General features: G+C 36.0%; 3 protein-coding genes, 1 long non-coding RNA gene and 1 pseudogene across 4 annotated transcripts; 3 read left to right on the forward strand and 2 right to left on the reverse strand.

Annotated features, from left to right (window-relative positions):
- Window positions 1–17934: 17934 nt before the first annotated feature.
- On the reverse strand, window positions 17935–24555 carry LOC149157095 (fatty acyl-CoA reductase 2, chloroplastic-like). Its single transcript, XM_089444975.1, has 12 exons — window positions 24426–24555; window positions 24063–24260; window positions 21137–21604; window positions 20932–21038; window positions 20635–20834; window positions 20413–20513; window positions 20102–20330; window positions 19505–19666; window positions 19345–19426; window positions 18989–19258; window positions 18219–18310; window positions 17935–18115 (listed from the first exon to the last, which is right to left on the reverse strand). The coding sequence occupies exons 1-12, from the start codon at window positions 24553–24555 to the stop codon at window positions 17935–17937; spliced, it is 2220 nt and encodes a 739-aa protein (XP_089301101.1).
- Window positions 24556–32165: 7610 nt separating this feature from the next.
- On the forward strand, window positions 32166–41820 carry LOC149157096 (benzyl alcohol O-benzoyltransferase-like). Its single transcript, XM_089444976.1, has 2 exons — window positions 32166–32200; window positions 41322–41820. The coding sequence occupies exons 1-2, from the start codon at window positions 32166–32168 to the stop codon at window positions 41818–41820; spliced, it is 534 nt and encodes a 177-aa protein (XP_089301102.1).
- Window positions 41821–42062: 242 nt separating this feature from the next.
- On the forward strand, window positions 42063–44050 carry LOC149157097 (FRIGIDA-like protein 3 pseudogene; annotated as a pseudogene).
- Window positions 44051–44053: 3 nt separating this feature from the next.
- LOC149157098 (FRIGIDA-like protein 4a) lies at window positions 44054–45617 on the forward strand. The gene is made up of 3 exons (XM_089444977.1): window positions 44054–44060; window positions 44818–44918; window positions 45036–45617. The coding sequence occupies exons 1-3, from the start codon at window positions 44054–44056 to the stop codon at window positions 45615–45617; spliced, it is 690 nt and encodes a 229-aa protein (XP_089301103.1).
- Window positions 45618–53156: 7539 nt separating this feature from the next.
- Window positions 53157–54705, reverse strand: LOC149157099 (uncharacterized). The gene is made up of 4 exons (XR_016263602.1): window positions 54602–54705; window positions 53866–54220; window positions 53467–53566; window positions 53157–53379 (listed from the first exon to the last, which is right to left on the reverse strand). It is a non-coding gene; the product is annotated as an uncharacterized LOC149157099 (long non-coding RNA).
- Window positions 54706–72089: the final 17384 nt, after the last annotated feature.

Genomic DNA, 72089 nt, shown 5'->3' on the forward strand with positions numbered 1-72089 from the left:
CAGAGATTTTCATATTTAAGAATCAAACATAATTTTCTCAACCATTTTTCGCTGAAGAAGTTGATAAGTAACAGAAACCTCATCAAACTAGCTAAAGTATCTATTGAAGCTGAAATTCAAACACTCAATTTTGCAAACATTTCACAACATTTAAATGCATAATATAGAAATAAGTATTAATGTGCACTTTAGCCCAAGGATGACATTGTATCTTGTCTTTGGGTCCTCATTGATCCAAGAGCTCACTATTGTTGCACATAACCATAGCTTCACATCCTAGGGTATTGCATTACCCTTGTCATAGATGTAGTTTCCTCAGATTAAGTTGATTTTTTTCCTTTACATCTTTAATTTAACCTCATTAATAACCTTTGACAAAGTCTAATAGCCATTTTATTGTTACTTTGATCGAAACTGGATCCTCAACAAACTTTCTAATATGATCCTAGTTGTTTTACTTTTGTAAATTTTGTAAACATGTACTCTTTTATTTTACTTTGTCTTGGTTAGCGAATTGGAAGTGGTAATGAACCATTTTGATAGTTGGCCTTAAAAGGGTAGCCCATTAAAAAAATGAATCTTGTAGGGGGATCAGCAACAAGGGGGTTGCAAGGAGAACTTTGGAAGTTTGTAGAGATGAGAGCTCAAAGAGTGGAGTTTGGTTGAAGATTGGTGGACAGAGTAAATGAGCTTATTCATGATGAGATAAGGTGTCTTTGAGCCATGGCAATCTGCTTTTCTTAAGTGAGTAACAATGCATGAAATTTTTAGGCATGAATAACTCACTCTTAGTAATGAATTTCCCGAGCATTATGAATTCCATAAATCTAGATTTCCTGGTTGGTTTCTTGGGTCACTTCTCTATGTCTCCTTGATTCAATTCTATGTGAAAGAGCATCACTATGTTAATGTTTCAGTTTGGGAAGTGTTTATTTTTCCAGATCACAGTCTACAACAATGGCTAGCTCATTGATTAGTGCTAAGCCAAAGTCATTTGTATTGATGAATCATAGGGTTTTTCCTTCTTCTTTTTTAATGCATGTGCAATGTAATATTATCTCAATATGATTTATCATTAGATGGGTTTTTCGTATGAAAAATCTATATGTGTTTGGAACTCCCACTAACTGAAGTAATGGATTTATTCACTGTGCACCCTCTGCTACAGTTCACTTGAACATTATGTTCGACTATGATCTTGGCATTATCACTCATTTGATGGTTTCAATCAATTGTTTCGATGTGTAATGACCAGTGATTCACACAAATACTCTTTACACTAGTTTTCACTTGCTTTATCTTCTCTTTTGGTATCACACCCAATTTCCAAATATGCACTCTTCAACATGTAATATGCTCAGTTGGAAATCTGTGGGAGCATTTTCACCGATACTTTGCTAAATCGACCATCACAACACTAGAACGTGTTGTTGAAATCGTTGGGTTCTAGTTACAGTAGCCATTTGTGTCATATTTTATTTCGAGGGAAAAGGCACTGCCACCTACAACCATCCCTTTTTTCTATTCGAAACACATTTAACCAACCCACACTCGTCCAAGTGAGTTATTAATTACCTACATCTCTCCTTATATGGGTAGAAAATCCTAAATAAATTTCATGTTCATGACGTTAGAAGTGGAGAGAATGAAGTGTTTTCATTTTATGTTGCTACTTGATTATAACATAAAGGGGCATTGGTTGAAAGTTGGGTGAAATCATGTCGAAGATATTTTGGTATTGTCAAAAAACCCTACTAGGTGCTTTTACACTGCAACATCATGATATGGTGCAATGTTCATTGATGGTCAAATCCAAGATGTAAAAATGGTGGTGTACCAATCTATAGTGAAATAAAGCCCCACTGAAAACAATGCTCGTTTAGGCTCTTCCTGTCAATGGCTTTGAATAACAAAGTTCCAACATAGGATGCAAAGTTTAAGTGATCCTTTGAGGGCCCAAGTATATGTCCAATGTGAAGGTGTGCTTCAGAATCCATTTACCATATGCTAGTGGGATGTTGTTCCAAATTATAGGTGTGAGCAACAACTAAAAATTTAACTGGAAGGGTTGGTCAACGGGCTAAAAACTCCCAGGGAGCCCTAAAGACATAGTGTGAAGATAACAATATTTTGAAATCAAGCATTACAATTATTTGTGCATTGGGCATTTGATTGTCCAAAAATGTAATGATATTTGATGATGTGAGCAAAGTTGCCTTGACATATTTTTTCAAAATATAATATGCATATGATGGCCTTAAGAAAGAACATATGATCAAGGCCCCAAGACAACAATGAAAAATGCATATTGACAAAAGGAATCGATGGTGCTTCTTCAATGGTGTAGAATTGAGGTTTGTGTGATGCCAAGGGATTGATAGAAGAAAGGAAATGCCTTCAACATGTGCAAAGATGTTCATATTTAGGAATCAAACATAAATTTCTTAACCATTTTTATTCAAGAAGTTGATAAGTAACAAAAACCTCATCAAACTAGCTAAAGTATCTATTGAACCTGAAATTCAAACACTCAATTCTGAAAACTTTTCACAACATTTAAATGCATAATATAGAAATCAGTACCAATGTGCACTTTAGCCCAAGGATGAAATTGTATCTTGTCTTTGGGTCCTCATTGATCCAAGAGCTCACTGTTGTTGCACACAACCATAGCTTCACATTCCAGGGTCTAGAATTATCCTTGTCAGAGATGTAGTTTCCTCATATTAAGTTGATTTTGTTCCCTTTATGTCTTTAATTTGACCTCATTAATCACCTTTGACAAAGTCTAATATCCATTTTATTGTTACCTTGATCCAAACTGGATCATCACCAAACATTGTAATATGCACCTAGTTGTTTTACTTTTGTAAATTTTGTAAACATGTTCTCTTTTATGTTACTTTGTCTTGGTTAGTGAATTGGAAGTGTGTTGATGGTGCTGGACCCGCCAACATTCAGGGGATCACCCCAGTATGAAGTACCAACTAGACCTCACACTGTTTGGTATGGGAGTCCCATCCGGTACGATGGCCCGGTTGCCATTATCTTAAAGATTTGCATCAACTCTTGCTTATTAACACATGAGAGTGGTCTACTTTGTCTTCTGAGAAGTGAGGTTTGTGTTCTTAGTGATTGTAAGTTTTTATTGTGTCAATGGTTTTTTCACCGTAGAGGGAGAGGGTGGGAGTGAGTCCCAAGTCGGGTGGGAGGAGTCCCAACTCTGCTAGGAACACAAAACACAACAGGATGTGCACAACTTCTAGTGGAATAGTCCACACGGATGTGACAGTCACAACACACAAGGGAAGATAACACATATAACACTCAGCAGATTAGTACGCTGAGTACAACAATTGTTATAGCAATTTTTAAGTGAAAGGTATGTCTAATGTCTGGGAGAGTAGTCTACACGGGCGAGACAGCGTTAACAACATATACAACACATTTTCATTAACAACACATTTTCATTAACATATTGTACTGGGTACCTTGACTCTCATCATCATTATCGGTGAGTAATCTCACGTTTGTTAACGGTATACATCATTACGATAATCAGACGATTTCTCACATGGTCGACTTCAGATCATTTATTCCGATTTTGTAGAAATGTACCACGATGGTCGGTGAAGACCTCGAGTTTGCATCAACATTTCTTGGTTCACTTGTTAGTTGCTCCTGTTTCTGCTAGTTGACGCCATCCACCTTAAATGTTGTAGTTCCTTACAGCGAAATCCTATATGTTGGCACTCGAGTTGCAGTGTAGTACCATTTGTTCCACCATTTGACATGGTACTTTTTTGGATCAACTTTATAACTTCAGTGATCAGCTTCCTACTTCAGCATCATTGATCAATTATTTATTTGTGATATTGAGACATGTACTTATATGGATATGATTAGATGATCCACTATGTATTTTTCAGTTCCTTTATACTTGTATGCATATTGGATCTGCGTTTGTACTTGACATGCAGACATGCTTTATTATCTCTAAGCATGGGTATGCCCACCTCACACAACAATTTCTTTCTGATCTCTTTCACTGGCTTGGTAGGCTAAATTCTGGTGAACTCCTCTTTGGTCTTGGCATGATTACTTCTATACACTTAATAAATCTCGTCCATCATGTACCCCTTCTGACCTCATATATTAGGGGGCATCTGTTATAGCACCATTTACCACCCTTGCTAGATCTGATGCTCTAGTTATGGCCTAGGGAAACCCTTTAGTCATGCGTATGTTTAAGAGTCATGAGGGTAGTTGAAGAGTCACAAACAAGAATGTCAAGGGTCACCCCACACTTTTCTATATATAGAACCTCATAACTCATTGTATAGGCTTTTGGGAGCCAAGCTTATGATAGGTATAACTTAGAGAAAGCTTGGAGTGTATTGTAACGAGCCTTGGATTTTCCACAGTGCACAGAGAGTACATCTCTTTGGAGGAGTAGGTGGTAGTGGCTATAATGTTCCACTATTGGGGCTAGTGGTTGTCATGGTTGCATGTATGATTGGATCTTTCACTCTTTTAATATAACAAAGCCAACACGTTTCATGCATATATTTTTATTGTAGTTCGACTATCCTGGTTAATAATGTATGTAGTTGTAATTTATGGATCTATGTATGGACTATTCCGTATGTGTTTGTATGAATATTATCGAAGCATGTTGTTGGTATAACCCATCACTTTATATTGTCATCTATCCTGCTTTCCATCTCGTGATGTCTCTCAGCTCGTGTGTTCCCTTTCAAGATATGTGTTATTAGAGGCTTCTAAGGGACGCACTCATCTCCCCTTTTGTGTGTTAGAGCCTTTCATGAACCTTCCCTTACTTGCTGCAAGGTCACACCCTTGCTTCCAACAAGGACATCTTACTTACCTCTGCGTGCAACCGTAGTCAAGGCGATACCATACTACTCACTACTGGGACTTCTACTCCAAACAGTCTGAGGTCTAGTTGGGACTTCTTACCGGGGGGATCCCCTGAGATGTTGGTGGATCCAGAACCATCAACATATACCTACTATATCTACAGATCGAGATATCACCTTGATCCCTTCAACCTTTGATTCTTGTGGAGGTCAGTTGTCGCTCTCACTGGCAGAACTAGATGGTCAAGTTATTCAGTCTACATCTAAATCTTCTCTTTCCTTGTTTGGGGTCCATGATACTGTGAACTCTTCCATTGAATATCCCTCTCTTTATCTTCTCACCATTTTCCTCCCCTCTAAAGAGGCTATTAAGTAGATCACATATCTAGCTGAGCGACCTTGGGATGCGTTTCATCCTCACGTCTCGGTCTCTTCTCCATCTGCACTGAACACAAATCATCTAGAAATATTGTCCCTTAATTAATTTGACCTTGTTCCTTCCTCTTTGACACTTTTTCAATAGTTATAATTAGAATAGTCAATCTCTTGGGCACAAGAACCTTTCAACCCATCTACCTTAGTCCTTAAACTGTCACTTGGGTCCTTACTAAAAGGTCCTATGAAATTCTGGACTATGATGGGGACCCACTCAAAAAGGTACTATGTCTAATAGCTATTGAGCTTGTGCTTTGTAACTCGAGTATGCTTCTTCAGGCTTGTTATACTCCCATGAAGAAGATTGAGCCTTATTTTTATGGACCTCTTTCTCGCTTGTAAAATTGAAAAAAACCCCGAGTCACCTATTTCGGGCTCATAAAAATTCTACGAAATAGATTTGAGCAATTATTGATCTATCTTTTTCTCAATCTTTAAACTAAAAGAGATACTATGCATTTTCTTTGTTTGAATCGATTAAAATTTTTACGAAGAGTATCGAGTTCACTTCATCTCCTCGTACTCATCACAAATGGAGGAAGACATCTATTGAGCATGGGTTTTTCACTTTAACTGGATTCAATGGATTACTTACGGAAAAGGAACTATGTTGGGTAAACTATTAACCCTTCATTACACCCATTCATCAACCATGACAAAGGTACCCCCTTGGATTCTTCTTTACGATATTTTTATACTCTCTAAATAAGATAATACCACTAAGTTTACCCTTTCTGGAATCGTTAAACATAAATAAATTAGGAAAAATTGGACGGAATAATGGTTACACTATATATTTCTTGAAGGGTTTTTTGACAACAATACATTGTCAATCCCTTGAACATGGCACTTTCTCAGCATAATCCTCTTTTTGTCAGCTTCTTCACTAACCATACCATTTTATGAGTCCCTCCCTAATTCCCATATTTCCCTGCATATTTGCGTCTAGCTCCTCTTGGAGTTCTTGAGTCTAAGTTGCCTAGTCTTTCTGGTGTAGTGCCTTCTATTGTTCAAGGGATAAGCCTACTCTATACTTCCAATATCGACCATATTATCATATGACATATTTTTCCTTGATTCAATTCATCCCATTGTCCTAAACTATATCCAAAGAAATCACCTTGTCCTCTTTTGTGTCAATTGATGTGGGACTCCTATTTCCTACCTTTGACAAGTCTCTTCCTATCGACTTAAACATCTCATATAGGAAGTAGATCAAGAAAAATTTCAGTACCTTGGAGCTTACAGTCCTCAGTGGTAGGTTTACGTGCATTTGACTGGGGGTTTTCATAATTTTCTCCCATTTGAATGATTCTACGAGTGTTCGATGCCAAATCATTTTTATTCACACTCACTAGATTGTATTGTGCATCTTGGAGACCATCACCTCTATCGGTGGCCATCCTCACATCTGGTAACTATTCCCATCATTGGTCGGTAATCAAATGATTTCTCACATGTTCAAATTCAAATCCTTTATTCACGTGTGTAGAAATATGCTATTTTAGATGCGACGATAAAGACCTTGGGTAGAGGCTTACATCACTGAGCCTTGTTTTCTCCCCCAAGCTACAAAAATTGTTTTCAGAGACAAATTATTAGATTGATCACATTATGAAACCTATCCACAATTTTCTTATTGTTGGACCCGACTGCCATACCTTTATTATCTATCACTCAGGTTTTACTAATGAGCATGGAAATTCCCGACTCAAGATATGATTTTATATTCTGACCTATGTTGTTATTCACAGGTCTTATTCAGTTTTGATGCTCTGACACTCTCTCTCTTCAGTCACATTATATAAAGTATTTTTTTCGTCATCTTCTTCTCTAACCTCACACTTTAAGGGGCACATGTTAAATTGGAAAATACCTCCTCATTATCTCAGAGGAGAAGACCAACTTTGACTGAAGAAAAACCATAATTTACAGGCCTATTTTCCATGGTAATGCACCCCATAAACTAGAAGGAATCATGCTAACGCATCCTAGTGGACCAACAAATTGTGTTAACCTAGGAATACATGCTTTGTATCTTTAATAAGGTCGCATTACTTGACTTTCATGAGCTCAAAACGGAAAATCACTAGTTAACTCACAATCACTCTGTAATTTACTCAAGATTGACTCTAAAAAGCTAGATAGGATTACCTCAAACTCGTATTTGGAAGTTTCCTATCCTAAGCAACACTACTATTTTGGGAAAATAAAGGAGAGGAAACTTTTGGGTTTTTTCCAAAGTGAATTGGTGAAGAAAATGGGAAAAGTTGAGCCTCCCATTGCGTATATATTGGAGGCTAGGCCACTTCAATCAGGATCATAATTCGTGCATTGTTATGCTTCCAAGATACTATTGAGAGGGAGAGAGTGAGGGAGAGAGAGGAGCTAGGAGATGAAGGAAGGCTTGTTGCGATGTTATGGTTGCAATATTCCTTCTCTGATTTAGTAGTATAGATCTGTTGTTGTTCCGTCTACATCATGGTTTAATGTTTACATGTTATTCTTCTATGATTTAGACTAATTATTTGATACTGATACATTTGATTTCTATATGATGTTATATGTTAGTACATTCAACTGTTGAAGTTTATATATGTTGTGCAGATCACTTGTTGTCTGCCTTGTGTGTAGGTCTCATTCTTAGGGTTGGTTGAGGGTTCCTTCTTTGCCACATTGACCGCTCTAGTAGAGTTCTGCAAAGGAAAACCTGGTCTCCACTCATCCTTTATTTTTCAATTCTTATCTGACATTATCATGATTGAATTTTTCTAGCTTGAACAACTACAAATCCCTTGATCTGTCTGCCTTAAGTTCTGGGAAACCTGAGAGGTTTTTCTATCCATGCACCCATGCATTAATCCCTACAAGTTGCATTGTTTACAGGAAGCATAATAAGGTAACCATCAAGAATAGGTACCCATTACCAAGGGTTGATGATATATTTGATCAATTGAGAGGAGCCACAATTTTCTTCGAGATTGACGTGAGGTGAGGCTACCATCAAATAAGGATGAAGGAGGAAGACATTCATAAAACTAATTTTAGGACAAGACATGGGCACTATGAGTTCTCAGTGGTACCATTTGGGCTTACCAATGTCCCTTCCACGTTCATAAGCCTGGTGCACAATGTGTTACGTCCTTATTTGGACAAGTTTGTCATTGTATTTTTTGATGGCATATTGGTGTATTCGAAGACAAATAAGAGCATGAAAAACATTTATCTACAATGTTACAATTTTTGAGAGAGAATATGATCTATGGAAAGCTTATCAAGTGTGACTTCTTCCAGTCAAAAATACATTACTTGGGCATATCGTCTCTAAGGAAGGAATCTAAGTGAGAGCCTAAAAAGATCAAAGCCATAATGGAGTGGCCAACTCCAAAGAATATGGATGAAATTAGATCATTCATGGGATTGGTAGGATAATACAGGAGATTTATTCAAAACTTCTCCAAGATATGCCATCCCATTACAACCTTGCAGAAAAAAGGGAAAATATATAAGTGGACTACACAATGTCTAAGAAATATTTGAGAAATTAAAACAATTTCTCACCAACGCACCAATGCAAATAATTACAGATCCCGATAAGGATTTCATGGTGTGTACAGATGTCTGCAAAGAGGGACTCAGTGGAGTCTTGATGCAAGAAGGTCAATTTGTATGCTATGAGTCTAGAAAGTTAAATGAGCATGAGGTAAATTATATAACACATGATTTAGAATTGGCTGCCATCATTCACACCTTAAAAATGTGGAGGCATTACCTCCTTGGCAGGAAATTCATGCTCATGACACACCATAGTGGGCTCAAATATTTGTTTGGAAAATCGAAGTCAAATGCTAGGAAGGCAAGATGGATGGCCACACTCAATGATTTCAGCTTTGAAATCAAGTACAAAATCTAAAGAAAACAAGGTTGTCGATGCTTTGAGAAGAAGGATTCAAGTAAATCACTTGGAAATTGTAAGTTCTTATATGACAGATCTGATAGAAAAAGTCAAAATTGATGGATTGTAAGATGAAAAATATCAAAAAGTGAAACAAAAGTTGCTACAGAGTGGTGAGAATGAAGAGTATCACCTCACTAAAGACGTCCTAATAAATTTCAAAGGAAAAAATTTATGTGCCTAACAATGATGAAAAGAAAAGACTAGTAATGAAAGTGTTCCATGTTAAGCCTTATGTAGGCCATCGAGGGTATCAAAAGACCCTTACAACCATGAAAAAGTATTATTACTAGCTAAATTTGAAGAAGGAGGTGGTTGATTTCGTGGCAAGATGCATGAAATGCTAGAAAGTAAAGGCTGAGTGCAAGCATCAGGTAGGATTTTTTCATCCAAAAGTGGGTGGTAATTTATATGGATTTCATTATAGGATTTCCTAAAACATCCCAGAAACATGATGCAATCAGGGTAGTGGTGGATAAGATGAGTATGGTAACTCACTTTGTGGTAATCAAATCCACTAACTTCGCTAGTGAAATAGCAAAAATCTTCATAAAGGAGATTGTGAGGTTACATGGCATCCCCAAGAAGATTATGCTAGACAAAGATGCTAGGTTCACTTCCAGGTTTTGGAAGGAACTGTTTGCAGGAATGGGAACAAAATTGGCATTTAGTACAACCTATCATCCCCAAACAGATGGGAAAACAGAGAGGATTAACAGAATCCTTGAGGACATGTTAAGGATATATGTGATGCATCAGCCCAAGAAGTGGGAAGAATATCTTCCACTTGTGGAATTTGCATACAACAATGGATACCAAGAATCCCTAAAGATGAGCCCATTTGAGGCATTGTATGGCAGGAGTTGCAACACTCCTATTAGTTGGAGTGATCCAGTGAACATAGTCCATGTAGGACCTGATATGCTTAAGAGTATGGAGTAGCAAGTTTAGATCATAAAGAAGAATTTTAAACTAGCACAAGATAGGCATAAATTCTATGCAGGTCAACATAGAGTGCACAAAGAGTTCCAAGTTGGGGAACATGTTTATCTGAGGATTAAACCCAAGAAGAGTTCCTTGAGGATTGGGACATGTGACAAGTTGGCACCATGATATTGTGGGCCACTTGAAATCCTTGAGAGGATTGGACTAATGGCATATAGACTAAATTTACACCCTTTAGTTAGAGTTCATTATGTTTTCCATGTTTCTTTACTTAAAAGATATGTACATGATTCTAATCATGTGATTGATTGATCTGTGCTACAGGTGGAACCAGAGGGAGAGTTCCAGCCAGAGCCAATGTGCATTCTAGACTGGAGGAGTCTCATGCTCCGGAATCGAGCCATAGAGAAATTCAAGGTGTAGTGGAAGCACTTTGGGCTAGAGGAGGCCATGTGGAAAATGGCTTATGCCATGAAAGTTAATTATCCCTTCTTGTTTTCTCGTTAAAGCATGTGTGTATATGATTGTAAATATTGTATAGAGTTATGTGTATAAAGATCCATGAAACAATATGTGTTGTGTTTTGTTTCTGGAGTTTCATGTGGGTAGATGAACACCAAGGGAAATGTTCCCTCAAGGAGGAGGGGACTGTGATAACCCTACCCATGGTTCTTTCATAAAACACATTGTTAATATTTTGCTATGTGTCAAATTGGAAAAAAAAAGGAATGAGTCAAAGGGACACAGATTCCAGAGCTAGGGAGGAGGATGGCTTGCTTTGGATATTGTGCTTTCTTGTGCAGAGAATTAAGAAACCTTAATTTCAGGACAACCATTAAAAACTGGTTTGTGCAGGCATTTAAGAAACTGGTCCTTGAATTAAATGGGTTGCAAGAGAAAGTATGCAAGCCCATATTTCTTGAGAAACAACAATAAGAAAAGAGGACAAGAAGTCCAGCAGAGGGATTGCGCATTGTAGGTCAGCAAGGACGCAACAAAAAATGAAAAACAAGGAAAAATACATCAGGAGAGAAATTCATTCTGAAGGTAAGGCTAAAAGCATTGGCAGGCATGAAAGAGGAAAACAGAGAGAAGGCAAAGGATTTCAAGCATCCAGTGAGAGAAAATAAGTAGGAAACTATGAAGAGAAGAGAAGAGAAGAGAATGGGATTGGTTCTATGGTTCCATGGAGGCTGTGGGTTGAGATGCCAGAATATGGAGCTCTGTAACAACTTGGGTATCTATAGGCTATGGGTTGATATAGGATCCCTGGAACCCTATAATAGCTTGGGTCCCTAGAGGCTGTGGGTTGAGACAAAATTCTTTGGAACCTTGTAATATCTTGGATCCCTGGAGGTTGTGGGTGGGGATGGAACCTTGAGAGCCCTGTAATAGCTTGGGTTCCTTGGAGTCTGTTGGTTGATATAACAGGCTTGAGAACCATGTAAAAACTTGGGAATAAGCCATCTTGAAGCAACATCAAAGGAAGACCTGATTGAATACTTGTGGTTACTACATTATTGTTACAATGGATTCCTGACTCCCTAGGAGGGGATGAATCACTGTGATTGCACTTGGGGGTGAGGTAGAGTACCTATGGACTCTGTATGTTGACAAAAGAAGTGGCAGTCAGCTGGTAGGATTGAGGAAAGAGGTCCTTTGGAGTCCCTGTTTGAACTAGCAGTTGGTGTTTTAATCCCTTAAGAAAGAATCCCCCTCAGACTTTGGAACTTGCCTTGAGGGTGATAACTACAAGCATCTGTGGTTGCAGTTGTCCATGGTTGGTTGGAGTGTCCTTGTCCTAGAATTAAATGCCTTACAAGTTCAAAGATAAGTATTTGCTTATACTTGTTTATTTATTGATGAATGTATGATGAATTTCTAATTGTAATGGTTCTATATTTTCAAGACTACATTTGTGTTGTTAATGATTGAACATGTGGTTACCCCTCTATGGGGACATGTCACTGATGGGCATGTCTAACATATTTGTGTGTGTCACTTCTTTGAAATGGATGAAACTCATAATGAAATAAGTAAGCATAAGCTTCTAAAGCTGGAAATAAATTGTTGTGTGATTAAGATTAATGATGTTGAACACAGAACATTTGATGTATAAACTATGTACAAAACCACATGAGAATAAGGACTATGTTATATTTCTAAGATGAACCTTATTTTAAATGAAATGCTTAACTGTATTGAAAGAAACACATAAACAAATAGCACAAAATAACAGGCCATGATACAGGTCGTAGAAAAAGCCATAATAGACTGGAAAGAAGCTTTAAAATTGTAATCTCAAACGCCCTTTTTATTAATACGAAAGGGTTACATGCAGACCCTATACTTGGAAGGGTTTGCATTTTCTTATAACATCTTATTACCTAAGTTACAAGTTACTTTTCCACATGGCATATATTGCATTAGCGTTGAGGGTTGTTTCCCTTGGGGACAAATGAGACCTTTCTCTTTACCTAAATGGTATTCAACCTTGCATTCTCAAAATGTTGGATATCTTTCGTTGGCATCTTAATGTCACTGGTCAGGCACCAGAAGGTTCTACATAGCACCATGGAGCTTGTTCAGGCTCAAAATTGATTTTGGTACTTGAAACGGGTGGAAGGTGAGGTGGATACCTCTTAGGAGCTCCAACGAGCCCGTGGTAGGTAAGGGTCACAATAGTACCTATGCCGACATGTGTGTGAATCCATGTCTAAGAACGGGGAATGGAGGTACACCAAGAACTCCTTGGGGTTGGATTTGATGAAGATCAGGAGGGTTTGCACCATGGAATGCCTTAATAAACCATTGGCATCAACATGAAGCCTTGATGTGGATCAGGAGGTCTGCTAGACCTTTGAGACATAGCCATGGTCGAGAACACTAGCTCGAGGAAGTTTGTGTAGAAGCAGAGCTTTTACTTATGGCGGTCGTGGAGATCCCCATCTGATATGTCGCATGAGGTAGGGACGAAGCCCCATATCCAACCCATGGTAGAGAATGAGAAGGAAAATTTGTTGCAGTGTAGACGAAGTTATAAGAAACGATCGAGCAACCTTATCCATTTGTAGATCAATCCCTAGCCGTGGAGACCTTCCATTGGCATAACAAATTTTCCCCTCATGTAATTGGTCACAACAATGTTGACATGGCCCAGAGTTAGAACCAGAAGGTTTCTCCCTGGAACATCTCTAAAGGCGCAAACAAGGGATAATCAAGATTGACGCACAGGGATGATGTGACAAGATGATGTGTGCCCAATGGTGTTGCTATTGGATGGAGGGTTGATCCACAACCCACATAAGCCCATATGCCTAGCCTGGAAGAATGAAGCGAAGGCGCAATAGAAAACGCCACGTGACGATGATGATGATGGTTAAATAAACACTCCTATAAACTTAATGATGACGATGATGATGATGGTGGTTAACGTCCACTGAGACCAAATTAATCTATCGAACCTATAATTTTCTTAGTTTGTAATTGTATGGCTTCTCGTCTTTCTTGGTGAGATTGGTGTTGTAGCTTTCTTTTTTTCTCTACGGTCTTCCAACTTCCTTTATCTTGCATCTCCTTCCTTTATCTTGCATCTCCTTCATCTCTTCTGGTTCTTGGGACATTGGTGTCTTAGCTTTGCGATCTGTTGTGTTCGTCCTTTTGAAGATAATCGGAGAATAAGTTTGGTTTGGGAGATCTACTTTGCTGTTAAATGAAGATTTATTTTGTGCGGTATTCGAATCCTCATAACTGTTGATGCTTGAGGGGTTGTCAAGTTCACTTTTTTGCTATTGGGCGGGGCTTTCCCCTTGCTTGTCTTGAGACTTGTTTCTTTTTTGTCCGATTTCTTGTGATTTAGAGTTTCCTGGAGAGTATTCTTCCTTGATGACAGTGTAATGTTCTTTTTGTGCTCCTTCCCACCATGTAGATCTGTGGTGATTCTTTCTAGTAGAATTTTTCTCGGAGGCTTTTGGACAATTTTTGGCTATGAAATATGATTGTTATGAAGTTAAGAGTAAGCTATATATGTTTGAAGAATTTCTAAATTAACCATATTTATTGTGTACTTAAAAAAGTGTAGTAAATCTTAAAAAGTATAATTTGTTGTGCACTTTAGAAAGTCTAATAAAGGTGTATTAATTCTAAAAATCAAATTTGAATGATATTTTATATGCAAGAAAAATTCATTAAAAAATGTGTACACAAAATACAATCTACTTAATTGACAATTACAGTATTTCAATAACTGATGAGTATTTTTTAACATGTATTCCCATGGGCGAAGAAATTGTTAAAATGTGTACACAAAATACAATTTACTTAATTACAGTGATTGCATATTCATATTTCAATAAATGATGAGTATTTTTTAACATGTATTCAAATGAGCGAAAATATTTGTTAAGAAGTCTCTTGAGTTTGGTAGGAAGCATCTATTATTGTGGAGGAGATGAAATAACCCTTGCATCCACCAGATCTAGGAGACGTGCTTACTATAAAAGATGTTGGAAAATAGAAAGATGTTGTAAAATTAATTGATTAGAAAATGTAATTCAAAATATTTCTAATGTTTTGAGCTTCGCTTTTTGACGGTGAGAGATTGTTTTAAAAGATTATTAAACATGTATCAGAAAATACTGTTGCTTTTGTCATTGTAACAATTAATGTAGATGTTCACAATATTTATTCAATACAACTATGTGTTATAAAACTAATTGATAAGAAAATGTAACTCAAAAAATACCCAAAGCTTTGACGTTGGTTTAGCGATAGTAATATATTGCAGTTATGAATTTGGCGTAGAAAATGTATTTATTAATAAGAAAATATAATCATTGAATTTAGACTTGTGATGTATATTGTTATTGTAATTTTTTTTCGTGGGGCATAAATCACTTTCAATTATGAAATAGGCACTAGATATGTATATTATTATTGTAATTTTTTCCCCGGGGCATAAATCACTTTCCATTATGAAATAGGTATAACCATATTTAATAATTATTTTAAAATCAATGGAAAAATTTAAATCTGTGTCTCACAAAGTAATTTAAAAATTATTATAAGTTATTTCTAATAAAAATAAAAAAAAATTAATATATATTATAAATCAGAAAATACATATGACTTAGCGTAATTTATAGATGAAATAATTTTTTTCACAACATTTTTTCTAGTTAATTTTAATCAAAATTCTAAAGAGTATTTTAAAAACATGGTTTTAAGTTGTTTAATTTGTAGGATTCAAATACCCCAAAACTTTTCAAGTATTGGAATCTATTTATGCATTCAAAAATGCATTTTTTAAAATAAAATATCATATTCTTTCTTAAAGTTACTTTGCTCAATTCAAATGAAAAAATCAACTTCATCTATAAATTAAATGCAGAAGGAAATGCAAAACGTTGGGAGGTCGCAGGATTTGGTAGATCCAGAGGGCAATGCAAAATTCCAAGGGAGCACATGAGGAAAAAGAATCAGAGGTGCCCATCAATCTGGCTATAGACAGAATCTGGCTCGATTTTTTGGCAATTTGAACTATTCTAACCTGCTTCTTTCAACCTTCGTTTTGGAATTTATTTTGTATTTATATGTTGAGTCGATGAGGGAAAGTTTCTGAATATACTATTCGAGAGCCAAGAATTGAATCCGGGATGGAGTTGGTGGTTTCTCAGAGATAATTGAATAGGGCGGTAGCAGGGCGCAGATTCCTCAGTGGTGCGGAGAATATTAGTGTATGATCCCATGATTTCGTTTGGGGAAAGCGAAGTAGATTAAATACATGCGCAGATGAGGATCCGTAATGATGGTTGAGGTGGAAGAGTTGCCATCGCTGCGAGATTTGTTGAACCTCCATTTCTTGCCTCAAGGTGAATGTGTCTTGGAAGTTTGTCATTTGGTATTGTTTTTCTTTTGTATGCATGAAGTTGAATATGTTTGGGAAGTTAGTATACATATTGAGATTAGCGACCTCAATAAGAAGTCATTTTTTTAGAACTCGCAGAGACCAAGACTAATACGCTAAAGTTAAAAATGAAGATGCGAAAGACTAAAAAATACAAAGCCTATGATATTCAAGTTGGAAAGAAGTGGTGTGTTCCAGCATATAAATGGTATGGTGTATCCAAGATGAGTGGCAAAGGATCCAAATGGGTTTGAAAGTTTGTTTGCGTTTGTGGAATAGACTCAACATCATGATGATAGTGTGTCACGCATTTTATGAGTAAGTAAATCTAGGATGTTTTGTAGTGGTTTTTGTAATGTATGTGCTTGGTAACTCCAAAAGTTGGAGTTGTGGTATAAACCTTGTAAGGCATGTGTACGCCCATATGGTTCGTGGTAATCTAAAAACCACTTTGCATTTGCAGTGTTGGTTTGTGGTAAGCCAGAAACCACATGTAAGAGTAGAGTGGGAAAATATTCTTCTTCACATGGTTTAGCTGAGAAAACCCTCGGCCTGGTTGAGTCGGGTCTTTAGTGAGCCTTATTGGTTGGAGTGCCCTAGTGGCAAGTTTGTAGCCTAGAGTGGCTCGAGTTTCTAGTGGCAGGTTTGTGGCCCAGAGTGGCTAGAGTGCCTTAGTGGCAGATTTGTGGCCCAGAGCGACCCGAGAGCCTTCATGGCTGAGTTGAGCCTTTGTGGTTGTTTTGAGCCTTGGTGGTTGAGTTGAGCTGTGGTGGCTGAGAGCCCTTGGTGGCATGGTTGAGGGTGATAAACCTAGAGCATGGTTCCGGGTAATCCGATAAAACCCATGATGATGGAGGGGGCTTTACAGGTACAAGTACATGTATGAAAGTATAATAGTTGACAAAACCATGTATGCGAAGGACATCCTACAAGACTGGCAGTTGCATCGGTTAGCATCCATGCATTTCGGTGGATGGTTGCTGCTTTATATAGACATCAACATATTCTTTTGTTATGTTTGACCACAACTAGAATTTGACAAGTAGTCATTAAAGTGTGTGTTGGAATATGTAATTCCTACTTTAGCTGTGATTATTTCTATGTGGAGGAGTGTGTTTCTAGATTTGTGTGTGGTTGAGATATTCTCTCAACCAGCAAGTTGTGTGTCCAAGATAGTTTTCCTATCTTGAGACAACACTTCGTGTATATATGTAATATCATATTTGATTAATGTGACATAGATTTCTTTATGGAAATTTAACCGGTGCCACCGAACTAATCAAAACCCAATCATAAAGACACTAAAAAGACTTAGTAACAATCTAATAACAAGATACTTTATCAACCGGACCTTCCAATTCACCTAACCCTAAAAACTTCCTCAAATACAATATTGAAAAGATATTCATGTGTATAATTAAATACTCTCATTTTATTTTGAAGACGCTTCTACATGTATTAATTATTTAAAATCTTCATTTACGTGTATTTAAACAATTTTATTTATTTTTATCTGAAGAAACCTTTAAAAAAAATACATAAAAATAAATGAATAATATACCGAGTGAAACAGTTCGATCTCTCAAATCTGAATTCTCGTTCGTAGCATCTTGCGATACAATTAATAAGACTAACATAGGAAGGGATAAAATGACTTAGCTGTCAAAATATTATTTACCATTACTTAGCTGTCGAAATATGGAATAACACAGAATTATTTACCACTGAAGTACACGAAGAACTTAAATGTTTTCGTGAGATCCATGGATATGTATCTTTATTAGATTAATTTTCTATTATTTTCATAGTCGGCACTAGATTTCTACGGGGCGTTCTGCTGCACCGCGTCCTTTCAAGACATAATGACGAAGTCCAGGAATATGAATATTTGCAATGTAATTTTCCCACTGGATATACTTAACATCAAACCTGAAACTCGCTTGTTCCTCTGCAGAGAGCTCTTGGAACAGATTTTCCAAATTCGAGATATCGAATCTACACAAACATATTAAAATATGAATATTTATATATCCGCAGTGAAGGCACTTAAACCAAAATATGAACAGCAAATTTGTCTGCGTTGCAGAGAATTGATCACCTTGCTTTGTAGAATGTATATGGCTCGTAGATCTTGGCCATGTGCTCCAATTGCAGTAAGATAGACTTTGCAGATGATGATAACCCAGGTTTCTGTAGGTATGTAAGATCCCAAACAATCAAATAATTAATAGATCTAGAATATTGGTGTGTTTTAATTGAAAAACTAAGAAGCTAAACATAAAACATATTGGATTTTAAAAGAAAGGTGTATTTCTTATTTATATTATTATTGGAAAGTAATACATGCCAGAATGATCAAATCATGAAATCTCTTTGGTAGATAGGATGTAAGGTTGCTCAACAAAACAAAATTAAACACTGAATCACGATGGTGGACCTTGAATGGATCCATCAGATAATTTCATGAAATCTCTTTGCTAGATAGTATGTAAGGTTGCTCAACAAAACAAAATTAAATACTAAAGCACAATGGTAGACCCTAAATGGATCCATCAGCCACTAAATTTCATTAAAACTGACTTCGTCAAATTCTCAATAAAACACCAATAAATAAATAAATTCAAAATGATTTAAAAGCCTAACTCCTATCCCTTTTAATAAATTTGATGGAATCATATTTTCCTATTTTTCCCTCGTAAACAAGACAATTACCATAGAAATACAACCGTAAATACTCCACTTTGACCATTTGACACTATAAAAAAAATATTACATGGTAGACCTATAAAAGGAATATTACAAGGTAGACCATTGGCTTAGATATGCAATGTAAAGTTTAAATAAATACAAAATGCCGTTACAACTTACATTGTTTGGTGAATGAAAAACCCTTTCCAAACCCTGCCTGTAGTTGTCCATTGTATTAACGCAGGTCACTTGGTTCGGCAATCTTACTGGGTTGCCTTTGTGATCAATGTACGGATTACGTTTAAAATGTTGAAACATTATTTTAGAAATTTCTCCGATTCTTATGGGATTTGCCACCGAAGAAGCAACGTGATAAACCGTCACGCCACTCATTTCCGCGTGTTTTGCCATGGCTGCTAAAATTGCGTTTACAACCATGTCTACGGGTATCTGTAATTTGAATTGAACAAAAAAATTAACACATTTTAAGAGAAAAAGGATTCTCAAATACTTAAGAAACGGATATAGTTACAAACCAGATCGAACACAGTATCTGGATCGGCCAAGAAGCAAGGTAATTGACCTTTGCCATAGCGCGTAATGACTGGATCCATCATTCTGAGATTTAAATATTCGATTTAGCTCTTGTTATGTGTATTAATATTCGGTGAGATTCGTCAAATGATTATAACATACCGGTGGCCTTCGATCCATCCAGGAAAAGGTTGACTGTATGTGCTTTCAATAACAGTCGGACGAACAATAACTACGGGTAAATCTTCCCTGCCATCGCATATTACCATCTCCGCCATTGCCTTGCTGAACACGTAAGTATCCTGCCAGCCGTATGATCTTGCCCTGAAAAACAGCGTTCCAATAGCGAACACCTACTGAGATATGGTGGGATTTGACATTGAAATTGAATATTTTTATCAAAGTTGAATAGGTTTTACTCTATTAATATGAAGGACACGATGATCAATGTTACAGAGATAATAAATAAAAAAAGGAACAAGATTGAAAGGACGAAATTTTTTTGAAGTCAAATTCCAACATTGGGAAGAAACCATATTGATAGCCTTTACAAAAAGATAAATCAATAATTAATTTCTTTTAAAACACTAAGGTTAACCCATGTAAAACACTAATGTCAACTTCTATGGAAATTATATAAAAATTGCTTATAGCTTTCAACTTTCAGGAAAATTATATCCTGTGTTCCAAGAAAAAAGATGTGGCTATGTTTACACCATGAAAGGAAAGGAGAATTCACGGCTATCGTTATAATGTCACCTTTCCATTCCCAAATCTTTCATCCTTTGAGCAACCTTCCCTTTCTTCAACTTGTAGTTTTGGAGATTTGAAAATTCAATCTCAAAATCTTCTAGAGCTTTGCTTGCTAAATGAAATTCAGCTTGGATGTCCAGAGGTGGAACACATATCGATTTCTCGTTAGCTATACTATACCCCATCTGAAATGGCTCCTCCAGTACTCCGCCTTGTCTTAGCCCGTTGACATATGCTGGAAAGAAACAAAGTTAACCAACAATGATGAGATTGTTAAATAATTTAGTCTGAAACGGAGGATGAAATCGATGAGTTACCAGTAGAGATGTGCATCAAAAGTTGGGTTTTCTTGCAGCATTTGCCGAACTCTAGAAGGCGAATAATTGCCTTTGTGTTGGTGTCCAAAGCGACATCGTATCTGTAACAGATGGTGCTCTTAGTTATATCTATGGTTAGCAGATTGCACAGAATCCAAATATTAAAATGCATAAACAAATGAAGTCAAATATTAACACTATTCAAACAAATAATACAACAACCTTTCATCGAATGTTGTGTTGGCTGCCGAGCTGACAATAATGTCCACCTCCCTTGTAAGCACATCGACCATATCTTTTTCAATTCCAAGATTTTGTTTCGTCATATCGCCAGCGACAGGGACCAGTCTTTTCAACATGAATTCATGGAATTCATTACCATGAATTTCACGCAACCCTTTGAATAACTCGCTGTTCATAACCTGACTTTCACAAATTATTAGAAATTGTTATGATCATCGCATAAGTCTATTAATCTCATTTCTAGTACTTAACTCTACAAGAGGATATTCATCATACTTCATTTATCAATCTTTTCGATGCAGAGGTGGACTCATGATCAGCCCTTATTATCAAAAACAGCTTTCCGATATCTGGTTGCATTCTCAATATTTTTTCTATCAACACTGCAGATATAAGAAACAAGCGTTCATTAATAACGAGTGAGCCAGCAGGAGGTGATCAAAATAACTAAATTAGAAATAATTAATGAGTTGTGTTACACCTTTTCCCAGAAAACCCGTGGCACCAGTGATGAGAAAGTTCTTCCTTCTCAGAAAAGCTACAATTCCAAGATCCTTGCATGGGGTTATAGAAGTGTTCTCAGTATTCCCCCCACCGATTGTGGCATCCGGTAATCCGCTTCTTCTGCTCCGTGAGAATAAAGTGCCTTTTGAGGCTTCATGTTTTGTGCTCATCAACACAAACTCGTCTGAATCTGCTCTTGTGCAGCAGAATCGATTAGGTTTTCTTGATTTACTACCTACCCCATGATTTATTAGTACTGAACTGGGAAACGAAAAAGACGACGGGATAGTCCACTTGATGGGGAGGAGCAGTTCTGATTTCTTATTCATATAACGAGCAGGAAAAAAACATGAAGTAAGATTGGGATGTGGAACTGTTTGTGACATAGCCATGACAGCCAAAATAATATTAGACTCCCAGAGTTTTACAGACAAATCGACCAACACTGCAAACAAGGAAATACTGAACATAACCTATATTATCAACGGATAAAATATATCAATATATTGACATTATCAGCGTACGAATATATATCGGCCACACCAGACTTAAATCAATAGCACTAATGACTAGTCACCGGAATTAATGACAAGCCCAAATGATGAAGTCGTTGAACTAACTACACACGCGAGAGTGCATGATATAGCATGTAAGTTTCTAGAGGAATTAGTTGCTGAGAATTTCTGGAATCTTGGGCATTACAATATGATATTAAATGCGACGGTGACAAAAAAAGGAATTATAAGGCAGTGACATAGTTGCTGAGAAGAATCTTGTGTGCACTGTTTGTTTCTGTGCATTGTTTGAAGAGCCTAAGAGCTCACAGTTCAGGACGAATATTTCACCCATTTTATGAAAAAGGTATTTTCAATTTTTTTTTACAATTATGATTTATATTAATATAATTAACATGACTATACATGTATAAAACATTTCAAGAAAATAAAACTTGAATATAATATATTGGGATATATTTTATTAAATTATATTGTTTTTAAATTTTGATTTTAGATTTATAAAATGTTATACACTTCAATATAATATATTTAGATATATTTTATTAAACTATATTGTGTTTTTGCTTTTAGATTTATAAAATGTTATACTATATTTAGATATATTTTATTAAAATATATTGTTTTTTAATCTTGATTTTAAATTTATGGTATGCTAGCGTATAAGTCCCTTTGTGATACACATACACATGCATGTCCATCACATTCACATGCATGTGAATGTGATGGAATCACATACACATGCATGTGAATGTGATGGAATTACATAAGCATAAATAAAAGATAGATTCTTGGGTTCCATTATATTAACTTCATATAAGATTGCAAATATTAAGGCTTTAGATCTGATTGAAAATTCATATTATTTAATTTTACCAATTCATTCATATCTCATGGCCCCTTCCCTTTTATTTATAGCTTCTTAATTTAACGGTATCACAAATATTTAAGATTTATACTCTATTGAAATTTGATACTGTTCAATTGTATGTGTTGATTCATAGCTTATGACCCCCTTTTTTTATCGGTAAGATTCTATTTATTTGTTGGATATTAGAAAATGTCCGACTGTCATTTATAAGAAAGTATTTATTTCTCGGGATAGTGTATTTATGTATTTTATTTAGAAAACAAGTATCCCATTATCAAATGAGTATGAGTGAATAATGATCTTCCTAATGTGTTAATGGTAATGTAAATATAGAAAAAATAACAATATGTTAATTTAGGGGCAGGATTAAAAGTATTTTTACAATAAATTTTGATTTTGTGTAAAAAGATGAAATGTAGGAAACCAAATTAGCATTCGGAATAATAACTTTTTATCCATGGAAGTTTTGTATGATTGTGAAGTTCTAGTTTTTCTAATGGTGCTAACTTAACTTTCGTCTAATATAAAATACACATGTTTGTGTTAGTGCAACAATTGAGTACCTAAAAGATGGATTTCCTTCAAATATTTTGTAGAGTTATAGAGAAGAATTTCTTCTTGTGCACTGCTCACACGAACTTGACGATGGAAAAATGAGCAGTGGGGTGAGAAAAACGTGCATGCATTCTTAGAAATGAACATGTATTCCTAATCCTATAGGATTGCATTATCAAATGAGTTTGATTCATAGCTTATGACCTTTTTTTTTTTTATCGGTAAGATTTTACTTATTTGTTGGATATTAGAAAATGTCAGATTGTTATTTATTAGAAAGTATTTATTTCTTGGGATAGTGTATTTATGCATTTTACTTAGAAAACAAGGATTGCATTATCAAATGAGTGTGAGTGAATAATGATCTTCCTAATGTGTTAATGGTAATGTAAACATAGAAAAATAATAATATGTTAATTTAGGGGTAGGATTAAAAGTACTTTTATAATAGATTTTGATATTGTGTAAAAAGATGAAATGTAGGAAATCAAATTAGCATTTGGAATAATAACATTTTTATTCATGGAAGTTTTGTATGATTGTGAAATTCTAGTTTTTCTAATGGTGCTAAGTTAACTTTCCTCTAATATAAAATACACATGTTTGTGTTAGTACAACAATTGAGTACCTAAAAGATGGATTTCATTTTGATGTAGGAACTGATATAAAATATCTGGCTTTCCCATTCCTTAACCTCACTGAGCCATGAGGTTCTACTGCTACTAAGAAAACATTGCCAAGAATACAGTCAACGGGAATGTGAGCGACTGCAAATTTTAAATTGATACAGTGGTGTTCAAAGCATAAGGATGCTTTGGGTACTTCATAATTAAGCTTTTTATTTCCTAATCCCACCACTTTTCTTTCTGCTGCAATCCAATACTTTGCAGGAATGGTCTTGATATTAAGAATATTAATATCTGCTCCTGAATCAATTAGTGCAATTAATTCAAACATTTCACCTCTAATGCAGATATTTACTTTAACATGGTGTTGCTGATATGAGATGGTCATGAGTCTCATTTCTTTGAAGCCAAAATTTGGATCTTTAAATCCTTCGGCAACTTCAATCTGATTATTACTGTTGTACTGAGCAGTATTCCAACGCTGATCTTCTTCTTCTTTTTCTTTACTAGCCACTTGTTTTCCTTTCTTCAATTCTGCAATTTGAGACTTCATTGCAGAAATTTCTGATTTTAAAATGTGAATCTCTTGACTCACTTCTCCCAAAGTGAGAGATCTCACTCTGCCAGGTTATTGCTGATGCCTTTGATATGACTTAATATTCTTTTCAAAAGAGGCATCAATAAATAAAGATTTCTTACCTAAATCTTTTGTAGTTCTGGACTTGAGCTGTTCCATGAATGCTTCAGTCAAACGGTTCTTCATCTCTCCTTCTTCCATGCTGCGGATTTGAGCTAAAATCTTCAGCTCGTCTTCTTCAGTAGCAGCCATTAGGACTTTTTATTTTTGTGGCTTAGGATTTTCTTCTTCACTGGAGTCACTAAAGAATTCTGAATCAGAATCATAGTGAACTTGGCAGGCACATTCTTCAGAATCAGAGCAAAGGCATTCTGAAGAATCAGACTCTGAGCATTGCTGCATATGGGCATGTATTTCTTCTGCGGAAGAAGAATTGAAAGAATCATAAGATGATTCTTCAATCTGATGCTGCTGAGCTATTTCTCTGATCACAACATTGGGGCAGCGTTCTGTCTGATGAGTATGGGAACCACATTTCATACATTGCATTGGCCCCCTTCTCTCTTGTTTGACTTGCTTTGCTTTTTGAGCAAAGGCTTGTGTTTTCTTGCCTCTGTTTCTTTTTGACTCTTCTCCTACTGGGCATCTAGAGGCAGTATGTCCATTCTGACCACATAGCCAGCAAGTAATGCTATTCCATTTCTCTTTCTTTGTGGTGTGCAGATGAATATCAGAGGGACGATAATAATGTGTTTTAGGAATATATTTGTAATATCCCTTTTTTGCTCTGGAGGTCTGGCCTCAAGCTTGTTTAGAATTTCTTCTTGTATCTTTGGGATACTTTCTGCGGTCCTTGTAGTATCTTTCTTTGAATTCTCTTTTCGTCCTCTTCTTTGCTTTTCTCCTTTTTACTAAAGGATCATCTGCTGTAAGTCCATATTTGCTACAGATGGACTTTTGGTCTGGAAATCTGGAAAGTTTTTCCAGAGATTTGTTCACTTTTGAACTGGTACAAAGACTAACCAGGGTCTTTGTGATATGTGCATATATCTCTCCCCATGTGTAGGACTCAAATGGCAACTGGAAGACTTCTTGTAATCGGATATAATCAATGAACCTGGATGGCAGGGCTGCAAGATAAACTTGTTTCCATAACAAGTTCTTTGAATCTTTGACTTCATAAATTCTCTGCATCCAATCTCTATGGAAATCTTCAAATTGAGACATTTTATAGCATTTGAGGTTCATCAGGATAACCTCATTTTTATTTGCAATCTCTGTCTCACTTCCACACCAGTGTTCAAGGATCATTGATGTCAATGCTCCTATCATGTTACTAGTAGTGGTGCCATCTGAATTGTGTATGACATCTCCATTTTCATCTTTTAATACTTCTGCTTCCATTTTTGATATAAGATCTGGAGATGACTCTGTTTCCCACCACCTGAGAAGTGTGCCTGTAAAGCACTGTATGATGGTCCTGCAAGCATCAATTTCGCTTTTTCCCCTTAAACACATGAGTTTATATTCAGTATACATCATATCTATCAGTTGTCTGATTTGCCCAACACTCATGCTGTCAATATTCCACTCTCTGTGGGAGTCTGGGAAAAAGGTGTGAGCTTCAGGAAGCTTACCTTTACCTTCAATATCAGGTGCTGGATATTTGCTGAACCTATGCTCCAGAGGTTCATAAATAGGAAAGATCTGTGTGTCAGAATCTTTCTCTTCCTTCTTCTCTTCTTCCTCACCCTTAAATAAGGATGCAATTGTTATTTTCTCAGTAGCTTCAGCTTCTGAAGAGCTGGCTACTTCTTTTGGAAAGAGTGCTGGAAACTTGTTGACAGGCTTGACATGATCCTACATCTTTATATTTCTTTTAAATAGAAAGGAGTTAGGAACTGGTTTTTCAACTTTTGACAGATTCGTCTTTTCTACTTTGTTTGTCAAACCAGTTATAAGACTTTTAGTTGAATCCAAGTGACCAACTAATTTTTCTTCTACTCCTTCTGTCTTGGACAAGGATTCTCTTGTATATGTTCTAATAATAGAAGAATCAAACTGTACATTATTCAAACATTTATTTACATCATTAATTGACACTTGAATAGTATCAATCTGGTCTCTGACTTCTGCTGCTTTGGCTATGTTCATTTCTAAGCCTTTGATTGTTGTGTTTGTCCAGTTTATCTACTCACTAGCCTTCTGTATTCTGCCATCAATGCCTAAGGCATTGTCATATTTCTGGACCATAGGAATAGCTTTGGCTGCGTGTTGATTTTCTCCAATAACAATTCCTTTAAATGGAGGAAATGTCGTTGAAGTTTCTAATTTGCTTCCATCCAAAGCAGTCCAAGCATGTTTATTAACTGAAGGGGATGATGATGAACCAGTTAAAACATTTATGGGAGCAATATTATCCTTCCAAGAATAAAAGGATATCCATGTATTATTTACTTCCATATATCTTTTCCAATCTTCAGCTAATTTCTGTTTCTCTTGAGGAGAATAAGTTTGATCAAACTCTTCTGCTTGGGGATTAGTGAATAAATCCCAATTAAGCATTGCTTTCATCCATTTGGCACTAATTTCAGACTTAAAACATCCATCCATCAGAGAAAAGAACTTATGCATTTCCATAACAGCAGGCTTTTTACAATCATCAGGTACTGGACCAAACCTACATGGTGGTATAAGGCCTTTTGCTTGCTCCAGATATCCTAGACCATATCTAGGCTTAGCTGGTCTCATGAGACTCATCATCTCAATGAATCTTGGATCTTCATCTTCCAAAGTAGTGATCTCATGCATCATGAGCACATGGTCAGACTCTTGTTCATGGGGAAACGGGATGTCTGAGCATTTAGGATTTGGGCATGGATTTACAGAGGTTGATGGAGGAGCTATGCCAGATCTGGGGTTATGATTTTCATGGATTACAATTTCAGCAAGCGTCAGCAGATTTACAATACTTTGACATTCTGGACATTTAACTTCCAGAGAGGAAAAATTAACAAGTTGGGCTAACTCAAAAAGGGAAATATGTTTACAAAGAGAATTACTGGAACATGCAGTATCTACAGTAGAAGGATCCCTGTAATATTTAGAGCTTTTACAGGCTTGTTCTATACCTCGGCGGTCTATAGTAGATCTTCTGGGGAAGGATAAGACTGCAGAAGATTGATTTTCTGTAATATTGGCTGAGGTAATTCTTCTGGGAATTAGAGGTTTAGGATTTTGTACAACCCAATGTTCAGCAAAAGTCAAGTCTTCCCATTTGATTATTTGATGCTCAATCTTTTGGCTTTTGGCATCAGCCATAACTACAACACTTGACTTTGAATCACGACTGGGAGTATGGCGGATAGCTGGCCATAAAGTGTTTGTATGGCGAAAACAACCTTTGGTATGAATGGCTATATTATTTCTCTTTTGATGCATTTTGAAACCAGTGGTTTGGATCTGAAGCTGGAGGATCTGGTCAATGGTTTCATCAAAGACATAGATAGAGAAATTTGGAAAACAGTCAAAGTAGACTGGGCCATTTGACAGTGGAGCAACAATCTCGCCAATCAAAGAATCAGCATATATGTTGTGTGTTAGATCACAAACTGCTGCTAACACAAAAGTATTTAGTCCTTGGTGGACTAGGGGACTGATTCCTACTCTTATGCATCCTAGATGCAGATATTTCGTATTCAGTTTCTTTGCCTCTGCTTGCAAAGCTTTGGGGTTTAACAGGGGAATAGTCTGGATTACATCAGAATTTTCTTGGATTTGGCTCACAGACTCTTTGATGCTAATTCTAGTAACAACTTTCAAATGAAATACAGATATATCACTATATACTTCTGAGGGAGCTATAACAGGTAATTCCCATCTGGCAGATGGCTGGGTTTCTTCATATTCAAGCTCGGCTTGGTTTAAGACACGACTTGAACTAGATGCAAACATATCTCTCAAAGGGTTTTCTTCAGCCATAGATTCTCTCTCTTCTAATTCACGGAAAGAAACAGATTTCCGGAATGAATCCATTCTGTATGAGTTAAGGAATAGAATACCGACCTCAAGAACCAGACGTTACTGGCTTTGATACCAAATTTTAAGCAGGGGCTTCTGTCACAAGCTTGCTACTTGCTGCGTCACAAGAAGTGCTGCATGATATGATGGGTGTATTAAGAAGGTTTTTGACTGATTGGTTGGAGCGGAGCGGAACGGAAGATGGTTTTTGGTGTCTGCCATTCACTGAAACCAATAAGACCTTTTTAAAGTAAAATTATTTAGTTTGGGTTTTACTATGATAAAGCTGGTATAAATTTCAATCATTTGCACACCCGATTATGCATTTACTATGATAAAACTTGTATAAATTTCAATCCTTTGCACACCAGATTATGCATTAAGAATTCCTTTTTGTCTTTTATAAATCTGATCGTATATAGATTTGACATCCGTTCAAAATTCCCTTGTCTTTTACGAATCTTATTCTTTTTTTGTCTTTTATAAATCTTATCGTCTATAGATTTGTCTTTTACGAAATTCCATTGTCTTTTACTGGTGAAGGTGTTCCGTTCGTGGAAGCTGACGCAGATATTTCGTTGGAAGACTTTGGAGTTCTCCCCCCGCCTTTTCCTCGTGCTTTGGACTTTATGAGTAGCGTTCCATGGCCCGAAACCGACATAGACTCTGCACTGCTTCGATTTCAGGTTGGTAATTGTGGTTTTTGATGACGTATACGGTATAAAGCTATATATTTAGGATTGATTTTCACTATATTAGCCCTAGAATATTTTTGTTAAAAAATAACTATGTTAAGTTTATTTTATTAAAATGTATGAGTATAGTCGTTAAAAAATAAACATTTTCCACTATTAATAATGTATTTTAAAAGATTTGATTCCATAAACTTGGATTTAATATCAATTTTGAAGAAAAAATAAAGAACTTCAATACCACCTAGGAGGTTTGATAAATAGTGAGGCTCAATACATTTTGAGATAAAATAAATTCCTTACCACCCAGGTTTGATAAATAGTGAATTCAATAAAATAGATGATAATTAAATAAATTTTAATTTTTTGTATAGTTATCGAATAGAGTTTTGTGTATAAATAAATTTTAATTTTAGGTATAGTTATGGAATAAAGTTTTGTGTATAGATAAGAAATAGAGTTTTTATGGTTTTAATTTAAGTATTAATAATTATTAAATTTAGGATAGAGATTTAATGTCTATATAATATTCTAAAATATTTGTAGTGCTATATATAAATCAAAAGTTAAGATTTATTTCCAAAATAATTATGATTTTTTTGTTTTTTAATTAAATTTATTAATTAAAAAAAATCATATGAACTAGTATTATATGAAATGAAATAAATTATAGTTTTTTTGGGCATGTGATATAATAAATCATGGTGTTGACCTATATTAATGTAAGAAAGCATTTTTACATATCAAGAATCTCAAAGGGTAAATGGCCATGGTTAAAAAGTTTGTTTCATGTTTTTTCTTAAATGTATATATGTTTAAGTTATATGTCATCAATCCTCATACTAATAATAATTTAAAATACATTATAAATTAATTGGTAGTTATTACATTTTTCTTAATTTTAGCAATTTGATATGTAGCATAAAATTGGAATACACCTATTTTAACTTAGGATTTACCACGCACTAGAGGGATCAAATCTCTCAAGATGGAAACCTCTTCTTTAGTGAATATTTGTGCCTCCAAAGATTTAATTCTTCTTGAAGCTTTGTAGATCCTGAATTTAAATATAGATCTATATTGATTCTTAATAATATTATTTATATTTATATAAATTTCACATCTAGATAGATAGAAATATTTTAAAATCCCATATCTAATTTCACTCCTAGTAGACTGGCGGTTGCAGCGGTTGGGAACACTGATCAACCTCAATCAACCTTCACAACATTCATAGCACTCAGCCTTCATAATCGACGTCCTCAAGCAGTAAATTAGCCTCAATTGGCCTTCTTGGCCACAAATCAGCCTAGATGCTAGCACCATTGGATTTTGTGTTAATCCCTGAGGCAGATCTGCTTCAACGCTGCCTCTACAGCTAGACACCTCGACCTGCAACCATAAGCTCCAATTCCCTCTGTGTTGTCTTTGCTGCCACAGCCTTATGGATTGAACGAAGAACAGAATTGTTGGATTCGTTCCTCAGCAAAAGATGTCCCTGCCTTTGCATCTCTTTTTTTCACCACCTCGCCCTTAACCTTCACAACTTCTGTTGCAGGAGCTTCGGCGAGCACAGGAACATGAGCTACCTCTTTAGTGACAGCCACCGATCTCTGTCTTACTTCAACATGCTCCACAAACAACGCTAATAAAAAACTGATCTCCGTTAAATAAAACACATAGTGGAAACAGTCCACACTTCGCCAAGCTTGGCTCTGCTCCATTTTACCAAAATTCATACTATAAGTCCGAGATATGCATCTATCGACACACTGCTCACAGCGTAGCTCTTGTGTAAACAGTAATCAACAATGTAATCGAATGATGGACAAACATTCACACCCTTTTAGTCTACTCTCAACAAACACATATTTTTTATTTCCCTAGCACTCCCTCATGGGAGGCTAGGGCCAAGCCCATACGGGCTCTGATACCATGTTAAATTTCCACAAGGAAATCTATGTCATCATTAATCAAATAATATTACAAATAAATATATGAAGTGTTGTCTCAAGATAGGGAAACTATCTTGGACACACAATCACTTGGTTGAGAGAATATCTCAACCACACACTAATCTAGGAAACAACTCCTAACTAATAGGAACAAACTCCTTTAGATAGAAAGAATCACAAGTGAGACAAGTACGAATTACATTTTCCAACACAAATTCCACAAGAGAAACTTCATACAAAAGGAAATGAGCTCAGTGTTAAAAAGAAATTCAACACATTTCCAAAATGGATGTTCGTGAAATTTCCTTTTGATAAAGAAGTTCCGCTTCACTGGTTCTCTCGTTCGTTGGGTCTATTCAACATACATGTTTAATATTCATCATTCAGTGTTTTTTATCTTCATAAATTTTATTAGGGTTTTATTTTATGAAGGTTTAATAGATTTGATTTGATATGCAGGTTTTCCAATTAGATTTGATAGAGAGGTTCACTTCGATGAAGTACACTCGTTGGATTTGAGGTTCAATTTAATTTGAGGAATTTAGCCTAGCCTTTGTTCTGAGATCAATTGCTTTCCTCATAGTTTCTTCTCCAACGTTGGAGTTGGGGTTCGCTTCTATTTAGATATGGGATTTAATTTAATAATTTAATTAAAACATCTCATAGTAATTCTCTATTTCTCTTGTAGATTGGTCGTTTTTATTAATATTAGCTTTCATATTATGCCAACTTTTTTTTCTTCCCTAACTACTTTCAAGTTCATGTTTCTGCCCTCCTAAAAATTATCGTATTAGAACTTAGGCAAATACACTCATGAAAAACATTTCCTTTATAAACCTTTTGTAACTTTTGGAAGTGCTATGATGATTTTTACTATTTTTTTAAAGCCAAAAAAAAGTGAACCATTGCAGTTTGATGATGCAAACATCAAATTCCAACTCAGAATGGACAATAATTCCACTTCAAACATAATAAAAAATAAAAGGAAAAAAGAATCCGAAAATCTCAAAATTCCAACTCGAATAGAGTTTTACAGACAAATCAACGAACACTATCAACGTACGAATATATTTCGGCCACAGCAGACTTAAATGAATAGCACTAATGACTAGTCACCGGAATTAATGACAAGACCAAAGGATGAAGTCGTTGAACCAACTACACACGCGAGAGTCGCATGATATTAAATGCGACGATGACAGAAAAAGGAATTATAAGCTGTTATAGCATGTAAGTTTCCTAGTTGCTGAGGATTTTTGGGCATTACAATATGATATTAAATGCGACGGTGACAAAAAAAGGAAGGAATTATAAGGCAGTGACATAGTTGCTGAGAAGAATCTTGTGTGCACTGTTTGTTTCTGTGCATTGTTTGAAGAGCCTAAGAGCTCAGAGTTTAGGATGAATATTTCACCCATTTTATGAAAAAGGTATTTTCAATTTTTTTTACAATTATGATTTATATTAATATAATTAACATGAATATACATGTATAAAACATTTTAATAGAATAAAACTCGAATATAATATATTTGGATATATTTTATTAAATTATATTGTTTTCAAATTTTGATTTTAGATTTATAAAATGTTATACTCTTGAATATAATATATTTGGATATATTTTATTAAACTATATTGTTTTTAAATTTTGCTTTTAGATTTATAAAATATTATACTCTTGAATATGATATATTTAGATATATTTTATTAAAATATTTCGTTTTTTAATCTTGATTTTAAATTTATAGAATGCTAGAGTATAAGTCCCTTTGTGATACGCATGCATGTGAATGTGACGGAATTACATAAGCATAAATAAAAGATAGATTCTTGGGGTTCCATTATATTAACTTCATATAAGATTGCAAATATTAAAGCTTTAATTCTGATTGAAAATTCGTATTATTTAATTTTACGAATTCATTCATATCTTACGGCCCCCTTCCCTTTTATTTATAGCTTCTTAATTTAACGGTATCACAAATATTTAAGATTTATACTCTATTGAAATTTGATACTATTCAATTGTATGTGTTGATTCATAGCTTATGACCCTTTTTTTTATCGGTAAGATTCTACTTATTTGTTGGATATTTAAGATTTATACTCTATTAAAATTTGATACTATTCAATTGTATGTGTTGATTCATAGCTTATGACCCTTTTTTTAATCTAAGATTCTACTTATTTGTTGGATATTAGAAAATGTCAGATTGTCATTTATTAGAAAGTATTTATTTCTTGGGATAGTGTATTTAAGAATTTTACGTAGAAAACAAGGATTGCATTATCAAATGAGTGTGAGTGAATAATGATCTTCCTAATGTGCTAATGGTAATGTAAACATAGAAAAATAATAATATGTTAATTTAGGGGTAGGATTAAAAGTCTTTTTACAATAGATTTTGATATTGTGTAAAAAGATGAAATGTAGGAAATCAAATTAGCATTTGGAATAATAACATTTTTATCCATGGAAGTTTTGTATGATTGTGAAATTCTAGTTTTTCTAATGGTGCTAAGTTAACTTTCCTCTAATATAAAATACACATGTTTGTGTTAGTACAACAATTGAGTACCTAAAAGATGGATTTCCTTCAAATATTTTGTAGAGTTATAGACAAGAATTTCTTCTTGTGCACTGCTCACAAGAACTTGACGGTGGAAAAATTAGCAGTGGGGTGAGAAAAACGTGCATGCATTCTTAGAAATGGACATGTATGCTTAATCCTATAGCCTTGATGCACCTTGAACCTCCATGCATGTTTTCTGACTAAAATATTTTAGGAACATGCATCGTTTCCTCAGTAGGAGGGTGCATGCACTTTAGAGGCATGCACATTCTTAAGTAGGAGTACACATGCCTTTTAGAACACACATTCATTCTTATGTAAGAGTGAACACGTGTTCTAAAGCATGTGCACATTCTTATTAGGATGTCCAGGGCCTCAAGACCAATATCTGGTGCTCAAAAGTGGTAATGGTACCTATACAACTAGTTAAAGGCAAAGAATCACATTGAAAATTCATTATGGTGGTTCAAGGTGTCATTCACGGTTCAAAACATCTATACTCTTACTTTAGGGCATAACTCTCAAGTTTATTCCCCTAATCATATCCAAGGTTCATATTCTCATACTTATTTAAAATACTCATAATATTAATTATCCCCATCTAGATACCAAGGGTACATTAGAAAGGTACTTTATAGTTGTTCAACATCTTCTTATTGGTCCTAGATGCCTACAATCTTCCTTTAGAACCTTAGGTCTATGTTTGATCTCTTAATCATGTCCAAGGACCCAAAACACATGCCCCATGCTCAAATCTAGTAATCATCCAAATATTCCCACTATAATGCCAAAGTTATCACCAAGAGGTCATTTATGATGGTTTGAGGTGTCATTCATGATGCTTGAGTCGTAGAATATACTTAATACCTTGACAAGTTCGATGTGGTAGTTTGAGACATCTTGTTTGGCCCTATATGTCTAAACATTTTATACATTAAAGCTAAGGTTGGGGTTTCCCCCACTACATCAAGGTCTTGAGACCCATACTTAATGCTCAAAACCTTGTGGGTACACTAATATCTCTTCTTAGAGGCCAAGGATACCATTAATAGGTCATGTGTGGTATTTTGAGGATTTTTTCATGGCCCTAGATGCTTCAAGGCTTCCATTAGGAGCTAAGGCATGGCCTTCTTCCCTAATTTGTTTCCAAGATGTCGGGACATATACCTACTGCTTAAAACCACCTATTGACATCCATGTGGCACCAACATCCCCAACCATAGTCTAAGAAACCCTCAAGAGGCCATGTGTGCTTGTTCAAGGTATACTCATTGGCTGTAGAGGGTGAGAATCTTTCTTTAAGGCATCAACTTCATGTTTCCTCCCATAATCATGGCCAGGGAACCAAGATCTATACCTAGTGTTCAATAATTTTATTGGCATCTATATACCTAGTTATAAGCAAAGGATGCCCTTAAGAAGTCATTTGTGATGGCTTAAGGTGTCATTCATAGCCCTAAATGTGTAGAAGCTTCCTTTAGGGTCAAACTCTTAGGTTTATTCTCTGATCATATGTAGCGCCTAGAGCCATGTTAGGGCTACTTTTGACGTGACTCAAGTAATAGCACAACTTGCGACCAAGAAAACCCCAACAAGTATTGACCCTTTTGGCATCACCTGTGAAAATAGGCAAATTCTCACCTGAAGCACTAATGGGAGCTATGAGAAGTAGGTTTCTACAACAATGAGGGGAAACAAAATTCATAATGGGAAGGAATTTCATGCTACTCAACCATCAATTCAGACACTAACCCTGTTAACATACATGCATAACATTGATGACAACTTTATTACAGGTCTGTCAATTTGACCTTTAGATGGCTCTAATTAATTGATCCTATGGGTTATGGGCCCATGAAAATTTTCTTCTATCACCTTATTGCACAACAATGAACTACAAATTTTTGTGCAACAATGGAGCTCCCAAACCATGCTCCAATTGCACCACAAAATCTCCTAGTGACATTTAACTTCATGCCTATTCCACATTTCTCGCTAATGCGTAATACCTATGAATCGACGCTTACAGTCCCACCATGATGTCACAGGTCAAGGTTTCGAGACTAGGATGAGGTTGGAGGGTCAAATTCTTTTATTTCTCTCTACAAGAACTGACTAATGCTGGACCCAACCACCCAATTGGGCCCCGATCAAGTTGGGGGTCAGGCTTCTATTAGGAAAAATACTAAGAAGGGGCTGAATCAATATTTTTATTTCAATTAGTCTTCAATTTCAAATTCAGAAAAGTGTACACTATTTTTCTTTCAATAACTTGCATGTGTATGTGCTTTTAGTGAGTGAAGGTCGCGTATGTGCAAATTACCAATTTTCAAATTCTTAATAAGTTGTTTAATCTAAGCATTGCATCATTATTTCATTAATCGTGAGAAGTAAATAGTAGATAAACCATAATAGATAGAAACACATCAACATATAAGGGCATCAAGTTTTTAGGTGGAAACCCAATGTGGGAGAAAACCGTCGTTGTTGTGATCTCTGCCTTCAAAAAAATATTCTTACAATTTTGTATTGGCGTAGATTCTTTCCAGCATGTAGGCTCCTACATGTAGGAGGCTACAACCTCCACTCGTTCTCCAACTCCTACCGGAAGGGAGCTACTACCCCTTGATCAAGTTTGTTACCTCCTACCAGAAGGAATCTCTAACTCCCTTACTAAAGGATCCAACACTCAAGACCTCTGTGGACAACATTTCATAATATTTCATACTGAATCCACGTGTCTCTATCAACCATAAAAAACATGCAAACTGCCTGATTACTGAATACCAATAACTAAATTATTGAATCATTGAACCAATCACTGAATACTAATAGTGAATCACTAAATAACTGAATCGCTGAATCATTGAATAACAATACTAAATTACTGCAACCAGATCATACCAATGCACAACCAATCAATAATATAGTCGGGCACAACAAACATATTGATGAAGACAAACAACACTAAAAACCTTGATCAAATAAAAAACTATATGTGACTGCCATTAAGTGGATCTGCATATATATATGCGACTTCCATTAAGTGGCTCTGCATATATATGCGACTCTCATGCATAGCACAAACATACAAATCTCAAAACATTCTTTTCACCAAACTCTCTGTCAAACACAACTTTTGTATACAATACACTCTGCAACAAGTGTATCAATATGTTAAAGTCATTCAAACCCTCTTTGCAACAAGCTTATCAATATGCCAAATACCAAGTCAACATATCTCATCTACCATCATTATAATCATAAATCAATATGGAAACAACTGTCAATTAAACACTCTCATGCATCACAGTGACTGCAATCAACGAAAACAAATAATAAGCAACTAATTTAATCAACCCACATTAAATCGGATATTATACATGACTATTCTGAAACATATCCTCGTATGTATGTGACATTCACAAATACAACTTGCGTACAGATCTCAAATCACTAAATTAAATTATCTTTGCAAACACAACCCATGCCAAACAAAGATCTATGCACACACATTCAAATCATAGTTCTATTATAACCACAGATCTTGCATTGTCAGTGACTTAAATATTTTTCCATAATACGCCCACAATAAGAAAATCAATCAAGCATACTTTCATATCTCTCAGATCTGAGCATTCTCCTTGCTCCTTAGTGCACACATGTTCCAAATCATATCACGCATGAATATTCCATCCAATGCACACCCAATTCCTTAATCTCCTTCTCCTTTTATAGCTTTTTACCTTACCAATACCATAGGAAAATCTTTTTGGTAATTGTTATCGGTAATTGTTGACAGGATCAAATAGATGTTGTCACAGTACTGTGGGCATTTACCATGGGGAAATCTCTAAGTTTTCTATTTTCCATGGGTAGGGTCATGTATGCAACTTTTTTTCATTAGACCTGCATATGTATGCGACTCTTCTTCACAGGGGTCGCGTATACTTTTCAAATTTCACATTTTTCATGTCGTATCCTCTGACTAAGTTTTCAGTATTCTTCATTATCCTCTACAATTCTTGTACCATCATTCATGTCATCAGTAGTAGTTATATAAAACATAATATTATAACCAAGTGGGCATCAAGGACATATTTGTCATGCAGGTTGCCATCAAGGACAACATACTATCAATAATGCCAATAACTTCTCCTCATGGCCTTCCTCCATTGTTGGCTTTGACTTTCATTAGACCTGATTCCCAATTCCATTCTCTCTCGACGACCCTAATCATTCCTTCAAACAATATTGGTTCATAAACTTAGTGCGCATACTATCATCCTTGCGATCTTCCATTTAGGTTGCCCAGAACCAACGACGACATCCAATAACTCCCTTGTGCTTCTCTCCTTTCTGTGATAAACACACTTGCTGATAGGGTTGTACAAAATAAACACAAGGGATTCAAATAATGTGAAATATAAAAAAACATATTACATTAACTCAAGACACAAATTCGTCCTAATATATCACAAATCTATCAAATGCGGCCTAATATATCGGGCCTAACCCGAAGGGCATCGAGAAGATTTGACCTCGTGACCTCTCAATAGACAAGGTACTTAGCAACGAGGACTCGACCAATTGAACTATCCCCGGGGCTTTAAAATAAATACTTAATTGTTAATTACGCAATAGATAAGGTACTTAGCAATGAGGGCTCAACCAATTAAACAATCCCCGGGACTTTAAAATAAATACTTCGATGTTAATTAATAGAGATATGCTATTTAAATAGATAATTTGTATAGAAGAGACTTGTTTTCAATTTTCTTTGATCACTCCTAATGACCGACCGGTTCATTTGAATGGTTAATAAGTTGTGCGGATGACTTTAATTTTCTTTTTAAGATGTCCAACTACTGCATTTGATCTATGGGCAGATAACCTTTAATGTTTTGGAGCGTTCAATTATCAATGATAACATCGTTTTATTTTCGTTTTGTTCCATGTTTTCTTAAGATCTTGAATCTGGAGGTAACAGAATGAATTTCTTTGTCAAAATGATTTAATTATGGACACTGAAATCTAACTACTAAACTGGAAACCATTTAAGAATACAATCAACTAAAAATCTTCATAAACAAACGGAAAGACAGCCATTTAAGATTTGAAATATTCTAATAAAATTCTAAGGCTTCTCCAACCCCTGAAAATAACTACTTGCTAATAAGCATTAAATACACAGGGCAGTATATACTTACAATTAGATTTTGGTAGGTCAATTATCTAAAAATAGGTATACATAACCCCTCATTTAATGGCCATTATCTGGCCACATATTTGTTTGTCGGGCAACGACGATTTACTTGTACAATGTACTTAAGTCGAATTCAATCTGCCATGTTATGTCCGGATTTCTCTCTTATTCAAAATAATGTGCTCTAACAAGAAGTGCAGCCTGATATGATGGGTGTATTAAGAAGGTTTTTAACTGATTGGTTGGAGCGGAGCGGAGGACGGTTTTTGGTGTCTGCCATTTACTGAAATCAATAAGACTTTTATGTTTGGGTTCTGAAATTGTTTTACTATGATAAAGCTGGTATAAATTTCAATCATTTGCACACCCGATTATGCATTTACTATGATAAAACTTGTATAAATTTCCATCCTTTGCACACCAGATTATGCATTAAGAATTACTTTTTGTCTTTTATAAATCTTATCGTATGTACATTTGACATCCGTTCATAATTCCTCGTCTTTTACTAATCTTATCCTCTCTAAATTTGACATCCTTTCGGAAATTCTTTTGTCTTTTACGAAACTTGTCGTCTCTCCATTTGGCATCCTTTCAGAGATCCCATTTTGTCTACTCTAAATCTCATCGTCTCTCAATTTGACATTTTTTTTTCATATAAATAATATTACACCATATAGTAAATAGGGTTGATATATGTAAACTTATATCAATTAATTGATATATGCTTAAAAAAAAATAATTATGATTATTAATGATAATAATGATGATGATTAATTTTGGTCTATTAAACTTAAAGAAATGAAATATTTAGTTTTGATTTAAGATTTTATTTCTATGCTCAAAAAACTTGGAGAGAAGCCTTCCAAGCTCACTGTAATTTTGACAACGTAAAAGGCTAGAAAGGTCAGTATTGCAACAAAGATTTTGACACTAAGATCTAATGTAGTTGTAAGCGGGGCACTCTAAAAGAAAGTGATTTATCATTAATTAAATTTAATAATATTATTAATTAATAAATATTAATAATAATTAATTAATTTATTCTAATTTATACATTATTAATTAATTTAATAAATAAATAAATAATTTATTTTTAATAGTTAACTAGTTCATACTTAATTAATAAATAATAATAATAATTAACTCAATATTATTAATATTATTTTATTAGTATAAATATGGTTAATTAAAAAAAAATCTATTCATTATTAATAATTAATTAATTCATAATTTATTAAATAATAATAATTAGCTATTATTATTTTATTTATATATATATATATATATTTTGTTTTTATTTATTTATTGATGAAGATGATGATGATGAAGGTCCACTGAGACCAAACTTTGGTCTATCGGACCTAAAGAAAAGAAACAAATTATTTAGTTTAATTTAAGATTTTATTGCTATGCTCAAAAAGCTTGGAGAGAAGTCTCCCGAACTCACTATAATTTTGACATCTTAAAAGGCTAGGAAGGTTTATAGTGGCAGCTACAGGGATTGATCCTGTGTCTCCCTTAGATTAGTGCTGGCAGTTACCGATTCACCATGTGGTATAAAAAAAAAAAAAGGCTAGGAAGGTCAGTATTGCGACAAAGATTATGAAACTAAGATCTAATGTGCTTGTACACGGGGCACTCTAAGAGGAAGTGGTTTTCATCCTCGATGTTCCTATTCTCACAGAGATGGCAGATCCTTTCCGTCCATGGTGTTTTAGGCACTGCCCAACGACCTGTTTCATTGTGGAGCTCATGAGAGTTCGTTCGAATCTTTGCTATATTAATTTTCTTCTTTGAGCTAGTTAAAACAAAAAAATACTTTTGATCTTCTAAGGTGGGGTTGATACCTTATAATAATTTAATTTTCTTTTAGCTCCTAAATCTCTCTCACACCACATTTTTTCTAGTGAAATTGTGTGGAAAATAGTGGAAATTCTAGTAAGATTTTGACTATATTCTTATAGAATTTTTGGAAATCTAGATTATATTATAATTGTTGAGTTTCAAGATTTTAAATATATCATAAATTTTGATAGTGCTAAACACATTTTCACTATAAAAAAAATTTAAACATTATTATGATTAAATATTTTAAAAGAAAAAATAAACCGATTAAACTAAAAATGACTTTGAACTTGTTAAACAATGCCCTTATTTTATATAATTGGACTCGTCAATAAAGTTTGAACAATTTTATGAGTTTTAATTGTCTGAATCGATTTACATAGTATCTGATTATACAATCGATCTTTTAGTTTTGAGCTGTGTGTATTTATTTTTTCCCACAGGTAACGCGCCTTCAATGTGGAGGTTTCATATTGAATCTGAGTTTCAAGCACTGTGAAGGCTTTGTGTGAAATAGCGAGAGGCGCGTGAAGCCCAACGGTTCCTCCAGTTTGGAACGTAGAAATCCTTAGAACGAGGGAGAAGCGTGAGGCAAATTACGGCTTTAAAAAGACAGATAGAGGCGGAAGGAAATTGCGGCATTAAAAAGACAGATAGAGGCGGAAGGGGTGAAGCACTGCACCCCATTCGAAGTAATATCGGCGTGCTTGTGGCGATCCAGAACAAAGGCTCTCCATATCCCTGCTCATCAACATTCCATTATTTTGTTTCCCTTCAACGCCCGTTCTCGATTGCGGCCACCTATTCCAAGGGGCTACTATGGCAATCTTATAGTGTTCGCCTATGCTACGACAAAATCCGAGTATCTCACTGAACGACCATTGTCCTTCGCTGCGAAATTAATTAACGAAGGGAAACGGATGGTGAAGGAAGAGTACGTGCGATCTTTCATCGACTTGGCGGAACTGAATGCTTTTCCAAACAACCATGGATGCCCAAGCAACACATGTCATGGTTACTACCCCATTTCAGACGTTTCCAAGATTATGCTCGACCTCGCAGAAGCGGATTTTGGGTGGGGAAAGGCGGCGTATGCTTGTCCGGTCATATCTAATAAGGCCTTCTGTGAATGCCTTGCTTCTGTTTCTTTACCGTCGATTGCCATGGAAATATTTGAGCAAGATATAAGTAATGCAATCAACGACTGCCTGAAGGCTTAGTCATCTTTTGAACGTGGGGAATCAAGACAGGCATTGTAATGTTCATGAGCCAGATTTAATCAGATAGATTGTATGAAGGTTCAATGAAGAATTAGTACCTAAAGCACTAGTAGTGAGCACAGTTGTTTCAAATAAAGTTGAATGATGAATTAGCAGCTAAAGCGCTTAGTAGTGAGCAGTGAGCACAGTTGTTTCGAATGAAACTAGCTTTAGACATCTCTGGTTTTAATCACATTTTTAATATGGCGCAAGGTTCTGCCAGGGTATTACGTTCATAGTGTGTAGCCCACATAGGATGCAGAAAATCTTTATGGAAGCGATATATGAAAAATGTTTATACTAGCATTTGCACCAAATGTTGCAAAGGAAACGCCGTAAGGCATAAATTGAGGAACAATTCCGACATGGGAATGGGAAAATGTACATAAGATGACATGGGAATGGGAAAATGTACATAAGATGCAGATATGTAGCATAAATGAGATTCTAAAGATGTATAAATTGAAGTTTATTTAGGGTGCTTAAGTCTATATTTTTTTTTAATTATTGAATTAATATTGCATATAAATCTCATAAAATTCAACCAACTTATAATTGAGGGCTCTGAGCTCTAAGTTTGTCTTTGGTCATTATGGTAATGCACTGTCTCAACCACTAAACCACATAACAACAAACAAAAGACTACAAAATGTTACGATCATTACTATAGTAAACCCAATGACTCTACACACAATAATTTATTCTTTACTCGAAGAGAATATTGCTTAACCATATCCACAAAAAGATTGCAAGGTGGAAAGCATTATGTAGAACAGAATCTCTGTTATTATAACTTGTAAGTTGTAGCATTGTTCCAACCAATAAAACTATCTTCACATTTTGGAAGATCAAATGGAAATAAGTTTTGAAGAATTCAATAAAAAACGTCCAAGATCATTGGATCACATGATTAATGGTACCCTGTCCTATGAATCTAATATTTTTATGCACTTACAATTAAGGGGAAAACAAGGTCCAAACAATGTATACCACAAGGACCAATAAATAGTATATTTGCTAATCCTTGCTAGGATCAGAAAAAACAACATTACTTCTCCTTAAATCCTTCACAATCAAATTATACAATTGTTGTACAACACAAGGCCCATGCTGTTGTCAATAGTTCTGATTGAGAATGCGACCAGATTCCTTCAATCTCATACAGTGATTAATGCACCAATTATACAATTGTTGTACAACACAAGACTCATGTTGTTGTCAATCAAGCAATAGTTCTGATCGAGAATGCGCCAGATTCCTTCAATCTCATATAGTGATTAATGCACCAAACACAGATGTACTAGTTGCAACGACTTTTATATCATTTTGCTGATGTTGTCATGTCAAAATCAATGTGATACAATTAAGTTACCTTTAAGAAGAAACTCATTGCAATTTCTATACAAGGATGTCTGTCTTATCATTACTCATTCTAATTTCACCTCTTTTATTGTCAGACTTCACGAATTAGCCTCCAAATGCTTGCTTCATCCACAGACCAGTGAATTACCTTTTATAAATATTTTGTTTGAGCATTGGAACTCAATAACATTTACAAAATTATAAAAAGTTTATCTCCACTCAATTTCTTTTCTTTTCTTTTTCTTTTTCTGATTTCCACTTATTATTGTTATATAAATATCTAAACTCATTTTATAATACTTTAAAAATAGAAATTTTCAGATATTATAATCCCTAAATCCTTTCTTCCCATTCTTAATGACTTTTGCAATTGGAAATAGGGCTTTGCAATTAGGTTCCCTCTGCATTAAACTCTGCAACTGACCCACCACTGTTAGTGTTGGAGTCCTTGGAGGGGTTTTATTCTCTTGAACAAAAGTCAAGTGATAAGAAAGAGTTTGGGCTCCCGGTTCTACGCCGGGCCTGTACATTATTACTGGAATCTCTTGTCCCTGTTTTGGCAGATCCTATTTTGGGTGTTGAACATCCAGTTCTGCCCTTAAATATAAAGGAGCAAGCCAAAAGTTTTTCACATGAATGGAAGTCGAAGATAAACCTTGAAGGAGATGTTGCCAATGGCAATTCGTTGGAGGCCCAGGCCTTCTTGCAACTTCTAGCTACTTTTGGAATTGCGTCAGAGTTTGATAAAGATGACTTATGCAAGCTTGTTTTTGCATTTGCACGGTGCAGGCAGACACCTGAACTCTGTCGTTCCCTTGGACTTGAATAAAAAATGCCAGGTTGGTTGGTTGGTGTTCTATAATGTTAACCTCAGTGGCTAGGCTGGAAAAATTTCCATCCATTTTGGTAGATAGGCTTTTTGTTGTTTTTTCTGGCATTCATGGCTAGCTTGGTTTTTTTGAGGGACTGGTGGATTTTATCAATATACTTGGTTGTGGCTGACTGAGTTGAAGATAAATTTTGGTAATCCTGGCTGTAGTAAACCTTCCCAACGTTTTTTGTTTAGTCCAGTGAACGGGTTTCTAAGTTGACGGGGTTGGTAGTCTTTTCTTTAGATCTCAACATTTCATATGCAAGGCAGATACTGAGTGGCCTTTACTAGGTAGACATCTTTTTATGAGGTAGAAAGTTGTATGTAAGTTATTTTGTTGATATTAATAAAGGCACCTGAAGATGATCAGCTATGGTAAAGTGTCATAAGGCCTTTCATGAGTGGGGAACTGTTTACTTACGAAAATGGTCTCAAGCTAGCATAGTTGTTATCTTTATTGACAAATCCGTTGAAGTTGTCTGTATAGTTTTTTCTTTCACAATAAACTGTCTTTTGGTATTTCAAATGTTTGTGACATATTCAGATTAACTGAAAATTTTGTGACAATTTCATGCAGATGTTGTAGAAACCCTGGTCAATAGTGGAAAACAAATTGAGGCAGTCAACTTTGCTCATGCATTTGGGCTGACAAAGAAGTTTGCACCTGTTCCTTTGTTGAAAACAAATTGAGGCAGTCAACTTTGCTCATGCATTTGGGCTGACAGAGAAGTTTGCACCTGTTCCTTTGTTGAAGGAATATCTGAAAGATGCTAAGAAAGCTTCTCAGGCAAGTTTAAAAAGCGGGAATAACTCTACTGTTGCACAAGTACGATTGTATTATTGTTATACAAAATGTCTTGTTATGTGATGATCATTTTGGCTTAGTATTGTTGGTTATATCGGAAGTTCCTTTTTTGACCGATATTTTTATTTGCTGCTACAGAATGAAGTAAATACAAAAGAGCTTTCTGCTTACAGAGCTGTTATAAAGTGCATTGAGGAGCACAAACTTGAATCGCAGTTCTCACCAGATCCTCTTCAAAAGCGTGTAGCTCAGCTAGAGAAAGCTAAGGCTGACAGAAAAAGGTCTGCAGGTGCTGTTAAGTCTCAACCTAAGCGTCCTCGTGCTAATGGAGGAAATGCTGGTGTATATATGCCTCCGTTAAGTGCAGATGAAAGAACTCCGACTCTTTATGCTTCTTCCAATGGTGCAGACAGAAGCTTTTATAGGTCTTTGGATAGAGTACAATATTCTGGTGCAGCTCCAGGTGTTACATCCTACAACCTACAGGGCCAAAATGCATATGACAGATCAAACCAAGGATTATATGGAGCAGGCTATGGTGTTGGAAATAGGACTCCAGTCTCGCTCTCAAGGCCATGTATGTATCCATCAGATAACATGGGCCTTCGTTGTTGGGTTCCGATTCTTACAATTCCTCTACTAATTACAGCAACCATCACTTTGGCAGTAGACTGTCTGCCCCTCCACCAGCTTATCAGTCTTCTTTTATACATTAGGTAGGTAAGGTGCTTATCTTACCGTGGTCAAGCAAGTTCCGATCTTATCAGGCCCCATAAAACCTTTTCTATTGGATGTGGCTGGTAGTAAGCACTTAGCTTTGAAGAGGTTTTTTGACTTTGTTTCTGTAAATCTAAAAGATTGGCAAAGTTCATTTGGCAGCTTTTCACAATTTTCAGTGGTGTTTTCTTCTATTAAGGAATCTTCTATTAAGGAATTTTATTTTTGTATGGTATTGAGTGCTTCATCACTTTCCCAGGTTACTATATACTGTAGTGTTTACAGTTCAAAGATGATTCTATGCATAATTTTGGTATTTTTTTATTTGTTTGACAAATCAGAGAGGATCAATCTGTCTCTTTGTGGAAGATTAAAATTTGGTGAATAATATATCATTTGTGATCTTGTTCGGAGCTCATAACACAAGACTTTCAATTGCATTGTATGTCGAGGGCTGGTCTTGTGCTGAATATGATTTAATTGTCCACTTGCACGTTACCTCATTGGTACCTGTTTACTCTACGCCTATGAAGCGAATCAGATTTTATTTTGATTAGTCCAATTGTAAGGCTATATTTGAAACTGGACTCTGCCCCTCTTAAGCTGGACCCTGCCCCTCTTAAGCTGCTGCATGATTTAAATCCCCCTTTTTGAGCAGAAATGATTTGTAGTGCTAGTGGTATAGTTGTTATACCCTGCATTAATATTTTTGTGTTCTCTGTAACGAGGACAACGCACATTGGAGTTATATGTCCCATCTAGAACTAGCAATTGTCTCAAAAGGTACAAAGAGAGGCCGATAGGATTATTAAATTAGAATTGTTGAATTTCTCTAGAAGAGATGTTGGTTCAAGCCTACAAGGAGCAAAGAGATTTGATGTTTGGAGTTCTATCCTTTTTAGACACCATATTTCTTTAAATACAACTTAATTTTAGAAAAAGTTCAACCGCAATGCAGTTCTGCCATGCAGACATACACTTAAATCGCTATTGGGTTTATGATATTGACAAATTCAAAGTAAACTGGTATACAAGAGAATGTACCAAGCTAAACCACAAGTTACACATCTTCAGACCTAAAAAAGTACATAACAATGGTTTGGCATATCAATAGCGATATCATAATTGCTTTTCCTTCCACATACATACAATTGCTCCAAAGGCAAGGACAAGAAAATTTTTCAGCTCTAGTGAGCACCAGTGGGTCACCAAAACGAGTGACCACTAATTGCTTTCACATTTATACAAGGAATTGGCAAGGGACTTTACATGGACTCCACTCAACTTCAGACGCAGCTTCAGCCAATATGGAGAGTGATTGAAATTGAACATAGCTAAGTAGTGGCATTGGCTCACAGTAATACACCAAGTATAAAATATTTAAGCTTTTACAGAAGCAAGGAGTAAGAAAAATTATGAAGCTCAGAGAAGTAGATTTAAATCAATCAAAGCTTGTTGAACGGCTATAATGTCCATAGAAATAATCTTCCAATGTTCTGCTCTCATGTACAAGATTTACACTTTGATCTGGACTACTGTTTGATACCAAATCATCATCAACTCCAAGCATTGCAAGTGATAGATGAGTTTGGATGTCACAACTCCCAGAGTTTTCTCCAGACTCATCCTCAATCAATTCATCTAATTCCATGGACATTGTCAATTACCTCTTGGTCCAATAAGGTAGGTCATCTCCTTCTCCTCGTAGTAATTTCAAAGTCTGCAATAATAAGTTACAGACAAACAATGAGGAAGAATAAGTTCACGTTCTTACATTAACATTTATCCATTGTTTGAAATTTCACAAAGTCAGTTTAATGCAAAGGTAAGCCACTTTATTTGGGGAAACCAAAGCTTTCAATTCAAATCTTGCAATCCAGATTTCAGCTAGGATAGTGATTCTCAGGAAAGCTATATACTCTCTTGATATTGGAGCGAAAGCAGATATGCTAGCTCTTAGGCATATGTTTTCGGGTATACAATGGTTAATTTCAGCCAGCGTGAGGATGTATGCAGACCATTTGAATTTATGCTTCAACAAAATGGTCACATCCATTTACATAAATGAGTATGTATGCACACTGTTTGAACTTACACCTCAACCAAATAAATGCGAAAATCGATTTATGGAAACAAATCGATGCACATCCCCGGATGCGGGTGACACTATGGTTGAAGGCGAGGTGCCACATGGAAGCCATGTGCGGCCTCAAGCCTAAGACAGACATTCAATGCGAACCGCCGCCAAGGAATATAAGCGTGGGTTCAGGTGCGATCATGGACGACAATTCAATGCACTGTCCGGGGTTCAGGTGCGATCACAGAGTGCAGTTATGGCATGCAGAGTTCGAGGAAAAGATGAGGAGCTTAAGAAAGGTGAGAGGGTGGATTGCAATGTGTTGGTTCGCGCTCAGAAACTGGAGTTTGGTCTATGGTTTAGGGAGTGTGCATCTGCTTGGTCTCTGGTTCACGGAGCTACCGCTCACGCCACTCCTCTGTCAATTGAATGTTGTATCGAGTCTGAAAGGTTGGGTGGAGGGCGCTTCAATTCCCCCAATTCCTCCTATTCTGCTCTGTTCTTTCCCCCTGTTACTTGTGGAAAAATGGTCAGGCCTCGACAGCGCCTTCTCAGCCGTCGAGGCTCTAGCCGAGGTGGGTCTTCTCGTCCCTCAGATGCAACTCCCCAATCCCGCTGCTGTCGATGCCTTTGCCATCGAGTTGCAGAAGCCCATCCCATCCAATCGAGCCAATTCTTGGACTCTAGAAGTCCAGATTCGGACTCGGCACCTCTACCTGCTTTTGGCACTGCCGTCTTCTCCTTCAGCAGCTCCCAGGAAAAATCCCGCATCAACGGCCACGTCTCGGTCCTTTTCCTTGAAGAACCTCAGGATGAGGGCGAGGAAACCCCAGCAAGAAGATGCACCGGGCAGGAAGCTCAAGGGATGTCGAAGGATCGCCAGAGGCTGCCCCAGAGCATGCTGTCAATCCACCTCCGACTCAGGCAGCGCTCTCTCCAACGGGGGACCAGAAAGAATCGGACCCTCTCCCGAAGGATACGGCTGGTGCAGGATCATCGAGGAGCAGGCGGACGATTAGCCGTCCTTTCGCTCAGCAACACTCGCTCAGGCGCTGCTCAGGTCCACCCATGATTTACTATGTTTGTTATAATGGCCTATTGTATGTTTTTGCTGTGTATGTTTGGTTCGAAAGAAATCTTGTTGAATGCTTTTCGATGCCCCTGCGTGGGTTCCTAATGAAGGTCTCTTTTTTCTTTTTTGAGCCCCTATGCGGGTTGTTAATTTTTGCTCTGATAGCACCTCGGTGGTTTAAAGCCCCTGCGTGGGCGGTTTGTCTCAGTTGCGATGCCCCTGCGTGGGCTGCTCTTTCTGATAACTTTCAGTCCAAAGTGCCATCCGTGGCCTTTGGCAGTATGACTCAATGACTGTAAATGTTTTTCCTTGTTCATGTATATAATAGAATAGCATAGTTTTAACGAGAAAAAAAAACAAATCGATGCACATATTGGTTTTGTATTGCTTGAATTGTTATTGTAAATTGGGAAATGAATTATTTTATGTGGAAGATTAATTTGACTGCAGAAATAGAAAAACAAATTGCGTGTATGAATTATTAAATTCTGTTTTCGAAGTGTTTTGCGAAGTTCAGTGGATTTTCTGTCATGCAAATCCATTTGGTATGGGTTCTGTGAGTGCCTGTGTAGTTACATTCTTCATTTACTTTCTATATATTTGGCACCTGGAAAATATATTTTGAAGCAAAATGAATTGGCTTGAGCTTGCTAGTTAATATGAATATTTCAGCCATATTAAACGCGTTAGAAGTGAGGAACGCGTTTTAGTCAAGCTATTTGGCATGCTTAAAAGAAACCAACAATGGCCGTTAAATGAACCTTTGCTTGTATTCATTCTACTGCATTACCCCGTGTTCGTATAAATTTCTCAGCTTAGATTTTTGGAGAAATTCCTGAAACAAGTTTGTTTCTGTTTGCTTTGTCGGTGTTAAGTTTTTGCTGATTAACTCTAGTTTTGCCTAAGGTACAATGTATGCTCATTATGTTGATTTTGAACTTTAAAATGGTACCCATAATGGGTTCAATGGCGGTGTGAAAACCCTTGTGAAGCACACGCTTAAACGAAGCAATTTGCCTTTGTTTGAGGTTGTGCACAAAGTGTTTGACGAAATACCTATACTATAATTTGGGCTAAGGCACTGCAATGCATCAAATATCGCTTTTCCCGTTTGAAATCACCACTGTACACAACCGAATTTTGTGTTGCATTTGCCACGCATACATTTCTATAATACCCAATCCCAGATGGGTAAACAATTACCTATTTTCACAAAAGAAAAAACAGGCTATCTTTCATTATAATAAGAAAAAATAGTTACAATATTCACCCTTATGAAATCCAAAATGACACAGTACTACAACTGCTGCTCTATGGATAGAGCTCTAATCTGCTTAAGGCTGGTCTTACATGATAAATTTGGGTTTACATTAGCAAAATCTCAATTTTGATAAAAGAAAGACAGAATTACAAAACCTCTCAACTCAATAAAAAACCCGATGAACATCTTTCCTTGTTTATTTCAGCGATGATGATACTCTGTCTCTGCTTTAGAAGGGCAGACAGACAATGCAGTGTATACCATTATATTTGAAACATCCAGAGCTACAAATGGATCCATTAACAAAATAATTGTAGCTTATTTCGCCAGCATGATAGATCTGCCACGTTTCGATAGTAGATCAGCCACCATATTCTGCTCTCTGTAAATGTGGGAGAATGTGATGTGCTTGAAGGACTTTGCCGGATCTCTAATATAGCACATCCAATGGGTAAACAATCACTTACTCTTTCCCAATGGAAGTATATCGTTTTAGAAATGAGTTAGACTTCAAATATTGGCTTAATGAATTCTCATGGTTTTATCCTTTCATTCCGCCATGCAAAAATAAATTCCTATAAACTTCTTGGCATGGGGCTGTTTCTTGCATGTGAAAATGCACTGTTTATTGAAAATACAACTGGAATACATTAATGGAAGTAACGAGACCAATGGGAATTTTTAAAGAGATGATACAATACAAAAATCATGGGTGAAAATGCAATTGCCTTTACATCTACTTGTTCACATTGCTGTACAAAATGTAAATAGTTCAAATTTGACGATACACAAGGAATGGATTAGTTACTCTTTTCCTATAAAAGTATAAGCTTTGTTTTTGAAATATTGGCTTAAAGAATTCTCATTATTTTATTCTTTGATTCCGCCCTGCAAAAAAACTCTTTCCTGTAAATTTCTTGCGACAATAGGCAATTTCTTGTGTGTGATAATAGACTGTTTCTTGCAGATCCTGCTGTGTTGCAGTAATTGAGTATCAAGACCGAAGGAAAATTTTGAAAAGATAGTACAATATAGAATGGTGAAAATGCAATTGCCTTTCAATGGATTTGTTTATATATTGCTTTGCAAAATAGGAATGGTTCAATATGTGACTTATAGGTAGATGGTTTAATGGATGAATCTAACTTAGGTTAGGATTCAGAACAATAGAGAGAAGTAAATATAATAATTAAACAACAAATATTCAAACTATGTGTACCATGATTTATCTTAGAAAATCTTAATTGCAGAAAAACCAGTCAATAATAGATCTATTATTGTCTTTGGCTAAAACACAGCCATGCTGGGAAACACTCTGAGCTTTCACTGCTCAACCATAACTCACTATAATGAAGAATCCTCTAGCCTTTTAATGACTTCAACTACATATAATACCATGAGCTTATTACCATGGGTCAGCGATACCTATACCCAAAATCCACAACAGTTAACACAATCTCAATTCTATTCCATCACATAATCAAGTTTATCTAAGAACATATAACTCTTGGAACTAATGTTGGTTCAACCGATAATAAGTTTATCTAACAACATAACTCTGGGAACTAATGTTGGTTCAACCGATAATTTTACTAAACCCTTGGAAATGTCACTTTTAAGTGTTTTTCAAACACATGAAAATGTAAATTATATTACAACATTTCCCATGCTCAACGGTAGAAGTGCATCTAAACTTGATGAATGAAAACTGTGATAGATATAAGGAAAATAGAAAGTTACTACCAGGTATGTGGATGCAGGTAAGGAACCAGAAACCGTGACAGAGTTGAGTATGACATACAAAACAAGATCTATAGAGATAACGAATTATTCAGACAATCTGAATATAACATATAATAGATGACGCATATAATAGATGCATATAATTTCTAGATGGAAATGAAGAGAGAATATAAAAAGGATGAAAATTCTGCCAGCGCTCGAAACAACACTACCCAAATGTACCTACCTATTGTTGTTTCTCACCCCCTCGAGAATAGATTCACTAATGGATTCCCACAGTCTGAAATAGAATCCAAGGCATCAAAAGGTAAACCTAGGATACCCACTTATTCAAGACATGTTCTCTAGAGACTGTCACTTTGCATTTAAGTAATTTCATTCATCCTCTTATGCAGATCTCAACAAGTTTCCTTCAACCGATCATCTTGGGTACCTGCTTGAGGTACTGGAGAATAACGAAGATGAGCCTAAGCGGGACAATGATGATCAAGAAAAGTAGAGACCATTTTCCACAGTCTGCAGTTCTGTAAAATAAAGAACATGACAAAGATTTACTTAGAAAACAAGCTGTCAATAATGCGTTCCTGGAAGTAGTTGAATAGAAGCTACTTTGTTTTGTTTTGGTGATTATTATAAAAAGGTAATGATCAGTGAGTTTCTTTCCTTGCAACAGCTATGGACATAACCTTCCAGAGAGTCCATTTTCAAATCTTAATGGATCCAATGGTATTAAAAGAGTATTATATACTACAGAGTAAACAATGGGGAACATGCCCACTATTTCCAAAGTTTTAACACAAGCATCATCAAAATCTGCTATCGATAAGGAACTTACTTGTTCTATATGCCTGGGTACTTAGAATATTCGTTTTTTTTACATTGTTATTTCAACGATTTATCTGTATTCTAACAACAGACAACAAAATCTGAAACTTCTACCCATAAATCTATGTGCAGATGTCGTTGTGGAGCCGAAGCAATTAGCATGTAGCCACTTATTTTGTTTCAAATGTGTGCCAAAGGTGAGATAAACCAAGCACTCATTTGCATTATTAAATCCATATATTTTTGAAAGAACATATATAACTGATTCAGGCTGCCATTTCTGTGAATTCTGTTGGTGCAGGTAATTAAATTGTCTGAGGAGTGCCCTATCTGTGTGCAACACATGGGCAACCAGGGCTTTAAACTTTCTGCAAGGAGAGATTTACAATTTGATTATTACCCTTGGGAAAGAGAGCCAGTCCCACACCAAATGTGTCGTAGTTATACAAAATATACATCATGATACTCAGCTTGGTCCATTTCTCAGATGGCACCGGGTCTAAAATATAAAACAATTTGAAAATGGTGCAAATGCAATCCTTTGTACCTATATGAAGATACAGATAATGTACACAGTGCCCCGAGATACATCAAGGATTTTATCAGTATACTTGGTTGTGGCATCTGTCACCTTTAATACCCTTCCAAGGCCCTATTACCGATTACAGTATGGTGCCCATTCTCAAGCTGTCAAATGAATGAAATAGTAAAAACCTACTGGTTGAAATTGTTCCATGCTTGCAGGCTGACTATTTTGTCAGTCTACTCTTCATTCTTAGCACTTGTGCTGATGCATAACAGATTTCACTCAGATAGGAATCCAAAGTTGACAAACAATTTCTCGTGGCTCTCAATTAAGAGTGGAGATACTCACAGGGAACAGTAATCCGGGAGCCTATAAACATGGCGCTGAAGCATTATACTCAATAAGCACTCTGTTTCGTCTGGGAAGCAATCGTACAGGAGAAGGCGCCCTGGAAATATTATGAACACTATCAATTTCATCAAAATTATAACTAAATGAAATTCACCAAAATTCTAACATGAGGAAAAAGATAAGATTTGATAATTTTATTAATCTGAAACCAATGAACATAAAAGCAGGTAAATCGGACTTTAAAAGCACATCAGTATAAAAACAAGTAGGATGCCAAAGCAGATCCTATACCTAGGCTATCAAACCCAAAAAAACTAAATAAGTATGTAGAAGAAAGAGGCACAAAAATGTGGCATCAAAACAAATGTATTCTAGACACAGATGAACAGAACTTACCGCAACCAATAACAGCCGCAAGCTGAAGGGTAGGTGTTGGAGCATACAGGAAGGGGGAAATAAAATGGAAGACAGTTTGTAAACGAATAGTTGAATGGTGGATAAAGATCAAATCCATCAGACATGCCAGCACGTATTCACGCATGGAACAATCCTCATGATAGAGTGCCGTCTCAAATATAGGTAGAAGCCTGAAAAAAATGAGTCTGGAATTGAAGCAGCAGGAGCATGCCAATTTAAGTGCCAACAACCTGGTCTCTGAATCTTTAGATTGCAATCAATTTCCAAGATAAATTGCTAGTCTAGACTTCATCAAAGCTTCCTCCTCCTCCTTTGCCTCTTTCTCCAGCACATACTAAAAATCACCAAAATGAAATAACCATTAACTTCTGAACATAAACGTTAAACGCTAAACCCTAAACCCCCATTTTTAATAATAAATCCTAAACGTTAACACTCGCTACCTTCGAATTATAAAATCTAAAACCTGCACTCTAGAACAGAGCCGTTTGCTGTTGGCGTTCTCAAGTCTAAACCCTAGACTCCTAAGTCAGATATGCAGTTTAAAATACATCATTTATACTCTAAACACAATGTTAATGGATCCTTAAAACCGAAATCATGAACCCCAACCTATCGTTGCAGTTTAAATTCTAAGATATGAATCACAAACCTGGTCGATCTCTACTGAACTTTAAAATTCAATCCTGAACCTTAAATGAGGTAAATTAAATACCTATAAAAGACGATCTTGATCGAAAATGGAGCTGCAAATCTTCTCCTCCACAACATAAAGCATCTTCTCATTCGAGGATTTTCCAAACCCTAATTCGAACATTGCTTCCCTGAGGGCATGAAAACTGAAATCTACAATGCATTTGGCGTAATCCACCAAACTCTGGGCCTCGACAACGGAATTGGCGTTAAGGGCTCGGCGAAGCAGCTGAGAGCAAAGTTGTTTGCGGGTACTGAATGGCAAAACAAAACCCTCAGATTTGAGGGAATCCAAAATTCCGCTCAGGGCCCGCAGATCTTTGCACTCGGACAGAAAATTGAAGTGGTCTATCCGCACTGAATTGGGATTTTCAAACTGAGCAGGCAGCCAGGAAATTTGTCTACATATAACTATAGAAAATTCAGAAGATGCCAAGGAAATCGAAACTCCAGCAAGCCATCACTACTGTCTGCGAAGGGTTTCGAGCGGGTAATCTCTCCAGCATGAGATAAACAGGGAGTTCAACCAGCGCGATCTGATCCAACGATACAATCTCTTTTAATCGTCTAACACATCAGATCAATGGTCGAAAATAGGACACGGTGGCATATAAGGGAGTTCTTCCCAGAGGGAAACGCCTTACGGCGTAAATATATACATTGAATTTATTCTTTAAATTTATTTATTTTTTATATAAATAAAAAAAATATGATTACCACTTTTATAAAAATAATGTTTCTAAAGGATAATTTGTCAATTCCAAAAACATTTTATAATAAACTATATATAATTAAAAAAAATATATTAAATGATAATTTGTCATTTCCAAAAGCATTTTATAATAAATAATTTATACTTAAAAACAATATATATCACATTAAATATGTTATTTTACAAATATTTAAGAAGGTGAAATAAAATGTTTTTATTTTTATTAGGCTAAAAGGTGTTCCTCTATTTGGAATGGTCTACTTTAATGATTTTATTAATTAATTATATTCATCTATAAATTGAAAAATGGTAGTGTATTATTGTTGTTCCCACTACATCAACTAATACAATTATAAATGATAACTTTTTTGGAATGGCTCCTGAACCCATGTGAAAAACATAACCGGATGTGTTTTTCCAATCATCTACACTTCTAGCGCAATCACTATCAGTGTATCCAATTAAATCTGAACATTCTGAAGTAGTATATAAAATGCCAAATCTTTTAGTACCTTTGACATACCTCAGAATTCTTTTTACTGCCTGCCAATGTGTTTCTTTTGGCCTCTCCATGAATATGGAAATTAAACTAACAGCAAACATTATATCCGGCCTAGTTGCAGTCAAATACATGAGGCTGCCAACTATGCTCTTGTACAAACTAGGATCAAAATCCTTGCTGCTGTCCTCTTTGCTGAGTTTTAATCCCATCACTATGGGAGTGATTGCTGCTTTGCTCTCCTGCATATTAAATCTTTTGAACACTTCATTAACATATTTTGCCTGTGAGATAAAAATCCCATTTCCATTTTGTTCTACTTATATTCCTAAGAAGTATCTCAGCAAACCCATATCAATCATTTCAAATTCTTCTTTCATCACTGTTTTGAAATTTCCAATGAGATAATCATCATTACCTGTGAAAATAACATCATCAACATATAACACAACAATTAGTATTTTACCATCCTTTTCTTTGATGTAGAGAGTGGGTTCTCCCTCACATTTTTCAAATCCATTTTCCAGTAGATAGGAATCTATCCTACTGTACCACGCTCTTGGTGCTTGCTTCAGCCCATAAAGAGCTTTCTTCAATCTGCACACTTTGTGCTCTTGGCCTTTCTTTTCATAGCCTGGAGGTTGTTCAATGTAAACCTCTTCCATTAACACTCCATTTAGGAATGCTGACTTCACATCCATTTGGTAAACTTTCCACTTGTTTTGTGCTGCTATGGAGAACACTGCTCTCATGGTTTCCATTCTAGCAACCGGTGCGAAAGTTTCCTCATAGTCTCTCCCATACTGCTGCTTGTATCCTTTGACAACAAGTCTTGCCTTGTGCCTTTCTATTTTGCCTTCAGCATTAATCTTGGTCTTGTAGACCCATTTAACTCCAATGACTTCCTTTCCTTCTAGTAGTTCAACTAAATCCCATGTCTTGTTCCTTTCTATGGCATTGATCTCCTCATCCATAGCTTCTATCCATTTCCTATCCTTAATTGCATCTTCGAAATGAATAGGGTCATCAATATGACAATATAATGCAAACAAAGAATTCATACCTTCATTTCCTGCCTCTTGTTCATAAATGTCACTTAAATTTCTGAAACTTTTTACCTCTTTCATTTGGTGTGCAAGTGCTTGAAGAAGCACTTGAATTTCCTCCTTGTGGTGTGCTTAGAGAAGCACTTTCATTTCTCCTCAAGGGTGTCCCTTGTTGTCCTTGTGTTGGTGTTGCTGTTTGGGGATGTATTTCAGCCATCTCCTCATAATTTTCATCATGAGACAAACAATTTTTAACATTCATTGTTTTCTCTATGCTTCCATCCCAAGCTTCCTCCTGAATGAACTAAACATCTCTACTCACAATGAGCTTCTTGGTGGATGGGTTATACAACCTGTAAGCTTTGGATTCCTCACTGTATCCAATGAATATACATTTCTCCCCTTTGCTGTCCAACTTCTTCTTTAGCGGACCTGGAATGTGTGCATAAGCCACACATCCAAAAACTTTCATGTGGGTGACTCCTTGCTTTCTCCCACTCCATGCTTCTTCCGGCACTGTTCATCACTGCTTTTGTAGGGCACGTATTCAAAATGTACGCTGCACAATGTATAGCTTCAGCCGAATAATCATTTGGAAAATGCTTTGCCTTTAACATACTTCTCGTCATGTCCATGATTGTTCTATTCTTCCTTTCGGCAACTCCATTTTGCTGCGGGGTGTACCTAGCTGTAAATTGCTTATGAATTCCATTTTCTCTACAAAACTGTAGAAATTATTTAGAGATATACTCACCTCCTCTATCAGTTCCCAGAACTTTGATATGCAGCCCGCTTTGGTTTTCCACAAGTGCTTTGAAATTGCAAAATTTTTCAAACACTTCACTTTTGTTCTTCAAGTGATGGAGTTTGCATCGGTCCACATAAATCTGAGTGAACAATTTCTAAGGGTGCTTTTTCCCTTATGCTTTTCCCTGGTGGAAAACTTTCTCTATGTTGTTTCCCCAAGATGCAACCTTCACAAAGGTTGTCTGGTTTCTCTATCAATGGTAATCCTCTTACCATTCCTTTTATACTCAACAAATTAAGACCTCCAAAGTTGAGATGTCCAAATCTCAAGTGCCACAACCAATTTTGATCTTTTGGTTCGCTTTGGAAAGCCTCTTGAGTCACTGCTGCTATTACTTCTTTATTTTTCAAATCTGTTTTCATCCTGAGAGGGAACATCTTGTTCCTTGTATTCTTCACTTCAGCAATACATTGTTTGCTGGGTTTTTTATCCATGATGGTGCATACATCATCCACAAAGAAAACATTGTACCCCTTTTGAACAAGCTGTCTAATACTTAAGAGGTTATATTTCATTCCAGGAACATAATAAACATCTGCTATGGTTTTCTTTTCACCTTTCTTTGTTAAAACTTTTACTTCTCCTTTTCCCATAACAGAAACTTTATTATCAGTCCCTAGTGTGATTTGTGACTTCACATTTTGATCTAGCATGGAAAGCAGGGCTATGTTTCTTGTCATATGGTTGCTGCAACCGGAGTCTAGAAACCATACATCTTCACTCTTTTCTTTAGCAATATTACAGGCTAAAAACAAATTGTTTGGGCTGATATTTTCTCTAGTGAAATTTTCACTAGTTCTATTACTCATATCATGCTGCTTCTTCCTACATTCATTTGCATAATGCCCATATTTTTTACAGTAGTAACATTGGACATTGGATTTTTCATACCTTTGTCCTTGAGCATGATGTTGTCCACTTTGTTGGCTGCTGCCTTGGCCTTGGTTCTGATTTGGATTGCTGCCTCTTCCTTGAGCATTTGCTGGACTGTTTCTTCCACCTCTGTTTTGGCTTCTGCCTCTTCCTCTCTTGTTTCCTCTGCCTTGACCTCTTCCTCTTCCAAAAGACATCTGGGTCTTAAAGGCATGCTCTAGAGATGAGTTTTCATTTCTACTCAATCTCTGCTCATGTGTTATCAGTGATGCATGTAGTTCATCAACTGAAAAATTTGTGAGATCCTTTGTCTCTTCTATGGTGGTGACAATCACATCAAACTTTGAGGGTAGGACCCTCAACAGTTTCTCCACAATCCTCCTTTCTTCAAGAATCTCTCCATGAGACCTTATCTGTGTGACTAGACCAATCACTTGTGTGAAGAATGAGTCAATATTGTCTGACTCCTTCATGCATAGATTCTCAAAATCTCTCCTCAGCAACTGTAGTTTTGCTGTCTTCACTTTCTCCATGCCTTGATAGGCTGTCTTGAGATTTTGCCATGCTTCTTTGGATGTCTTGGCTGCTGCTATCCTTGGAATCACACTCTCATGCACTGCTTGATACAAAAATACGAGGGCTTTTGAGTCCTTTTTCTTATAGCTCTTCAACAAATCTTTCTCTGCCTAAGTTAATCTATTAAACTAATCTTCATCTGCTGGCTCTTCAAAACCATCCTCAACAAATTCCCATAAATCTTGTGAGGCAAGCAAAGCTCTCATGGTTATTGCCCAATAGTCATAGTTTTTCCCATTAAACTGTGGGAGCTGAGGATTAAAGATACCCATGCTAGTGCTGGTGCTGGAGCCAGCCATTCTTGCACTCTAAACTATGCTTGAAAATACTTGACTGTGTATTTAAAATAACTAATTATCCTCAACACAAAAACTGGCTTGAGAAATACCTTGGATTTTTTGACTGAGCCTTCACTCTGCTGGAGAAGCCGCTGCAGCAAAAAACTCCTTCCTTCAGCTTCTTTGACACCTTCAAAGAGCCTGAACCAGCTCTGATACCACTGTTGGAGATTTTTTCTGGTAATTTCAAACAAAAGAACAGAGAAACAATGCTCTGTTTTTGCCCAGAAATAATACTCTGTTTTTGCACAGGGAAGCAAAAACAAATTGTTTGCCGGAGATGAAGAACAGAGTTTCACACACCAAAATAAAACTTGTATTCATTAATCAAAGACAACTGCTGTTACAAATTTCTTCCTCTCTCAGAGGGATTTACACAAAAAACTTCCACAAAAAAAATACTGCGTCCCTCCAGAAAATTTTACACTACTGTGTAAAAATTTCTTTACATTCACCAAAAAAATTTCTTGCATTCACTCGCCCTGCTGCATGTTGCGTATTACATTACGCATTACATATTCAATAAAAAAAATTTCATTCTCTCTAGCGCTGCTGCACATTCCCATTCGTTTTCACTCAACGAACAAAACTACACACTGCTGTTGCGTGCTCTCATTTACCATACACGCTGAACAATAATAAAAAAACATTACATATACTATTACCTATGCCCATACTTCCTGCATTAAAAAAAAACTAATAAAATTAAAAGTTCTTACCTACGTTCTACCCATCACAATAAATTTCATTAACTTGCTTTACTGACAGGCCAACGGTCAACAGAGATTTCACTTCACGCAATGTCCATATGGTGCAGGGTTGTACACAGCCGTTGATTCAATCGAACGGTTGACGGAAATCCCCCGGAGGTCAAAATCGCACGAACATTATGTGCCGGGGAAATGGTGGTTTTGAAACAGTGGCTCCGGCACGTGTCAGTAGCTGGATGTGATCGCTGCCCCTCCAAGGAATACCGTGTTCAACAAAAACGGTGCGGGGAAGTGTACTGGTGGTTTTGCTGGAAATAAATGCGACAGTTGCAAATTATAATTTCAACATTGCCGAACTCTAGAAGGCGAATAATTGCCTTTGTGTTGGTGTCCAAAGCGACATCGTATCTGTAACAGATGGTGCTCTTAGTTATATCTATGGTTAGTAGATTGCACAGAATCCAAACATTAAAATGCATAAACAAATGAAGTCAAATATTAACACTATTCAAACAAATAATACACCAACCTTTCATCGAATTTTGTGTTTGCTGCCCAGATGACAATAATGTCCACCTCCCTTGTAAGCACATCGACCATATCTTTTTCAATTCCAAGATTTTGTTTCGTCATATCACCAGCGACAGGGACCAGTCTTTTCAACATGAATTCATTACCATGAATTTCACGCAACCCTTTGAATAACTCGCTGCTCATAACCTGACTTTCACAAATTATTAGAAATTGTTATGATCATCGCATAAGTCTAATAATCTCATTTCTAGTACTTAACTCTAGAAGAGGATATTCATCATACTTCATTTATCAATCTTTTCGATGCAGAGGTGGACTCATGATCAGCCCTTATTATCAAAAACAGCTTTCCGATATCTGGTTGCATCCTCAAGATTTTTTCTATCAACACTGCAGATATGAGAAACAAGCGTTCATTAATAACGAGTGAGCCAGCTGGAGGTGATCAAAATAACTAAATTAGAAATAATTAATGAGTTGTGTTACACCTTTTCCCAGAAAACCCGTGGCACCAGTGATGAGAAAGTTCTTCCTTCTCAGAAAAGCTACAATTCCAAGATCCTTGCATGGGGTTATAGAAGTGTTCTCAGTATTCCCCCAACGATTGTGGCATCCGGTAATCTGCTTCTTCTGCTCCATGAGAATAAAGTGCCTTTTGAGGCTTCATGTTTTGTGCTCATCAACACTAACTCATCTGAATCTGCTCTTATGCAGCAGAATCGATTACGTTTTCTTGATTTACTACCTACCCCCATGAGTTATTAGTACTGAACTGGGAAACGAAAAAGACGATGGGATAGTCCACTTGATGGGGAGGAGCAGTTCTGATTTCTTATTCATATAATGAGCAGGAAAAAAACATAAAGTAAGATTGGGATGTGGAACTGTTTGTGACATAGCCATGACAGCCAAAATAATATTAGACTCCCAGAGTTTTACAGACAAATCGACCAACACTGCAAACAAGGAAATACTGAACATAAACCTATATTATCAATGTATAAAATATATCAATATATTGACATTATCAGTGTACGAATATATATCGGCCACACCAGACTTAAATGAATAGCACTAATGACTAGTCACCGGAATTAATGACAAGCCCAAATGATGAAGTCGTTGAACCAACTACACACGCGAGAGTGCACGATATTAAATGCGACGATAACAGAAAAAGAATTATACACTGTTATAGCATGTAAGTTTCTAGAGGAATTAGTTGCTGAGAATTTCTGGAATCTTGGGCATTACAATATGATATTAAATGCGACGGTGACAAAAAAGGGAATTATACGGCAGTGACATAGTTGTTGAGAAGAATCTTGTGTGCACTGTTTGTTTCTGTGCATTGTTTGAAGAGCCGAAGAGCTCATAGTTTAGGATGAATATTTCACCCATTTTATGAAAAAGGTATTTTCAATTTTTTTTACAATTATGATTTATATTAATATAATTAACATGACTATACATGTATAAAACATTTCAATAAAATAAAACTTGAATATAATATATTTGGATATATTTTATTAAATTATTATATTGTTTTTAAATTTTGATTCTAGATTTATAAAATGTTATACTCTTGAATATAATATATTTAGATATATTTTATTAAACTATTTTTTTTTTGCTTTTAGATTTCTAAAATGTTATACTATATTTAGATATATTTTATTAAAATATATTGTTTTTTAATCTTGATTTTAAATTTATGATATGCTAGAGTATAAGTCCCTTTGTGATACACATACACATGCATGTGAATGTGATGGAATTACATTTAAGCATAACCCAAGATAGATTCTTGGGTTCCATTATATTAACTTCATATAAGATTGCAAATATTAAAGCTTTAAATCTGATTGAAAATTCATATTATTTAATTTTATGAATTCATTCATATCTTATGGCCCCTTCCCTTTATTTATAGCTTCTTAATTTAACGGTATCACACATATTTAAGATTTATACTCTATTGAAATTTGATACTGTTCAATTGTATGTGTTGATTCATAGCTTATGACCCTTTTTTTTTATCGGTAAGATTCTATTTATTTGTTGGATATTAGAAAATGTCACACTGTCATTTATTAGAAAGTATTTATTTCTTGGGATAGTGTATTTATGTATTTTATTTAGAAAACAAGTATCCCATTATCAAATGAGTATGAGTGAATAATGATCTTCCTAATGTTAATGGTAATGTAAAAATAGAAAAAATAATAATATGTTAATTTAGCGGCAGGATTAAAAGTATTTTTACAATAAATTTTGATATTGTGTAAAAAGATGAAATGTAGGAAACCAAATTAGCATTCGGAATAATAAATTTTTATCCATGGAAGTTTTGTATGATTGTGAAATTCTAGTTTTTCTAATGGTGCTAAGTTAACTTTCGTCTAATATAAAATACACATGTTTGTGTTAGTACAACAATTGAGTACCTAAAAGATGGATTTCCTTCAAATATTTTGTAGAGTTATAGACAAGAATTTCTTCTTGTGCACTGCTCACACAACTTGACGATGGAAAAATGAGCAGTGGGGTGAGAAAAACGTGCATGCATTCTTAGAAATGAACATGTATTCTTGATCCTATAGCCTTGATGCACCTTGAACCTCCATGCATGTTTTCTGACTAAAATATTTTAGGAACATGCATCGTTTCCTCAGTACGAGGGTGCATGCACTTTAGAGGCATGTACATTCTTACGTAGGAGTACACATGCCTTTTAGAACACACATCCATTCTTATGTAAGAGTGAACATGTGTTATAAAGCATGTGCACATTCTTATTAGATGTCTAGGCCCTCAAGACCAATATCTGGTGCTCAAAAGTGGTAATGGCACCTATATAACTAGTTAAAGGCAAAGAATCACATTGAAAATTCATTATGGTGGTTCAGGGTGTCATTCACGGTTCAAAAAATCTATACGCTTACTTTAGGGCATAACTCTCAAGTTTATTCCCCTAATCATATCCAAGGTTCATATTCTCATACTTATTTAAAATACTCATAATGTTAATTATCCCCATCTAGACACCAAGGGTACATTAGAAAGGTACTTTATAGTTGTTCAACATCTTCTTATTGGTCCTAAATGCCTACAATCTTCCTTTAGAACCTTAGGTCTATGTTTGATCTCTTAATCATGTCCAAGGACCCAAAACACATGCCCCATGCTCAAATCTAGTAATCATCCAAATATTCCCACTATAATGCCAAAGTTATCACCAAGAGGTCATTTATGATGGTTTGAGGTGTCATTCATGATGCTTGAGTCGTAGAATATACTTAATACCTTGACAAGTTCGATGTGGTAGTTTGAGACATCTTGTTTGGCCCTATATGTCTAAACATTTTATACATTAAAGCTAAGGTTGGGGTTTCCCCCACTACATCAAGGCCTTGAGACCCATAATTAATGCTCAAAACCTTGTGGGTACACTAATATCTCTTCTTAGAGGCCAAGGATACCATTAATAGGTCATGTGTGGTGCTTTGAGGATTTTTACATGGCCCTAGATGCTTCAAGGCTTCCATTAGGAGCTAAGGCATGGCCTTCTTCCCTAATTTGTTTCCAAGATGTTGGGACATGTACCTACTGCTTAAAACCACCTATTGACATCAATGTGGCAACAACATCCCCAACCATAGTCTAAGAAACCCTCAAGAGGCCATGTGTGCTTGTTCAAGGTATACTCATTGGTTGTAGAGGGTGAGAATCTTTCTTTAAGGCATCAACTTCATGTTTCCTCCCATAATCATGGCCAGGGAACTAAGATCTATACCTAGTGTTCAATAATTTTATTGGCATCTATATACCTAGTTATAAGCAAAGGATGCCCTTAAGAGGTCATTTGTGATGGCTTAAGGTGTCATTCATAGCCCTAAATGTGTAGAAGCTTCCTTTAATATTACACCATATAATAAATAGGGTTGATATATGTAAACTTATATCATGCTAAAAAAAATAATTATGATTATTAATGATAATGATGATGATGGTTAATTTTGGTCTATTGGAAATAAAGAAACGAATTATTTAGTTTGATTTAAGATTTTATTTCTAGGCCCAAAAAGCTTGGAGAGCAGCCTCCCGAGCTCACTGTAATTTTGACAACGTAAAAGGCTAGGAAGGTCAGTGTTGCAACAAAGATTTTGACACTGAGATCTAATGTCGTTGTAAGCGGGGCACTCTAAGAAGAAGTGATTTATCATCAATTAAATTTAATAATATTATTAATTAATAAATATTAATAATAATTAATTATTTATTCTAATTTATACATTATTAATTAATTTAATAAATAAATAAATAATTCATTTTTAATAGTTAACTAGTTCATACTTAATTAATAAGTAATAATAATAATTAACTCAATATTATTAATATTATTATTATAAGTATAAATATTGTTAATTAAAAAAATAATCTATTCATTATTAATAATTAATTAATTCATAATTTATTAAATAATAATAATTAACTATTATTATTTTATATATATATATATATATATATTGTTTTTATTTATTTGATGATGATGATGGTGGTGGTGGTTAACGTCCACTAAGACCAAACTTTGGTCTATTGGACCTAAAGAAAATAAACAAATTATTTAGTTTGATTTAAGATTTTATTCCTATGTTCAAAAGGCTTGGAGAAAGTCTCTCGAGCTCACTATAATTTTGACATCGTAAAAGGCTAGGAAGGTCAGTATTGCGACAAAGATTATAAAACTGAGATTTAATGTGGTTGTACGGGAGGCACTCTAACAAGAAGTAGTTTTTATCCTCCATGTTCCTATTCTCACAGAGATGGCAGATCCTTCCATCCATGGTGTTTTAGGAACTGCCCAACGACCTGTTTCACTATGGAACTCATGAGAATTCATTCCAATCTTCGCTATATTAATTTTCTTCTTTGAACTAGTTAAAACAAAAGGATACTTTTGATCTTCTAGGGTGGAGTTGATGACATTATTATAATAACTTAATTTTCTTTTAGCTGCTAAATCTTTCTCACAACGCATTTTTCTAATAAGATTGTGTGGAAAATAGTAGAAAATATGGGAAATTCTAGTAAGATTTTGACTAAAATCTTATCGAATTTTTGGAAATTTAGATTAAATTATAGATTTTAAGTATATTATAAATTTTGATGATGCTAAACACATTTTCACTATAAATTTTTTTATAAACATTATTATGATTAAATATTTAAAAAATAAAATAAACTGTGAACTTGTTAAACAATGCCCTTATTTTATATAATTGGACTCGTCAATGAAGTTTGAACGATTTTATGAGTTTTAATTGTCTAAATCGATTTACATAGTATCTGATTATACAATCGATCTTTTAGTTTTGAGCTGTGTGTATTATTTTTTCCCACAGGTAACGCGCCTTCAATGTGGAGGTTTCATATTGAATCTGAGTTTCAAGCACTGTGAAGGCTTTGGGTGAAATAGCGAGAGGCGCGTCAAGCCCAAAGTTCTCCAGTTTTGAACAGAGAAATCCTTCGATGAAGTGACCGAAACGATAGCAAGAGCCGCGGTAGAGCGAAGATATTAGAATCATTGGTGCAAGCACCTGCAGTACCGCAGGAAATGAAAGAAAATCATTCTATTTTGTTCAAAGGAAATTGCGTCTTTAAGACAGATAGAGGTGGAAGGGGTGAACACTGCACCCCATTCGAAGTAATATCGGCGTGCTTGTGGCGATCCAGGACAAAGGCTCTCCATATCCCTGCTCATCAGGATTGCACAATTTTGTTTCCCTCAACGCCCGTTCTCGATTGCGGCCGCCTATTCCAAGGGGCTACTATGGCAATCTTATAGTGTTCGCCTATGCTACTACAAATCTCACTGAATGACCATTGTCCTTCGCTTTGAAATTAATTAACGAAGGGAAACAGATGGTGAAGGAAGAGTACGTGTGATCTTTCATCGACTTGGCGGAACTGGAGGCTTTTCCAAACAACCATGGATGCTCAAGCAACACATGTCATGGTTATTACCCCATTTCAGACGTTTCCAAGATTATGCTCGACCTCGCAGAAGCGGATTTTGGGTGGGGAAAGGCGGCGTATGCTTGGCCGGTTTGGAATGACTAGTTCCAACACACACTCAAAAAATGTGACAATAGTTGGTGAGACCAATGTCACTTCAATAACAACCAGAAGTACTATGACATGACATACTTAATATTAAAATAAACATTAAAATCATCAGCATTAGCCCCAAACACTGCTGACACCTTTATGATTCTAACAACAATTTTTAGCTCCTCATTTAGATTTTGTACAACTTGAGCATCTTTAAGCTTTGTAAATTGAAAAAATCACCAGTCCTCTATGCTCCTTGGCTCGGGAATGGGACACAGTTGGTGACCTCCATAACACTACCAATATCCAAACCCATAGAAGAAATTGAATAGTAGTCAAAAGTCAATTTGACTACACTTGTTTCTTCAAACTATCTCTGACAAAAATGAAAATAAGGCGACATTTCCCTACAAAATTCCAGGAACCCAATTCGCAATATTTCTTCATTAGTCCAACCCAAGCCAATCAACCTTCAACCAGGCCGATCCCAACACCAAAATATGGAAGCCTCCTCGTAGCTCCCCGCACTCCCGCACCTCCTCTTACACCTCCAGAAGACCCAATGGCAGCATTTCCAGCTCCCTCGCCATGTCTCAATTGATCTCTTACACACAATTAGTGCCCAACACACCTCAAATGATGCTCCACATCTGCACCTCTCCAACTCCTCCACATGGTTAGTGCCCAGTACACCTCATATGCTGCTCCACGTCTGCACCTCCGCAGCTCCTCCACATGATTAGTGCCCACCACACCTCAAATGCTACTCCACGACCACTAGAAGCCATATCTCAGGTGGCTCACTCCTACACCGATCAACCTCAATCAACCTTCACAACATTCATAACACTCAGCCTCCATAATCGACCTCCTTAAGCAGTAAATTAGCCTCAATTGGCCTCCCTGGTCACAAATCGGTCTAGATGCCAGCACCATCAGATTTTGTGTTAATCCTGAGGTGGATCTGCTTCAACGCTGCCTCTACAGCTAGACACCTCGACCTGCAACCATGAGCTCCAACTCCCTTTGTGTTGTCTTTACTGCCACAACCTTATGGATTGAATGAAGAATAGAACTGTTGGATTCGTTCCTCAGCAAAAGATGTCCCTACCTTTGCATCTCTTGTTTTCACTGCCTCGCCCTTAACCTTCATGACTTCTGTTGCAGGAGCTTCGGCGAGCACAGGAACATGAGCTATCTCTTTAGTGACAGCCACCAATCTTCGTCTTACTTCAACATGCTCCACAAACAACGCTCATCACAAACCGATCTCCGTTAAATAAAACACATAGTGGAAACACTCCACACTTCGCCAAGCTTGGTTCTGCTCCATTTTGCCAAAATTCACACTATAAGTCCGAGATATGCATCTATCGACACGCTGCTCACAACGTAGCTCTTGTGTAAATAGTAATCAACAATGCAATCGAATGATGGACAAACATTCACACCCTTTCAGTCTACTCTCAACAAACACATATTTTTTATTTCCCTAGCACTCCCTCATGGGAGGCCACGGACCAAGCCCATATGGGCTCTGATACCATGTTAAATTTCCACAAGGAAATCTATGTCATCATTAATCAAATAATATTACAAATAAATATATGAAGTGTTGTCTCAAGATAGGGAAACTATCTTGGACACACAATCACTTGGTTGAGAGAGTGTCTCAACCACATGCTAATCTAGGAAACAACTCCTAACTAATAGGAACAAACTCCTTTAGATAGAAAGAATCACAAATGAGACAAGTACGAATTACATTTTCCAACACAGATTCCACAAGAGAAACTTCATACAAAAGGAAATGAGCTCAGTGTTAAAAAGAAATTCAACACATTTCCAAAATGGATGTTCGTGAAATTTCTTTTGATAAAGAAGTGCCACTTCATTGGTTCTCTGGTTCGTTGGGTCTATTCAACATACAAGTTCAATATTCATCATTCAGTGTTTTTTATCTTCATAAATTTTATTAGGGTTTTATTTTATGAAGGTTTAATAGATTTGATTTGATATGTAGGTTTTCCAATTGGATTTGATAGAGAGGTTCGCTTCGATGAAGTACACCCCTTGGATTTGAGGTTCAATTTAATTTGAGGAATTGTTGATGCCTCGAAAATCGCTACATCAACATTGGGGAAAACCACCCGGTCCGAACCTTAAAGGCAGCTCCTTTTCCGTTTGGTGTGGTGGCTCCGACTGGATATAATGGGACCAATTTCCCAATGATTTATGAATGGGATGGATAAGTGATTGATTTACTAATATCTAATGGGAAATGATGAAAGATTTATTCTAAAATGCAACAATATAATTAACTAATCTATCCGAGAAGTCTTTCTCTTAGTGCAATTCTTGATGATTCTTATTGAAAAGTAGGCATATAGATGACTCTACTCATAAACAAAAATATTCATTCATATGATAATTACTTTGTTCAAGTAGTTGAACAAAGTAATAATTAAAACATTATTGCACTGATCTTTATATATCATTGACACACACACATATATATATATATATATGAAAAATAACAACTCTTAAACATTCAATAGTGATAAGTAAAAGAATTGATGTGAAAGCATATACATATCAATAATAGCAAAATGAATGAATGTTGGTTCACATAAAAGAATGAAGCAAAACATAGATAATAGTACCATATGTGTTTGAGTCCCCTCCGATATGAATTGCATTCGGATCCCATTTTTTAACTTTTGAAATACTTTTATAAGAAGCAATACTGCATATCATACAAAAGTACTCTTCATCAAAACTTAGAATTCAGGTCCAGTTTCATAAAAAAAATATATATCGGAAGCACAATAGTGCAACTTCCAATCCAAGTCTTAATACAAAATTTTAGGACCCTTTCTAAAAACATGAAAGGGTCTATAAATACAATCTAAACTAGTTAACTATGAAATAAAAATGTTGTGTGCTGGTATATCCAAATCACAAATATATGAAAATATCATCGAAATAGACATGCTTGCAGTCGGTCAGAATGGTTCATTGTTTCGGCTGACTATCTTTTGGCATGAGCTGGCATATGGCGAGCATCGGTTGCAGTTTTGGAGGATGACTCATATGCAAATGTAACTGGGCAGTGTATGTGGCATCAGTAATTTCGGGAATCATATAACCGATTGCTTCGGTGAGGCATTTTATCGCTGTTTTCTGACTATATGGTTTAACAAGGAAGAACCAAAAGGTTTCCCATGTTAAGGTCTGAATGCCTGCAATCAATCTTTCCCTCTTTTCAAGCTCTTGTTTCCATGTCTGTTCTAATACTTTCACCGATGGCAGTTTCCCTAGAGAACATTCTGAAATTAAATTTGACAAATAAAGAGTATCATTAATCAATTCAATCAGATTACTAGTCGCCGATCTGCATCTTGATGTCGCCCTTTTTGCTTTCATCAGTTGAGATTGCCACTCAAGGAATATGATTTCTTTATGCGATTCCAAAATTTGGGGTAGATTTGCAGCTTGTCCTTCCTTGGTTTCTTGCCAAGAGAGAAACTCTGTTAATTTTTCATCTGCTTGCTCCAATTTCTATCTCGCATCGACTGACTTATCAATCATAGATGACGAAATTTCACATAGGGGAAGAGCGAGAGAGATATTATGACATAATAAGTTCAACTGATTAGATAATGCTTTAGTAATCTGGAGAGCCTCTGATTTGAATTCTCCCACTTGGGGATATCCTTTGAACCTTTCTATTTGCAGTGACAGTTGAGCGATTTGTTCTTCTTTTGATTTTCTCAACTGTTCGTTTATTGATTGCAGTTTTCTTAATGCTAAAGATAGTTCCTGTTGCTTCTGTTTTGCATGTTGATCAATTCTCTGTTTCTCTTTGAGCAATTGCTCGTTTAATTGATCATTTGACTGCCTCTGTGTTGCCTACTGCTGTTCTAACTGCTCTATCCTCTGCTGCTTTTCTTGTACCTACATCTCTAACAAAATAATTGCTTGATCTTTTTCCTTGAGTAAATTGTTGACTTCCGATGCCTTGTCCATAGTAGCTGCTGTGTATGCTCCAGCATACTGAGAGAGTTTAGTAAGATTTTCAGAAGGGTTGACTTCTTCTCTCCATACCACATTAGTTATCTCCATTTGTGCAGGCAAAAGAGAAGATTGATAAAGTTTTCTCTTTTTCCTTTATCTCTTGATTACAGCCTATGCTTAGGGTTGTAGAAGACATCCAAGGGTGGTATTTCTTCTACATGTAGAACAATTTCATCAGATGGATTCTCGGGGATTATCTCTACATCTTTTTGAGTCATGGGTAGGCCGCTAGTTCCCTCATTCGGAACTATGTTAGTTGTTGACTTCTGACCAGTTGTCACCTCAGGTGTGCTAACTCCTTGTAGGCTCTCAGTATTACTGATGATTGAGTCAAATTGTTGCAATTCTTTAAGCAGCTTGGGATCAATATGAACGTCTGAATCAATGAGTTAACTGCTTTTTGCTTGTCCTTGCTCCTGCTCTGGAAATTTTTCTTTTTCAAGAACCTTCTCCACTAAAGGAGTCTTGTCGACAACTTTCTGTTCGATTTCACTTGGCTGGATTGTTGGGGTTGTAGCTAACAGGTCCAAAGGCAGAGTTTGCAACCTCTGGTCTCTGAGCCTGTTGAATGTTTCTAGCCCTTCTTCTTCATACCCAATCCTGGCCAATCCTTTAACCTGAAATAATGATTCAGCTAAAGCAAATATATCATTGAAATCATCTGCTTCGTGATCAAATTTGGTAAGTTTGGCTTGAGATGTGATGTTATGAGCAACCTTTCTTGGATCATATTCCCTGTTCGGGATTGTAGTAAGATTCAACATTTGAATCTTTTCTGTCTCTTTGTCTGCATGTTTGTAGTCATGTAAAGTGAAAATGCCACATCGTAAGGGAAATATCGGCCACATGTGTTTCTTTGAATCCCCAAGGGATCTGGATGTCCCTTCCACTGTTATCTGATAAGCCAATTCCCGAGTTAACAATTTATCGGGAACATACAGGGGGAGAACATGGGGTTTAGTAAGGCTACCAAAAATCCTTATATAGGTAAATTTTTCCTCCCCGAAGATACGAACAAGCCAATTCTTTTAGAGTTCCCTCTAACTTGTTGGTTGAATTAGTAGTGGCTTCCTCTTCTAGTTCTTCGAGCTCCTCTGCTTCTATCAGATTGTAAATACTTTCCCAGATGGTATTTCCTAAACCAAGGCATGTCGTATATGAGATTAATCCTTTCTTGCTTGGTCCTGCATCTTTGGTTGCAGGAGCTACTGTTGTGGACTTCT

The sequence above is a fragment of the Pinus tabuliformis genome, chromosome 9 (assembly GCF_031772625.1).
Source record: "Pinus tabuliformis cultivar Carrire ecotype Pingquan chromosome 9, CPIR1, whole genome shotgun sequence".
NCBI lineage: Eukaryota > Viridiplantae > Streptophyta > Pinopsida > Pinales > Pinaceae > Pinus > Pinus tabuliformis.

Bases quoted from the DNA above. Each gene is read 5' to 3' on its own strand.
- LOC149157098 (XM_089444977.1), top strand. The intron at 44,919-45,035 runs GTACGATTGTAT...TTGCTGCTACAG, and splicing joins ATAACTCTACTGTTGCACAA to AATGAAGTAAATACAAAAGA.
- LOC149157095 (XM_089444975.1), bottom strand. From the start codon at position 24,555: ATGGCTGCTACTGAAGAAGACGAGCTGAAGATTTTAGCTCAAATCCGC. The intron at 20,331-20,412 runs GTAACTCATCGA...GTTTCTTTCCAG, and splicing joins TTTGATGCACATCTCTACTG to CATATGTCAACGGGCTAAGA. The intron at 18,311-18,988 runs GTAAGTTGTAAC...ACATACCTACAG, and splicing joins TTTTTCATTCACCAAACAAT to AAACCTGGGTTATCATCATC.
- LOC149157096 (XM_089444976.1), top strand. From the start codon at position 32,166: ATGACAGAAAAAGGAATTATAAGCTGTTATAGCAT. The intron at 32,201-41,321 runs GTAAGTTTCCTA...GTGGCGATCCAG, and splicing joins ATTATAAGCTGTTATAGCAT to AACAAAGGCTCTCCATATCC.